This window comes from Lactuca virosa, chromosome 3 (genome assembly GCF_052849685.1).
Source record: "Lactuca virosa cultivar CGN04683 chromosome 3, Lactuca_virosa_CGN04683_v6, whole genome shotgun sequence".
Taxonomy (NCBI): Eukaryota; Viridiplantae; Streptophyta; class Magnoliopsida; order Asterales; family Asteraceae; genus Lactuca; species Lactuca virosa.
In genome coordinates this window covers 26,446,404-26,518,492 of record NC_136428.1, presented here as the reverse complement: position 1 = coordinate 26,518,492, position 72,089 = coordinate 26,446,404, and positions in this window count along the sequence as shown.

Here is a 72,089-nt window from a genome sequence, read left to right as displayed (position 1 = left end):
TGATGATTATCACATACAATTATTAACACAATTTTAAATTGTGTTCAACTTGTATCCCCCCCTAAAAAGCATTTAAAAACCATTAAAAAGGTAAATTATAGGGGTATGAACTCACTTTGATAAATGGTGATTTGGGCAACGTTTCGTTTCTATAGATGATCTTTCATGAAGAAACTGCGAGTTTTTGAGTAAAAACTGGGCTTTATGCGGGCAGCACTTCGAATGGAAAGAGGCTATCTTCTCGAGAATTCCGGGGCTTTGGGGCTTGCTTCGCATTTTAGATACGATATCGAGGCCTTAGGGGGTTGTGAGAAAGTTTAGGGGGTGAAAAGGTGAAAAACGGTGAAATTTGGGGTGAAAAACCTCTCAAATCCGAGAAGTCTCGCACCCTTTATATAGGGGTGCGAGGGTGCGGTCCGAAGGGTGACTCAGCAGCCACGCGTCATCAGCTGTGAAGGCCACGAGGCCGAGGTTCGGATGCAAGACAGAGAGGGAAGGCACGTGTCGGATCCGGGTGAGGCGGCTACTGTTCATGCGAAGGATGTCGGCTAGCCATTGGACCGCGGCTTCGGTCCATTCAGAAGGCAACACGAACATCAACGGACCAATCAGCAGGTGACACGCGAGCCTGCGGTCCAATCAGAAGACGCCACATAGCAGACCCGTGGAAGCCTCGCATGCGAGGGTGACGTGGCGGAAGAGGGTCCATGCGAAAATTCCCGGTTTTCAACATTTCTTGATTTTTGTGCCAAAAACTTGCGAAATTCATAACTTTCGCATACGAGCTCCGTTTTGGCGTTCTTTATATGCACGTGTAGGTAAAATTATACTCTACAACTTTCGTTTAGACTTCGTCGGCTAATTTTGATTTTATTTTTAATATTAATATTTTTAACACACCGGGACAAGAAATTCGTTAAAAATTCATAACTTCTTCATCCGACGTCCGTTTTCGTCTGTCTTTTTACCGTTGTACTACTTTTGACGAGACCTTCGATTATCATTTAAGTTGTGTCGGCTAAATATCGATTGATTTATATTTCGAATTTTTAGCTGTCTACTGCTAAACCGAAACTTAGAAAAATCATAACTTACTCATACGAAGTCAGATTTTTACGTTCTTTTTATGAACGTTCTCGGTTTAACATATTCTACAACTTTCAGGTAGATTGTTAAGGATAAAAATCCTTTTATCGAAAATTCACTTTTTATACTGAACAATGTTTTGCCGGTTTTGTCGCGGATTTTCGATTGGTCATAACTTCTTCGTTATAACTCGAATTTCAGTGTTCTTTATATTTTTGGAAACCTTGTTACAATCTCTACCACTTGGTTCATCCCAATTACGATTATTGATCAATTTATTTTTGACCTAAATTTGACTGGTGTCACATTGTCCCCCCCCCCCCCTGTTAGAGGGAATTTCGTCCCAAAATTAAGTCTAAAGTGATACACATGGACTAGGTCTAATCTTCCCTGTCCCAAGTGAATTCAGGTCCCTGGTTTGTAATCCAACGAGCCTTCACTAACGGGATAAGACTTTGCTTGGTTCTTTTGATTTCCCTATCCATGGTTTTTTTATTGGTTCTTTTATAGAGTGTAGACTTTTATTTAACTTGATTTCATCGAGTGAAATTACAAGTGTTTCATTGGATAGACACCTTGTAACATCCCGTTTAAATGGAATAATTAAATAATAAATCAGGAATCCCGAGAAGTAATTATGATGATTATTTTATACTATTTTAGCCCAAGATCGAATAATAATTAGTGGGTTGTCGGTTTCGAGGAGCCAAATGACAAGATTTGAATCTCCGGGGGTTAAAATGTAAGTTTCGGATTGGTTTCGTAAATAATTATGAAGGCAAGGACTATTAGGTAATTATTGGGCCTTAATATGAAAAGATGTTGGAAGCTAAGGGCTAAATGGTAAATTTCGGACTCAATCTGTAAAGAGTTTTGAAGGCAGGGGTTAAAAGGGTAAATTGTAGGTTTGTTTTGAAAGAAATTGGAGAAGGAAGGGCCATTTATGTCATTATGGGTTGAAGTTGTAGGAGAGCCGGGTATATAACCCTTTCATTCCCGTCAAACCCTAACCCTAAATGCTCTAAAATTCAGCCGCCATCTCTCCCTTTTCACCCTCCGGCCGCTGCCCCTTGCATGCTGAAGCTATAACGCCATCGTCAACCGTCGACGACAGCAACTACCAGAAGTCGTCGCTCTTCTCCTTCTCCGTTTATGTCATGGTGCTAAGTCGCTGATGTGACCCCGACAACGAACGAGGCCGATACCACGACTGTTGTGATGTTCTAAGCCGCCTTCCTTTATTCTTCTTCTTCTACTATTCGCCGGTGGCACGCAATGACCACCAAGGGGCCACTGCCGTAACTCTTACCGTCTGATGCTCTCTGATGTCGCCGACTGTTCCCGCTATTGCCCGCTGTTGGTCGTAGTGCCATTGTTGCAGTCGTCGCTGGATTATTCTAACGGGATGGTGGCAGTGTTCGTGGTTCGTGATACAGATGTTCGCGTGTGTGGGTTTTCAGTCGAGTAAAAGCCATGAAGAACCACCATGGCAGCCGGCCATGGTGGTAGCCGCCGAAGAGAAGCTGTTGCCGCTGCTAGCCGCCATATCATGTCGCCATCGCCACCTTACACCACTTGGGTGGCTGGGTTCCTCTCGTGAATAGAAGATGTGTATGTGTGTATTTTTTTTCTATTTGTGTGTGTTTGTCTTGGCCGGAATCACAAGAACAGCCACCACCACCGCCGAGAGGTGGTGGCTGCCACTGTCTACCACCACCGGCCACCACAAGGGTGGTTGTGTGTGTGCGTTTATTTAGTGTGTGTGTGTGTGTTTATTGGGTATTTCATTGTAAAATTTGTAAGGTGGTGGATGCCGCCTCCTGCCGCCACCGGCCGCTGTGTCGGGTGGCGGTGTGCTTTGCCTAGTTGTGTTTGATTCGTTTGGGATGCATAAAACCCTAATGGGGCCAATGAGGTTCACAGTGATCTAAAAGCCCAACCAATTGACTAATGGGCTAGTATTGGGTTGGAAACCCTAATTAGGGTTTGGAAAACCCTAATGACTTAAAACCCTAATTTTTGGGAATTAATCGGGACGCACACGGGGATTATTTAATAACTTGAAATATTAAATAATAATCATTGGCAAATTAACCTAAGTCAATATTAGACTTTTTGGATTAAGTCCTTAATGGGTTAAGTAAGAAACACTTAATCCTAATCATAATTTCATGTGAAAACCCTAATTTTGGGATTATGGGCTTGGACTTATCGGGACCCACATTTGGGCCATTGGAATGGAAATGTGTATTAAGCCCAATCACACTATATGACTTATGTAGTAAAGTGAAGGACTTAATGGATTAAGTCCTTAATGGGTTAAGTGAGAAACACTTAACCCTAATTGTCATTTTATGTGAAACCCTACTTTCACTTGGACTTTGTGTTGGGCCTTTCTATCGGGTTTTGGCGATTGGACTATTAATGGGCTTTCCAAGAATAAGCAAATGGACTAAATAATCATATGCGGTTTAGGACAAGGCCCATGTAAGAGTCTTGGGCCCAATTTGGAAAATTGGGCCATAGATGGGCCATAACTGGGCCTGTATGATTATGTGATATTGGGCCATGGGAATACAAATAGTTTGGACTAGAATAATTGAACGCGCCTTAAGGAAAGACCATGTAGAGGTCTAGGCCCAATTTGGAAAATTGGGCCATGTGTTGGGCTTTGGCCCGTTACTTAACTAGTGGGTTTTGTATTGTGAGTTGGACCTTGGGCTTGGAACCCAATTATTAATTGGGTATTGTTTGATGTTGAAAGTTTGGGAATCTATCAACCAGCAGCTGGAGTTTTATCTGTGGGACTTCAACAGTGCCAGGTGAGTTATCCTCAATATACTCAAGGGTCTAAGGCACCAAGGCCGACCCTTTGGATTGTTATATGGTTATGTTATGCTAGTATGATCTGTTAGATCGGTATCCTAGAGGGTAGGATAACATTATATGATATGTGGTATGATCTGTTAGATCGGCATCCTGGTAGATGGGATGACGTTATGTGCTATGTGGTATGATCCGTTAGATCAAGTATTGTCTATAGACTGTTATGTGATTATTTGTTATATGTGAACATGTTGTTTGGCGGTTGAGGCTTATCTGCTTTGTGCGAAAGCCAATAGACCTGGGAATTCCAACCTGTTGGTTGTGGGCCGTGAGTATTCCATCCCGAGGATGATTGGACTCATAGTATGTGGGCATTCCAACCAGTTGGTTGTGGGCCTGGGGTATTCCAACCTGATGGTTGATTGGACCCATAGTGTGTTGGCAATCCAACCTGTTGGTATTCCAACCTGATGGTTGATCGGACCCGTAGTGTGTTGGCATTCCAACCTGTTGGTTGAGGGCCTGGGGTATTCCAACCCGATGGTTGACTGGACCCATAGTATGTTGTTATGATTATATGTGTATTGTTGCGGGTATGTTGATTTTAGGGGAACTCACTAAGCTTTCGAGCTTACAGTTTCAGTTTATTGTTTCAGGTACATCAAGGGATCGTGGCAAGGCAAAGGCGTGATCGTACAGCTCCTCACTTTTTATAACTTGTTTATGGGATACTCTGATATGATACATTTTGAAAACAAGTTTTGTAATGATTAATGGTTTTGGAAATGTTTTAAAAGTTTTAAATTGGCTTGAATTTTTATGGGTGTCACAAGTTGGTATCAGAGCCTTGGTTTGAGTGAATTGGAGGAACACTCGTGTGACTCCAGTCTCAAATCAAGGAAAAGATTTTCAAAATGATTTTCAAATGGTTTTCAAAACAAGTAAAGGGGGATGCAGGGTGTACGATCAGCCGAAGCCTGTAAGTATACCCCAAAATACCATACAGTTATTTGATTATCTGATATGTTAGAACAACATGCTAGTGCTAGGATAGGGATCTTCAGGAATTGCATGATAGAATTACCTGATTACATGATGCCTGCTAGCCTAGGGTTTCCTTTATATGAGATTGGCATCATTACTGTAGTTGCTTAGTGTATGCATCACAATTATACATAATTAAGATCTTATAGCCTGAGAATGTTTTATTTGCCCTTATGTTCTGTTCTTGTTTGATTGGGAGCTTAGGGTAGGATTGGATATTCGAAAGTCTATAGGGTCCAACGTTATGTATGACTAGCATACACTAGTACTGCAGGGTTGGTAGAAGTTTCATGGATGGGTGGGTTGCGTGAGACCGGTAGGTCAGTTGTGAGAAAGTTAGCCTTCCTCTAGGAGTGAGGTTGAGCGACCACCAGGTGTATGTATAGTGTTAGGGTGTTGTGGTGATACTTGAGACAAATATGGGTAGGTGTGGAAGGTAGTAGGGGCCCATACTACTGAAAGCACAGGACCCATACGCGTAGCAAGGAAGTCACAACCCCTAGGGTTGGGTTGGGAGTTGGTTCCCTGTCATTATATGGGTTATAAGTGATCCTTTTGGTGTTTTACCATAATGGTGGTTACGAGACATCTTGAGACCGGATCTAGGTTAGGATCGGGAGCTGGCAGCCAGGATAGGTCTGTACTGTCAGAGGACCGTGTCAGTGAGATCATCTAGGAGGAGGTGATCGAGTTTGTCTAGGGACAGTTTCCGGGGATGTTTCGGTCTATTAAGACCGCCATGGTTGAGTATTTCGACGAGCACTATGCAGCCATTGTCGAGGCGGTTGCCGGGGCAGCTATATCAGCTGTAACGACGGCAAGGGGAAGAGCTGGTCGAGCTTTTCAGTACCAGGACTTGTTATTGGGACATATTCTGACGAGCAGAGGGCTGCAGTTACTTGGGATCAGGGAGTTGTTATGTACTTGTTACATTCTGCGGGTTAAGCGGGAGAGTCTAGCACATGCGTTTCTAGATTTGAGGCTTCGGGGGTTTTGCTCGAGGCCGAAATGTGAGTCGCAGGGACTCTGGAAAGGAGTAATGATTATGTTCAGCTGGAGTTATGCAGCTGGAATTAGAATAGTTAATTGATAGGATTGAAATGTTGTTTTCTAGGGCAAGGAATGTGCCCTTTCAGTTTACGAGCTCGAAGGATTGAGCAGGCTTGTGACCCCAGGATCATGTTGTATCCTAGCTCTGGGTTAGTTGGTCGTCGGGGTTGGCGACAGTAGTTTAGCGCTGATAAGCGCGGGTGGGTCGATGTGGCATACGTATTTTGGAGGTCCATTTCGCTTTGGATCTCTTGTATCGGACGGTAAGGATTGATTGTGCGACCTATTGCACTTTTGGGATTGTAGACTATGTATTGGGAGTGGTAGCAGCCTGGGTTAGGGCAAAGGTTGTTTCAGCTACTGCAATTCAGTTGTGGATGATTGAGGTGGTGAGTGAGTCAGGGTGCGAGGCCCTGAATGATATGAGTTCTAGAGTCGAGAGCGGGAGAATTGTTGGAACACTTTGGGAAGAAGGGTATTATGTGGGAGGTCTGCGGACAGGGTCCCACAGGATGGTTATTCAACATTGTCTGGATTAAGTGGTTTTAGTAACCGTTATTGATTGGCGAATGAAAGCGCCAAAGGAAGTAGCTCGTTGCTGAAGTATTAGTGTGAGTATCTTTCTTTTGGACTTCAAGATTTGAGTGTGGGATCATTAGAGCATTAGGGACTGTTGGTGTCCCTGGTATTCAGAAAGTGTTCATCTAATTATTAGAAGCGTGCGATCATATGGGGTTGGCTAGTAAAGGAGTACTAGTTGGAAAGATATGGTTGTCATCAGATCAATCGTTGGAAAGTGAGAAGGATTGTAAATTTCTCAAATTTTCATGTATTGTGAAGACTTAGTTGAATCTAAGTGGGGGAGAATCGTCTCGGAATTGCAGAAGCAGGATCGGTTTTGAAATGGGATAAGTTTCACATCGTTGTCAGGAAGGAAGGCAACCCAAGTAGCTGTTTGGTTTGAGGGTTGTATGAGTTGGGAGTTCGGTAAAACTCCCCAACATGGGAATCGCGTCTTCTCGGTGCTGGATAGCAGAATTTGGGAAATCAGGTTGGGATTCTAGCCTTGAATTAAGTTCAGTTGTGTGTTAGGTCGAGTGCGTGTCGACCAGTGTGGAAAGTGTTGTAAGACTGCGAAGGTAGCCGTAGCATTCACTAGCAATCAGGTAGTATGGAAATTGTTGTAAGACTGCGGGGGTAGCCGTAGCATTCATTAGAAGCAGATAGTGCTAGAGTGATGTAAGTCTGGGGGTGTAGTCGCCACATTCACGAGGTTGGTAGATAGCATGAGCGCGTTGTTAGGACGCGGAAGGAACAGTAGTAACCACCAGTTCGGGTGTAGCAGTGAGGATATGGAAATCCACGGATGGGTTTATGGGTTTCCCAGAGGGATTAGACCTGGTTAAGCCAGCGCACTATCGTTAAGAGATCAAGGAAGCAAGGAATTGCTTAAGGTCGTTTGTGATATAAGTCAACCGTTGGTTAGGTAGCAATCACTTTTAGCCTTGGATTTGATGACGTCAGGATTTGACGCATGGATCCGATCGGTTGGATCAAGAGGTTGTTAGAGTCGCAGTGGCATGATAAGTAGTGGCAACTAGTTCCAAGGAAGGATTTCGTTCGGAAGTCGTGTGAGGCAACTATGTGGGAGTCCTCTAGCTCTGCGACCGGGCTGGAACCCGGTATTTCAGATGAGTGTCACTCGGTTGTGGCGAATCAGATGATTTTTGGATGAGATGCAAGGATAGGTCCTTGGGTTTCAAGTTATGGGTTAGACCCGAGTTATGTATATAGTGGTATTCCAATCTAGGGTATTCCATCATGAGGATGACCGGACCCTACGATTGAGTGGATCTGACGTGTTTGGTATTCCAACCCGAGGGTTGATTGGACCAAAGCTGTGTGTATGATACGAGGGTATTCCATCCTAGGGATGACTGAACCCGTCGTAGGCATGCCTGGTATTCCAGCCCGAGGCTGTTTGGGCCAGGTATGATTATTTGTTCTTATGAGCTGGTTATTATATGTATGTGGTTCGGGAACTAAATGATCATAGTTAGCAGTGTGGGATTTGTGATTCCGTTTTCTAGTGGGAACCTCAGGTTATCAGAAGTTGAGTAGCTGGTTGGGAGTTAAGTGCAATGCATTCGACAATGATCCGGTGTGGGCAGTCTGTCAGGAAGCCAGACCATCTCGAGACTCTAGATTTCGGATTGAGTAAATGTGATCATATTGTAAGGGATTCATTATTTTACCAGGTTTTAGAACCCTGCGAGGGTTGAATATGGTTACCTTGGAAGGGCTAGAGTTTTGCTCGGGGTTTTAGTCGAGTAGTTTAAGTTGTTGGCGTGTAAGGAATGATAAGAAACGATTTCGAGGACGAAATCAAATTTAAGTGGGGGAGAGTTGTAACATCCCGTTTAAATGGAATAATTAAATAATAAATCAGGAATCCCGAGAAGTAATTATTATGATTATTTTATACTATTTTAGCCCAAGATCGAATAATAATTAGTGGGTTGTCGGTTTTGAGGAGCCAAATGACAAGATTTGAATCTCCGGGGGTTAAAATGTAAGTTTTGGATTGGTTTCGTAAATAATTATGAAGGTAAGGACTATTAGGTAATTATTGGGCCTTAATATGAAAAGATGTTGGAAGCTAAGGGCTAAATGGTAAATTTCGGACTCAATCTGTAAAGAGTTTTGAAGGCAATTGGAGAAGGAAGGGCCATTTATGTCATTATGGGTTGAAGTTGTAGGAGAGCCGGGTATATAACCCTTTCATTCCCGTCAAACCCTAACCCTAAATGCTCTAAAATTCAGCCGCCATCTCTCCCTTTTCACTCTCCGGCCGCCGCCCCTTGCATGCTGAAGCTGTAACGCCATCGTCAACCGTCGACGACAACAACCACCAGAAGTCGTCGCTCTTCTCCTTCTCCGTTTATGTCTTGGTGCTAAGTCGCTGATGTGACCTCGACAACGAACGAGGCCGATACCACGACTGTTGTGATGTTCTAAGCCGCCTTCCTTCATTCTTCTTCTTCTTCTGATGTTCGCCGGTGGCACGCAATGACCACTAAAGGGCCACTGCCGTAACTCTTACCGTCTGATGCTCTCTGATGTCGCCGACTGTGGCCACTATTGCCCGCTGCTGTTCGTAGTGCCATTGTTGCAGTCGTCGCTGGATTGTTCTAACGGGATGGTGGCAGTGTTCGTGGTTCGTGATACGGATGCTCACGTGTGTGGGTTTTCAGTCGAGTAAAAGCCATGAAGAACCACCATGGCAGCCGGCCATGGTGGTAGCTGCCGAAGACGAAGCTGTTGTCGCTGCTAGCCGCCATATTATGTCGCCATCGCCGCCTTACACCATTTGGGTGGTTGGGTTCCTCTCGTGAATAGAAGATGTGTGGGTGTGTATTTTTTTCTGTTTGCGTGTGTTTGTCTGGGCCGGAATCACAATAACAACCACCACCACCACCAAGAGGTGGTGGCTGCCACCGTCTACCACCACCGGCCACCACAAGGGTGGCTGTGTGTGTACGTTTATTTAGTGTGTGTGTGTGTGTGTGTGTGTGTGTGTTTATTGGGTATTTCATTGTAAAATTTGTAACCATATCGAAATAATGAAAAAGAAAACTCTAAACCACCACCGTAAGGTGGTGGCTGCCGCCTCCTGCCGCCACCGGCCGCCGTGTCGAGTGGCTGTGTGCTTTGCCTAGTTGTGTTTGATTCGTTTGGGATGCATAAAACCCTAATGGGGCCAATGAGGCCCACGGTGATCTAAAAGCCCAACCAGTTGACTAATGGGCTAGTATTGGGTAGGAAACCCTAATTAGGGTTTGGAAAACCCTAATGACTTAAAACCCTAATTTTTGGGAATTAATCGGGACGCACACGGGGATTATTTAATAACTTGAAATATTAAATAATAATCATTGGCAAATTAACCTAAGTCAATATTAGACTTATTGGATTAAGTTCTTAATGGGTTAAGTAAGAAACACTTAACCCTAATCATAATTTCATGTGAAAACCCTAATTTTGGGATTATGGGCTTGGACTTATCGGGACCCACATTTGGGCCATTGGAATGAAATTGTGTATTAAGCCCAATCACACTATATGACTTATTTAGTAGAGTGAGGGACTTAATGTATTAAGTCCTTAATACGTTAAGTGAGAAACACTTAACCCTAATTGTCATTTTATGTGAAACCCTACTTTCACTTGGACTTTGTGTTGGGCCTTTCTATCGGGTTTTGGCGATTGGACTATTAATGGGCTTTCCAAGAATAAGCAAATGGACTAAATAATCATATGCGGTTTAGGACAAGGCCCATGTAAGAGTCTTGGGCCCAATTTGGAAAATTGGGCCATAAATGGGCCATAACTGGGCCTGTATGATTATGTGATATTGGGCCATGGGAATACAAATAGTTTGGACTAGAATAATTGAACGGGCCTTAAGGAAAGACCATGTAGAGGTCTAGGCCCAATTTGGAAAATTGGGCCATGTGTTGGGCTTTGGCCCGTTACTTGACTAGTGGGTTTTGTATTGTGAGTTGGACCTTGGGCTTGGAACCCAATTATTAATTGGGTATTGTTTGATGTTGACAGTTCGGGAATCTGTCAACCAGCAGCTGGAGTTTTATCTGCGGGACTTCAGCAGTACCAGGTGAGTTATCCTCAATATACTCAAGGGTCTAAGGCACCAAGGCCGGCCCTTTGGATTGTTATATGGTTATGTTATGCTAGTATGATCTGTTAGATCGGTATCCTAGAGGGTAGTATAACATTATATGATATGTGGTATGATCTGTTTGATCGGCATCCTGGTAGATGGGATGGTGTTATGTGTTATGTGGTATGATCCGTTAGATCAAGTATTGTCTCTAGACTGTTATGTGATTATTTGTTATATGTGCACATGTTGTTTGGCGGTTGAGGCTTATCTGCTTTGTGCGAAAGCCAATAGACCTGGGCATTCCAACCTGTTGGTTGTGGGCCGTGAGTATTCCATCGCGTGGATGATTGGACTCATAGTATGTGGGCATTCCAACCTATTGGTTGTGGGCATGGGGTATTCCAACCTGATGGTTGATTGGACCCATAGTATGTTGGCAATCCAACCTGTTGGTTGAGGGCATGGGGTATTCCAACCTGATGGTTGATCGGACCCGTAGTGTGTTGGCATTCCAACCTGTCGGTTGAGGGCCTGGGGTATTCCAACCCGATGGTTGACTGGACCCATAGTATGCTGTTATGATTATATGTGTATTGTTGCGGGTATGGGTATTTTGGGGGAACTCACTAAGCTTTCGAGCTTACAGTTTCAGTTTATTGTTTCAGGTACATCAGGGGATCGTGGCAAGGCAAAGGCGTGATCGTACAACTCCTCACTTTTTATAACTTGTTTCTGGGATACTCTGATATGATACATTTTGAAAACAAGTTTTGTAATGATTAATGGTTTTGGAAATGTTTTAAAAGTTTTAAATTGGCTTGAATTTTTATGGGTGTCACACACCTCTTTAGATTAGATATGTGAAAGGTGGGATGAATGTTATTATGTTTTTGTGGTAGTCTAAGTTTATAAGCTACAAGACCGATTCTGGTAAGAATATCGAATGGTCCTATGTACCTTGAATTTAGTATTCCACGTTTCCTCAAGCGTATCTTGTCGTTCCGGGGTGAGACCTTCATATGACAAGGTCATCAACCTGGAATTCCAAGGGTTTTCTTTTATCGAAGCCATAGCTTCTCTGATTAACTTTGGAAGCTTTATGTCGCTTCCTAATTAGTATTTTGTTTTTGGTAGTTTCTCGGATGAATTCCAGATCAGCGAAGGTGCTGTATGGAAATTGGATCTCTAGCTAGTTGCGTATTACCTAATTTAGTCCAGTGCAGATAGGATCTGTACTTGTGACCACAGAAGGTTTTGAACGGAGAAACTTGAATGCTAGCGTGATAAAGGAATCGACTAATTGGTAAATAGGTATCCCATACTTTACCATAGTCGATCACATAGGCTCATGACTACTCTAGTTCCCAGAGATTTTTGAAGTGACTGGCTGAACTGGGAGATGATTCTATTATCTCAGCGAAGATAACAGATATTGGAATACCGTGCACTCACATGTTCCAGTTATCTTCTCTACTTGCCACATTTTCAGGTTTCAAGGCTTCCTGTTGAGCCTCCTTATTTTGTGTGGACAGATTTGAATGGGTTATCATAGTCAATGATTGGCTCTATGATCTGAGTACCCCTTCCGACTTAGGGTGTCAGCTACTATATGGGCTTTGTCGGGATGATAACGAATTTTGAATTCGTAGTCATTTAGTAGCTCGACCCACTGTCGTGGTCTCCCGTTGAATTCCTCCTGGTAGGATATATGATGAAGGTTTTTACTCCGAAGTTCATGATAAGACTCATACTTGGCTCATCCACTATCTCTTCGTGTATACAAGTCGTATATAATTTAGATTTCACAAAACGTTCGGATGGGTGATTCTGACCCAGGTCCACAACCAAACAAGGAACAAGAGATAGGGCGGAATTACACATCCTTAATCTTGTTAAGTCTAAATTATATACTACTCTCGTGTATACACTTAGCAGCGATAGATTAACTTAATGAGTTCTTAGTCTCTATTCTTGAACTTGACCCGCGGTACAATGATTTTCCTATGAGATCTATTGGGGTAGTTCGGTGGTTATTGACTTCTAAGACTACTTCGGTGCTTGTCGTTTGAAGTTTCCTGTCTACTGAGTAGGCTAGAATGGCGTGGTACCCTTCGCATGGGTACTTCTGAAGTTTTGAAATGAGAGACAACCTAAGGGTTTTGCGTTATGGATTGGAAGAATTTCATCTTACGGCTGATTAAGGGAAAAGTTCTCTTATACAGCATAAGAATTTTCACATGGTAAGGGCCAGGCCAAACCATGTCGAATGAGGATGTCGGAATTTTCTCGACGAAATAGATATTAAGTCATTCTGGGAGGAATGATTACTTGGATGATATCCTATGAACCTAAGTTTTCAGCGCTTCGGGTTTTATTCTGTTATTATCGCTACGAACCCCTTTTTGATTCGAAATTGGCGGGTACTACCAATACGAGGGTTCTGATAATTTGAAATTATGAACTTTCATGAAACGATCCTTACTAGGTCTCTCTATAATCGCTTGGTGTATACAAGTCATGTATAATTAAGATTGGTAAGACCTTTGACTGAGCAACCCTACCCTAAATCCACAACCAAACAAGGAACATGAAATGAGGCGGGATTAATCACTTTAAGTCTACAAATATTAATTATAAATGACTCTTATGTATACACTAAGTCATCATAGCTTACTTGTTAGGGTTTCAAATTTATATAGATGCTGTGACTTAATTTGAACCGGAGAGTACTCATAATTATAGATAATTATCAGGGTTTGAAAGTGTACCAAAATATAGCAGGGTTATTTGATGCCTTCCCATGCATTGGGGTCAAACTCCTCCTGCTCCCCCGTCGTTCTTCTCTGTTGGATAGTCCCTCTTGTAATGTCCTATTTCACCACAAAGGTGACATATGGGAATGGTTTCGACATTGGTAGTTGAGGTGATGAACTCAACCGGAGTTTTACAGATGCGGGCGGTGTGCCCCTTCAGGTTGCATCTATTGCAATGCAGCTCTTGGCAAACTCCATGATGATGGTAGTTGCACTTGCTGCAGTGTGGGAGGTTTCCTAAGTACGACGTGGTCGGTGCTAGAATAACAGGGCTGATGGGGGTATTGATTGCCCCAGTTCGTTGCCCTATGTTAGGTTTTTGATTTGAACAGCTCCCTTTCCTGTTTTTTTGAACTTTCGTTTCAGGATATTAGGCTTAAGGTTCGAAGTGTCCTTACAAATAGGTACTCGTTGCTGTACTTGGCCATCACTACGATCGGGGTTACCGATAGCAGTACTACTAACATTTGCGTTGTTAGCATTAAGGTGTGTCATGACAGCTGCTACAGCTGTTATGACTGCAGCTTGAAACGTAGCCGCATCTATTTGAAGGATTGGTGTTTTGCTGGTGGGTTGGTTACATTCCTTCAGAGGCATGATTCTGCTTCATGATAAGAAAATGAGCTCGTGAACGACTATCGTTGTCTCTAGATGTATTCTAACCATTTGTATCTATGTATAAATCTTTCGTTTTGTTATATTGTTCTCAATGATTCGACCTGCATCCCCATGATGCTGTCCTGGTAAGGTACAAAAATAGGTTTCTAGAATGGTTATGAACCGAGTATCATCCGAACTAAGTTACCTTCGATTGGTGGATATCGTTTTCCAACTTTCGAAAATATTAGAAAACAATTCATAACATTGTCTACATAAAATAGACTTATGAATTTGAGAAGTAATCACTATCCATTAAGATTTCGTGATCTGATTTATTGTTATTAGCCGTGACAGGAAAAGAGGATAAGCTCAAAACCTAATGTGAGTAATGAAATCACTAACTCACTAGGTTGAATCGATTTACTAGTTATTACTTAGATGAAAAGGCGCTCAAACACTTCATATGAATAACACATGGTTTTCTTTTGTTCTCTGTTCTATTCTGGGTGGTAATGAATTGTTTCCTCCTGGTATCTATAGGGTGTCCTTCTCCTCTGTAGGTATATTGAATTCCCGAGCTGTCTTACTTCCGATTCTGACACTGATCCCCATTACTTCGCAATGAAGATTTTGAATCTCGGAAGTTCATGCGAATCTCTCATTGGTGTCCTTAATAGGGTAAGGGCAGTAAATGATTTCTCTAGTTTATTTACTTATCATCTGTTTCTTTCTCGGAATTCTATTAATGAAATTTTGTTGGATCCTCCTTGACTCTTCTATTGATTGCTGGAGTAACTACGTTTATCTAAGGGGTTTACACGAGAATGGGAATGTCTAAAGAATCTATGAGAAAATTTAAATTTTTACGAAGGTCATTCTTTCTGGTCCTTCTATAATCACATGGTGTGTACCGATTATATATAATCCAGATCAAATAGACATTTGAATAAGTAATCCTACTCTAAAACCACATCCAAACAAGGAAAAGGAAGTAGAGTGAAAATCACATATTCTAAGTCTATAAAATCTCGACTATATATAACCTTAACGTATCCACTTAGTAATTATAGACTTATCAGAAAATATCTTTTTAACATTTCCCCAAAGGTATGTAAAATACCTCCATGTTATTTTAGTTATGAGTTTGATTCTTGGACTTCTAGATATAAGAACTTGACAAGTTTTCAGTTTTCTTGTTATAGCATCCTAAAATACTCCCATAGTATTTTAATCTTTATGTTTGGTTCTAGAATTCTTCTGGTACTTAGGTAAGTTTTAGACCTGTTGCAACACTACAATCACTCCCCAAACACATGTTAGTCATATCTCGAATGAATATAGTTAATCAGGCTATATTGATCCCATATATGATTACGTCACTGTCAAGGTTTAACTGTAATGTCCAACATCCAAATACTTTTGTTTTGTTCTTCTTGTGATACTCATTCTAGTATATATATTCTGCATGTACTTTTACTTTTATAAAATATTGTTATATTTTTAAAGTATAACTCTTGGTCAGAGTGTTTTTATCCCAATGGGTTTATAGTTGTATATCTTTTATGACTGATATACTGAGTTCACTATAAACACTGCTCTGATACCAATCTGTCACACCCCCAAACTAGAACGGCGGAAACGTTCGGGGGCGGAGGACTTCAGGTAAGTATCACAACACATGCAATATAGTAATCAAAGTACAAACAACCATTGCATTAATAACTATAAGTTTTACATAAGTGTTTAAACATTACATATTCAAACACCAAAGTAGGTACAGTAGAAGACAAGAGTCGCAATACGGTACTAGGTAGTCTTCTCAAAAGCTTCGGGAGTGTACCTGTCTACTGGATTCCTGAGAATACAAGTTATTTGGAAAGAGTAGATCAGCATTTAAGTTGGAGAGTTCATAAGTATTTTAGTTCTGTTAAGTATACTCTAAGTTCTTTAGATAAGTTCACTGGTTCCTCCAGAAAATCCTATATTGCCTGAGGTGATAGATTGATAACCTCAATAGTAAGGCGGAAGTCAGGCGGAAGTCACACATTTCACTGTTAATCGGATATTACTTATGTATAACTCTGATGTAAAAACTAAGGAATTATAGAATTAACCACTAAAGGTCCTTTATGTTATACTAGATTATAGAAAGTGAATGACTAAGTTCCCATTTGTAAAAGTGGTTTAATCCCATAAACCGCTTCATTTGTAAAAGTGGTTTAATCCCATAAACCGTTTTATTTGTAAAGGTGGTTTAATCCCATAAACCGTTTCATTTGTAAGAGTGGTTTAATCCCATAAACCGTTTCCTTTGTTAAAGTATTCTTAGTTATATCTATTCTATAGTAAAACATTAGTATAAATCTTGGAAAATATTATATTATCCCTAATACTGCCTTGTGGTTTTAAATGTTCAAAACCAGAAGTACAAGTATATTTACCATACTTGATTTCTTGATACGTAGTTTTTACTGTAAGTAAAAACTAACAGAAGGTATATTTGGTCAGGATGTAATTATCTTTTTTTACTGTTTTAAGACAAGTATATTACTTAGTAATTTATTCGTTGTTTTATCCATGTGAGTTCTATTAACCATACTAATATGACTGATATGCCTGTTGCGACGTTCTTCAAGCGTCGGAAACGATATGATATTTGACACCCTAGGCCTGCCGGCCAAACTGTAGCGAACAGTAAAGGTGTGGGATTGTCAGTCCCATATAGATCTATACACAAATTCACCCCCTCCCTGCAGGAGATTCTGGTTAATAAGTCAGGACTTAAGGTCGTACTTAGATAAGTACACCATGAAGAGTATCACAAATTTATTGTTTCAACAAGATCTACGATGTATTATTACCCCGTGATTGCTAACCCTGGTACTATGTATTGTACCTTTGTTAATGCAAACCCGGTATGATGTATTATTACCCCGTTTTTGCTAACCCTGGTACTCTGTATTGTACCTTTATTAATGCAAACCCAGTATCATGTATTATTACTTCTTTAATATGTTGTTCATATATTAAAGGTATTATACATATCCTGGTATAGTTAAATGAATTTTGGTAATTTCCTTGGAAAGTATACAATCATGAATCATACTTGTATATTTAGTTTTGAATCATAAACTATACCTATTATAATTTATATGCTCTATCTGATTAGCATGATTTCTCATGGATGAACACCTTTGCTCAGCATGATACAAAGGTAATGATACCGAATGGAGTAACCTTTTATACTCATATATGTATAATATATATATAACTAAGAAGGAAACGACCTTCGGACAAATAACACAACCTTAATTCCACATCCAAACAAGGAAAAGGAAATAAGATAAATCATTAGTCCTAAGCCCTTCAAATCTTATTTATATATTTATACATATATAAACATGATTTTGGCATTTATAATTTGAAATAGTTTATAAAACCTTGTTCAAAGAATTTAACGGAATTTACATGACTTTAGAGATTTAACATGACTTTAAGTCATTTTGGAAGTATTTGGTAATCCTTAAAAGCATAAGGAAACCCTTTGTGTGATTATTATCACATACAATTATTAACACATTTTTAAATTGTGTTCAACTTGTATTCCCCACCTAAAAAGCATTTAAAAACCATTAAAAAGGTAAATTATAGGGGTATGAACTCACTTTGATAAGTGGTGATTTGGGCAGCGTTTCGTTTTTATAGATGATCTTTCTTGAAGAAACTGCGAGTTTTTGAGTAAAAACCGGGCTTTATGCGGGCAGCACTTCGACTGGAAAGAGGTTATCTTCTTAAGAATTCCGGGGCTTCGGGGCTTGCTTCGGGTTTTAGATATGATACCGGGGCCTTGGGGGGTCGTGAGAAAGTTTAGGGGGTGAAAAGGTGAAAAATGGTGAAATTTGGGGTGAAAAACCTCTCAAATCCGAGAAGTCTCGCACCCTTTATATAGGGGTGCGAGGGTGCGGTCCGAAGCGTGACTCAGCAGCCACGCGTCATCAGCTGCGAAGGCCACGAGGCCGAGGTTCGGATTCAAGACAGAGAGGGAAGGCGTGTGTCGGATCCGGGTGAGGCGGCTACTGTTCATGCGAAGGATGTCGCCTAGCCATTGGACCGCGACTTCGGTCCATTCAGAAGGCAACACGAGCATCATCAGACCAACCAGAAGGTGACACGCGAGCCTGCAGTCCAATCAGAATATGCCACGTAGCAGACCCGTGGAAGCCTCGCATGCGAGGGTGACATGGCCGAAGAGGGTCCATGCAAAAATTCCCGGTTTTCAACATTTCTTGATTTTCGTGCCAAAAACTTGCGAAATTCATAACTTTCGCATACGAGCTCCGTTTTTAGCGTTCTTTATATGCACGCGTAGGTAAAATTATACTCTACGAATTTTGTTTAGACTTCGTCGGCTAATTTTGAATTTATTTTTAATATTATTATTTTTAACAGACCGGGACAAGAAATCCGTTAAAAATTCATAACTTCTTCATCCGACGTCCTTTTTCGTCTGTCTTTTTACCGTTGTACTACTTTTGACGAGACCTACGATTCTCGTTTAAGTTGTGTCGGCTAAATATCGATCGATTTATATTTCGAATTTTTAGGTGTCTACTGCTAAACCAAAACTTAGAAAAATCATAACTTCCTCATACGAAGTCAGATTTTTACGTTCTTTTTTTGAACGTTCTCGGTTTAACATATTCTACAACTTTCATTTAGATTGTTAAGGCTAAAAAGCCTTTTATCGAAAATTCACTTTTTACACTGAACAGTGTTTTGCCGGTTTTGTTGCGGATTTTCGATTGGTCATAACTTCTACGTTATAACTCGGATTTTAGTGTTCTTTATATATTTGGAAACCTTGTTACAATCTCTACGACTTGGTTCATCCCAATTACGATTATTGATCAATTTATTTTTGACCTAAATTTGACTGGTGTCACATATGGTGTCCATATTACTACTGAAGGTGATACGTTTATCAGTGATAACACACTGGTAAATTTGGATAAACCTAACAACTACAAGGAAGCCATGGCAGGCCCCGAGTTTGCTTAATTGAAGGAGGCAATGGACAGCGAGATTCAGTCCATGTATGTCAATCAAGTTTGGAACTTGGTTGATAATGTACCAGGCAGTAAGACAGTCGGGTGCAAATGGATCTTCAAGAAGAAGAACGACATGAATGGGAAAGTACACACTTATAAGGCGTGATTGGTTGGTAAGGGCTTTACTCAAACTCCTAGAGTTGAATATGATGAGACCTTCTCACCAGTGGCTCAGATTAAATCTATAAGGGTTATGCTAGCCATAGCTGCATTTCATGATTATGAAATGTGGCAAATGGATTTCAGAACCGCTTTCCTTAATGGGAAGTTGGCTGAAGATGTTTACGAGAATCAAGCAGAGAGTTTTGTCAATGCAAAGTACCCTAATAGATTGTGTAAGCTTGAGAAATCCATTTCTGGATTGAAACAGGCATCTCGCAGATGGAATCTTTGTTTCGAGGAGAAAGTCAAAGAGTTTGGGATGAGTACTGTGTATATGTCAAAGCTAGTGGGAGTATAGTTAGCTTTTTGGTATTGTATGTAGATGAAATACTGCTCAGGGGAAACGACATCCCAACCTTGCAGGAGGTTAGGTCCTGGCTTGGGAAGTCTTTTGCTATGAAGGACCTTGGGGAAGCTGCTTACATTCTAGGGATAAGGATATTGAGAAACAGGAGTAAAAGACTAATAGGATTTAGTCAAAGTACTTACTTGGACAAAGTGTTGAAGTGTTTCAGCATGGAGGAATCCAAGAAAGGAGAATTACCTATCCAGAGTAATACCAAACTGAGTAAGACTCAGAGTCCGAGTACAGATGCTGAAATAGCATAAATGAGTCGAATACCATATGCTTCTACAGTTGGCTCGATCATGTATGCTATGACTTGTACTCGCCCTGATGTAGCCTTCTCCTTGAGCATGGTTAGCAGATATCAAGGGAACCCTGGTAAAGCTCACTGTGCTGCGGTAAAGAACATTCTAAAGTACCTGCGGAGAACTAAGGATTGGATCCTTACCCTCGGTCGGAGTGATTACTTAAGAGTGACAGGGTATAGTGACGCCAGCTTTCAGACCGACATAGATAATTTCCGCTCTCAGTCGGGCTGGATATTTACCCTTAATGGAGGAGCAATAACATGGAAAAGTTCCAAATAGGAAACTGTGGCTGATTCAATGTGCGAATCAGAGTACATAGCAGCAAGCGAAGCAACAAAGGAGGCAATATGGCTGGAGAACTTCATTGGAGACCTTGGAGTTGTACCAGCTATAAAGGAGCCTGTGGAGATTTTCTATGACAACGAGGGTGCGGTAGCCTTAGCCAAGGAACCAAGCGATCCTGGCAGATCCAGGCACATCGACAGAAAATATCACTTCATAAGACATCAGAAAGAAGAAGGATTCCTCGTAATGACGGGGGTATCGTCAGAAGAAAACCCAACAGATCCCCTTACGAAGTGACTGAGTAGGGTTAAGCACTTGCAGCACGCTAGGAAAATCAGGCTGAAAGATTATATTAGTTTTAATAATTAGATAGCTTTTCAGAAACTTGTAATAGTTAAAATGTAATTGACATGTGATGATTTAATAAAAGGAGTTTATTTATAAGTAAAGATACTATCTTGTGTCAATTATTTACTATTGTTTCATTTTGCATGTTTTGACTTCCGGAATAATATGATTATTCAAACTATCCACAGTCGATCATACTTTGGAAGTAGGTTATGAAAGTAGACTGTCATGAATGGGTTTTTTGTAAGATTGTCTAAGGTGTTAGACATAGCAAAATATTGCTACAAACATTCATGAGTGCTCTTGAAATAAGATTTGAGTATTTGATTAAACCCACACTCACATGAATCACTTCATGGAATTTATCACAAGTGATTGTGAGATGATAATATCTTATAGTCTTCAAACTAAGATATATGAGTTGTTGATTATGAGTTGGTTGTACATTGATAGTGCGAAAATGCATCAGTAACTCGATCTTATAAAATGTGATGTTGTGTATGATTCAACGAATAGTTAGTACAAGCATATAAGTCGAAGTTTATATGTTCCTTTTATCCTAAGAGGATTAAAAGCTATATCTAAGGCCCCTCGATGATTTTGTTTTGGCTTATGTGTTGGGACCGGTCAGGACTCAATTGATGTGTTCAATTAAGTTCTATGTAAAAAAAATCAGAAATCGGGAAACAAACTGTTGGACAATGAGTATGACATTATTCCATGTCTTTGTCCACACGATATCTTGTAGAACAGAGGATTATATGATCACTTATCTAATGGACGCATCAGAGTATGACAACGGCTTTTTGAGAGCTACGATTTCTAATCGGATTTTAAGCTGCATTGGCAATTATAGCTATTAGACTTATCCAAGTGGGAGACTGTTGGATTAGGTGTCTAAGCCATAACTATAAATGGTATGTACTTGACCCGATAGTAGCATCGTCCATTTCGGGTTGCCTTCACCATAACAATTTGATAGATGGATATTTGAGTAAGAGGTTAATTATGATTTATTAACATATTATAAGTATAATATATTAATTGAGGAATCATATTATTTAATTAGTATTGATCAAGAATTAATTTAGTGATCAAAAGAGACTAATTAAATTGATACATATGAGTTGGGCTAATGATCAATGGTTTAATTAGTGATGGGCTTATGGGTTAATCCATGAAGTATTTATCCAAATCAAATGGGTGGGTCATAAGCTATGGGTATGGATTAGGGTTACACATGACCCTTGATATTTTACACACACACACACACACAAAAATATATATATATATATATATATATATATATATATATATATATATATATATTAATAAGCTAAAATCGACCACCACCTTGCATTCCAAGAAGAGAAGGCGATTTTGAGTCTCCTTAGCCTCTCACATATCCATATAGTTGCTTATGGGTGTTTGTGACTTGTTTGAGGCACAACACTTGGGGTGCTAAGTTCTCACAAGCCCAAAGTCTTACTAGCTACACAAAAGGTAATCTTCTAACTAGTATTATCATTCATGTATCAATTTTTTTATGCTAGTTTAGGATTCATGCTTTGGAAAGCAATGTTGCATGTATAATTAGAGAAAACTTAAATCCAAAGCATTAGGGATATATGTGCACCATAGGAATGTTAGAGTACATAAAACCCAACAAAATCAAGTTTTGAATCAAGCGAGATGACTTTGGTAGAGATCATGTCAACTTTAGAATTGGCTTTGGCGACATTATCTCGGTTAAGTTCCGAAGGAGCAACAGCCTTGATCTCGAAAAGAGATTTAATCACTAAATCAAGTTTCAAATCAAGCGAGGTGACTTTCGTAGAGATCATGTAACCTTTAGACATGGCTTTGGTGACTTCGGAGTGCACATTGACGTATGGAGATTAGAGTGTATTCAACTTGTTCTCTAGAGAGCTCCGGATGTCTTGAACGAGCTCTGTCAAAAAAATCAACCCAATGATCGTTAAAAATATCCAGTCGTCCTTTATCTGAAGCAGGTATCAGGCCGGTTGTGGCTTACGAGGGAGGAGGGACTACTCTTGTCTCGAAAAGCTTGGAACCAATGACAGTGGCCACTGATTGTGCTTGTGTAGAAGAAGTAGGGTGATTCAAATCGACTTGTGAGTATGTCTGTGGGGGCTCCAAGGGACTTTGTTCAATACCAGCACTACCCTTTTGGGAAGGTGGGGGTAGGTTATGAGCAGACTCCCTTTAATATGTGCAAAGTGTGTTTTTGAATGTCCTACGGGTACTTCAGAAGAGTGGATAAGTGGGGTAGGCAGTGACCCAGAGTCAGGTCGAGATCCAATCTGTGAATCCTTTTGATAGGATTTACTGGCTCTGGTTCTCTTCTTGGCCTTAGGTTTCAAAGGAGATCCCTTTCTCTTTTTGGCGATTCTCTTCTTTTGTCCTTCAGATCCAGTTGATTTATTCTCTTTCGAGGCTAATTCATCTGAGATTGTGGTAGGTTGCGTTGGGTCAAACACAATCGAAGTCTCAAGATGTTGTTTCAAATGTGGAGAATCGGAAGGAATAATATCCAACATGTATTGGGGAAGACTTCGTACAACTCCGAAAGCGGCTTGACTAGGTAACCACTAAGTTTTAATCGTTTTGAAGGAAAAATATACCTCACGGATGTCCGAATTGAAAGAAATTGCTTCGCTTCGTTCGGAGCACAGTTGTTGTAGCGTCAGACCCAGAATATCAGACTCAGTTTCTCATTCGCCTTCCTTTTCTCGATGACTTTCTAAAGTCTTGCCAAAGTACCTCCAGTAGATCAACGACATTTGATAGGATGATGAAGATGTTTTAAACGACATAAATCCACTCTTTGCTCATTCTGTTCGTTCCATCGTGCTTGCCGGACAATCCTCTGAGAATGAGGTGCATCAGAATGGTTCATAATCCAGGAACAACCAAATTCTTAAACTCCTTTTACATTGAATTCCCATTTATACCTGATCTGAGAGAGAAAGGATTGAAATTCACGAAGAAATGTTGCTTTATTAACTTGTACAATGCGATCATCGGTGATTTTGACCTCGAGGACTCCATCTTCAAACTTGATACGTTCAAAGGCTTTGTGCAATAGTCTAAGAAGGAAGTTAGGGGTTGGGATTTTAGTGAGAGGAATCGTGATGGGTGTCTAGAGATGAACTCGATCATGATCCTAACAGATTCGTCATGTTTTATAGGATCGAGGGAAAAGAGTTGAATGGTTTCCCTGATGATAGGTTCAGTTGAAAAAGATGAAGCATAACCCTTTTATTACTTCTTCTTGGTTGCAGGTTTGGTGATTTGAGACGCCATTGATGAAGTTATGAAGAATACTGAAGAACAATGAGAGTACAGTTGAAAGATCTAAGAAGACGATAGCGAAATTGAGAAAAGTGGGAACAGTTAGGATTCAAAATCCTTTTATATGTGGATGTTTCTTGGTCGGGTCAAAGAGTAAGAATAATGACACCCGAATAAGTAAATGAAATGCATTAAATGCATAGGTCTAGAAGACCTCCCTATGTGACAGTATTTAACCACAATATAGGACATATTTCAAATTAGGTAACCGTCGATTCGATTAAAAAACACTCATTACTTTATTAAAATCGTGCCAAAAGCATGTTTATTGGGAATTAAGAGGATAATCATAGAGAAATTACCGTTTAAAATCATCATGAGAAAAAATTTCGGAATTAATTCATAAATGATAACCTTGAAATTCGTTTATTGTTTATTTAAAAGAATCTTGGAACGAACAGGTTCCGAGATGGAACAACATAAGATACTTCGGAAGAAATTTCAAAGCACCATTAGTACATGATATAGGTTCAGAGATGGCACAATGTCTAAATGAATATCAGAGGCGTCAATGACTGAAGATCTAAGAGGTCAAGTTTTGAAAGACATAGATTTGAGAGGTTCCCAAAGCTGAAGGAGCAGATCTCAGAAAGAGATAAGTAACGAGATCACATTACCAACTCGGACTTGAACTTCAAGGTACATTCAACATAAGAATTTCAGAATGTGACATACTCCGAGGCGGGAAATTCTCAAGATCTCTGACAAGATTGCTTCGGAGGGAGCTTCGAATAAGGTGATACACTGAAAACTTAAGACCAGAAGAAAAGGTTAGGAAAAAAGACATATAATGATCCTTTATTTTCGAGAAGAGATAACTCCGAGGTAGAAAAGGTTTGATTCGGAATCATTTGACTTTCTGATGTTTCCATCAGAGAGTACAAATATCTTGAAAGAATTGAGAATCAGGCATCATCATTCCCATTTTGTTCAGAAAACCATTAAATTTGGTTTCGTCTAATGCCTTAGTAAAGATATCAACAATCCCATCATCAAATGGAACAAAAATGAGCTCAATGTTACCTTTCAGAACATGATCTTTAATAAAATGGTACCGAATATCAATGTGTTTGGTTATCGAGTGCTGGATTGGATTGTCAGAGATCGCAATTGCACTTTGAGAGTCACAATAGATCGGAATTTGTTAAAATCGATAACCGTAGTCTAATAGCTGAGATTTCATCCATAGAACTTGAGAGGTGCAGCTTCCAGCAACAATGTATTACGCTTCGGCTGTTGAAAGAGCAATGTAGTTCTGTTTCTTGGATAAGCAGGTAACCAATCTTCCACCCAAAATTTGACAACCACCAGATGTGATTTTTCTATCAAGTTGAAATCCTCCATAGTTTTAGTCAGAATAAGCTTGAAATAGGAAACTTTCATTTGTAGCGTACCAAATTCCTAGGCTCTTGGTTCCTTTAAGATATATGAAGATTTGCTTTACAGGAAAGAGATAAGACATCTTCAGATTGACCTGGGATCTAGCACACATACATGTGGAGAGCATGATGTCGGGACAACTTGGATTGAGGTAGAGTTGAAATCCAATCATTCCTCTATACTTCTTTTGAGCAACGACAACACCAGATGGGTTTGAGAAAATTTTATGTCCGAAGCTCATTAGAACTTTTTCAGAGGCACATGTGTCCATTGAGTATTTCTTTATAAGCTCGAAAATGTATTTTTCTTGATGAATAAAGATTCCTCTATTGGTCTGTTTAACTTGCAGTTCGAGGAAGAAACTTAATTAGCAATTCATACTCATTTCGAATCGACTAACCATCAACTTAGCAAAGTCAGCAACCATCATTGAATCAGTTGACCCAAAGATGATGTCATCGACATAGATTTGCACTAACATAATATGATTCCCATTTGATCTTCGGAAGAAGGTAGGATCGAGAATTCCTCTTTGAAAACTAGAGCACTTTAGAAAACAAGTGAGTGTCTTGTAGCAGGCTCAAGGAGCTTGCTTGAGGCCATAAACAACTTTTTGGAGTTTGTAGCAGTAGTTCAATATGACAAGTTCACAAACCCTAGGGGCTGTTAAAGATAGACTTCACTATCGAGTTCACCATTAAGAAAAACACTCTTGACATCCATTTGGTAAACTTTATAGCCTGTATAAGCAGTATAAGAGAGAAATATTCGGATGGCTTCAAGATGGGCAACATGAGAAAAAGTCTCATCGTAGTCAAGACCATCTATCTGTATGCATTCTTTCATTACCAATCTCACTTTGTTTAAGATAATAACTCTGACATAATCAAGTTTGTTGCGGAAAACCCATCTTGTTCCAAGAATAGGGTGATCATGAGGAGGAGGAGGGACAAGAGTCCACACTTGATTTCTATCAAATTCTGCTAGTTCTTCTTGCATGGTTGTAATCCAATCAGAATGTTCTAGAGATTCTTTCATGGATTTTGGTTCAACTATTTAAATGAATGCCGTAAAGTGACACTCATTTTGAATATTAGCAACATATCAAGTTTGAAATATGACGTTACGATTTCTAATGACTTGATTCGGAGGATGATCCTTTGTCCAGATATGCAAAGTTGAAAGTTCTAATGCAACAGATGATCCGATGTCAACAATGGGATTGTGTTGCTCCCCATGAACAATTTCAATTTGAGGATGATGCTCCCCCTGAACTTCTGAATCGGATATGTCAACATTTTCATCATTCGGAAAGTCCAAGAAGTTGACATCATCTTCATTGTTGTTCGGAATTTCATCCAATTGATTCGTTTCATCTTGGAAACCATCAACATTTGATTCGAGGGTTGGATTGATTTCTTGCCTTTGAGGCACGGAAGCAAAGGTGCTCTCCCCCTCAACTTGAGATGGGAATACTTTGGAATCAAATAGAGGAAAACTTGGGGTCGAACCAGACATATTTTGAGAAACATGAGTGGTAATTGAGGGTGGTCTTAATCTAGATTCCGAATCAAGAGTTGTTTCTATTGGTCCGAACATACTTTCGAAATAAACTTCATAGATAACTTGAGGAGTGGAAAACCCAGGAGATGGAGGATCAGACTCCAGGATGTATATTGTAACATGAGTGAGTTCTGAGTTTCGAATAAAATTATCATCAAAACTGGTGTCAAAGATTTATTCAATTACACGGGGTATGACAATTAAGAGCACGATAAGGTTTCGATTTATCAGAGTATCCGAGAAAGATGGCTTCATCTGATTTCGATTGAAACTTGGTAAGTTGATCATAGTTGTTGTTGATGAAACATTTGCAACAAAAAATATGTAAGAATGAGATACTCGTCTTCCGAGCATTCATTGCTTCATACGGTTTCATGTTGACACAACGGTTGATGATACTTCGATTTTGAGTAAAACAAGCTGTGGAGACTGCTTCCGCCCAAAGATAAAGAGGAAGATTTGTAAAGTTCAACATCGACCGAGCAACTTCAACTAGAGTTCAGTTTCTTCTTTCTCACCATTTTGTTGTGGAGTGTAAGGAGAAGAAAAGTTGTGTTCAATGCCTCTATCAGTAAGAAACATTTCAAGGGTGGAATTAGTGAACTTGGATCTATTGTCACTACGAATTCTTCGGACAGGTACCTTTGTGAGCGCTTAAATTCCTTTGATGAAATTAATGAGCTCGAAAGTAGTTTCTGATTTCATTCTCAAAAAGAGCACCCATGTAAATCTTTTGTAGTCATCAACAATCACACAAATTTATTTTTTGTGATGTAAATCTTTTGTAGTCATCAACAATCAATATGAAGAAGTTCGAGTGGTTCCAAAATGGAATTTTCGATTAGAATTGGATGAACTTTCTTTGATTGCTTCCCACATTCACATGCATCACAAAGATGATCATTTTCTAATTTGAGGATTGGAAAACCTCAGACCATTTCACTAGAAACCAGATCATTCATATAACGAAAGTTAAGATGAGCAAGCCTTCGATGCCATAACCACCTTACGCCAGGAACAAATTTTGATAGAAGACACAAATGAGGCTTGTTGATGATCATATTGATATCCAGATGATACATATTTTTGATATAATATGATTTGATGAGACATTCTTTCCGATCTTCTGTCATGACATATCTATGCTTTTTGTAAAACTCAACTCTTCGATTTGCATCAGTGAGTTGGGATACACTGATTAAATTATGCTTGAGATCAGCCACATAATACGCATTTGAGATAGAGAAATTGTCGTTGGTTAAGATGCCATAGCCTCAAATTTAGGAGTTTGAATTATTTCCATAAGTAACATAACTAGCAGTCGAAGCAAGCTTCAGATCACATAGAAAATTAGTGAATTTTGGAGTTTTTAGGCTCCGAGTTAGATTTGGGGACTTTAGCATGGGCTTTGGACTTAGCTTGTGATTTTTGAACAACTGGTATCTCGGAAGGCTTATTATGAGATTCTTTTGGAAATATGTAGAATGTCAAAGTCTTCTGATTGATCCAAAAATCATATTCAACTATTGGTTGTTTGGATGATGCTTTCCTTGGAGGATCAGTTTTCCGAGACGGTTCAGAAAGAACTGTGTTCCGAGATGGTTCAATTGAATTTCATCCCTTTTTACTTTCCATTCAAGTTTTTGGTTTGAATCTTTTGAAGGTTTTTGAACAACGGTGTTCTGATTATCTTTTACTTTGTTCAATGCATTTGTAGACACATTGGATTTTGGTAATTTTTTTGGTTTGAAAATTGTGCCATCCAAGGTAGCAATAAACACAAAAGATAATACTTTCTGAGGAGAATGATTTTTCTTAGATGAGGTCTTAATAGTAACAATTTTCACACATGTTTTGACTAATTTGTGACATGCATCCGAGCTGACAGGAACATATGGTCTCTTAAGAATCCTAACAGGCATGAAACTATTGTGATTCATAGTAGCTGGACTGACTGTTTGAGACACTTTCTTATCGGATTTCTCAAGGAATCTAGAATATTCTTGACCTAGTTTCTTTTTCTAATGCTTTCCTAGATTCGATCTTTAGATGAGCAATGTCCTTCTTGTTTAGCCAAGGCTTCTTCCGAGAGTCAAATGTTGACTTGGAAGACTGTCCAATAGATGGATTGTTGAAATGAGGCTTAATAGGAAGTAAGGTTGACTTCGAAACAACTTTGGAGTTAGAAACACAAGATTCAGACGAAGTGTCGTCATCACACTTAATATCTTCAACTACATCACTATCAAAAGTCGCCTAAAATGAACTTTTGGTATCATTAAGTTTGTCTGAGTAATGTACATTTGTCTTAGGAATTATTTCCTCAATGACACAATTGTTTAGAGGACCAGAGTTAGGAATATAGACTTTAGTGCCTCCTGTGACATGTGGAATTTTCGAAGACTAATTCAGGTCCAGGGATATAAGCGTCATAAATTACATGGAATCAGGACATGTAACAGTCATTGGTTTGAATTCAGGAATCAATGATTGATATCTGTCCGAGGTCTCATGAAGGGATGACAATGGTGAGACAGGGGTATCCGAATAAGTATGGTTTGAAATGTCTTCCATAAACTTCAAATTTTGAAGTTCCTTCAAGGGATGAGCAATAGATTTCGGAAACTCGCTTCCGAGACCAGGTGCTTTGAATCAGGGATGGCGAAAATTGTAAGTCATTCTTTCATTAGCTTCAAGAACATCAGTTGAATTATGTATACTATCAATTTTTGCATTAAGACGCTTGTTATTCTTAACTAACATATTTCTTTCAATAATTGAAATTTCACAATTATCATTCAAAATAATACATTCATCTTTGGCCCTTACAAGTTCTCTTTCTAATGATTCAATCTTAAGCTTGCGGTCTTCGAATCGTAATCTACGATAGGTCAACTCACTATCCAACTATTTACTAACTTCTATGGCAGGCTCATATGCTTTATGAAAAACTGTCATATATGATTGAATTTGAGTTAGATAAGGTTCACAAATAGATAAATCAAAGTTATTATCAGTAATCATATATTTTACCTGTTGGATGATGCTTCGGCGAGGTGGATCGTTGGTTGCCATGTAGTAGTAATTTGGCTCATCATCTTCATCATCAGCTTCCGAACCGGAAGACCAGTAGCATTCATTACACTCAATTGTCTGTCTAGCCACTAGACACAATTTTTTACCAGATTTTCCTTCATCCTCATCACCAGATGACCAATACCTATCAACATTTCTTGAAACCGTAGTGACAAATGGATTTTCACTTTCAGCAAGTTCCTATGCTCGGCGAGCATAGTAGGCAAAATCCTTCACCTTTGGTTTTTAAGGAACATCAACCAAACAGTCATTTGCATAGTGGTTTCTGAGACCATATTTGTCACAAACAATATTGGGTTTGGCTGAATTCGGAACTTCCTGAGGTTCTGATGAGAGATTTGGAATGTTTTGTCGATAAGCTGGTGGATTTTCAGTTGGTTTAAGATAAGGTTGAGGATTGGAAGGTCGTCTATACTTGATAGACAGAAGTGTAAACTCTTATTGGAAATGAAGTTCGGAATCAGCGGCTTTTGGATCAAATTTTCTTCATATGGATAGTTCGGAATTAAAGGAACATGTGCAATAGGTAGAATGGGTCGAGTAGGTTGAACATGTGGAACCGGTGGGATAGGCAGAATAACTCTAAAAGGGTCCGAGACAACTGGGTTCGGAAGCAGTGGATTGATCGAACTAACTAGAGCGAGAGGACCACCAAAGAGACTGTTGATGAATTGAGGTTGTACTCGATAGGAGTTCGAACTACACCATGCGCTGTCATGTTGTTCACCAGGATCCTATACCAATTTGATGCAGAGGCAACAGATTCACCAGGTATTGTAGTGAAAGCTTCGAAGGTATTTACAATAGATGTCAAACGCTTATCCTTCATATTCTCTGAGATCTCAATCAAATCTTGTAGTGTATCCCAAATCTCTTTCACAGATTTGCACAACTTAATTTGCTTAAAGAGAGATGGTGGAACACCAAATAACATTTCCGAGAATGCGATTTGATAGGAATGGAGCTTATCGACATCATTAGCAGTTAGTGATGCTTAACAAGTCTCATCTTGACCCATGAGAGTGGTAACAATATCTCTAACTACTTATCTTATAGGAACGAGATGACCTTCTTTCACTGACCTCCAAATTAATTGACCTTTTTCTTTACCAAGAAAAAATCTCACCATTCTAAATTTCCAGTGATCATACTCTTCGACAACAAGCAATGGGGCACACGATGGGCAACCCACACTATTTGCGATTTGTATTGAATACATTTGTTGAGATTGATTAGAAGCAGCCATTGAAGTTATGATATTAGAGCTAAAGTGGTATATAGAGGAACTTTTATCCTGAATACATAAATGATTGAGACACCAATGTAACCTTCAACCAATTATAATATGTTCTTATGGATTCAAAGGAAAAGCACTTAGGCTCTGATGCCAATTGTGAATGCAAAGATTTGCGCGGACACGGTTTGAATACTCAAACCTTGAACTAATTTAAGACCAACGATTACTTGTAATATGGTTCCAGTCAATTCTGGTAAACCAGTCTTGTCTCGAAAATGATTAACTCGACAAAGTACTAAATATAGAATAATATTAAGTATAAACAATGTAAAGCAAATACGAACAAGAAGAATGTAAAAGAGAATGACTGATTGAATGATTCTTTGATTTGGTGGGAGTGAAAAGGTGCAAACTTGTTATTACAAAGGTTGATAACACCTTATATAGCCTAGGAGTCACTAAAAGACAATTACAGAGAAAAGTGTGCATGGACTGAGGAGGACAAAAGATCAACAGGATGACATAGTCGTTGTTGATCTTGTCTCATGTACTATACTAAAAGACATTCAGAACAATAAAAAATAGTACTTTATACATTAAATGAATTACAGACTCAAGATACTTTCAAACAAAGATTAATCTCAGACTGAGTCTTCATTGTGGAATCTCTTCACCTCGGACACATTCTCTATTTCGAACATGCTATATCTTAGATTGCATAAGGATTACTTTTTCATGTTCTAAAACACTCCCTACCCCTACCTCTCTATCTACACAAAACCCATCTCCCTTTTTTTGATTTCCAGAAAAAGAAAATATAACCACCACTACTGGCTTCCGATGATTGGGGGTTCCGGTGGAGAGGGTTCCGACCACCACTATTTGTTGCCTGACGGAGCAACATCATCTTTCGCTTCGTATCACCTAAGCCTTCCTATCTGCAAGTGCATCACGTAACACCACCATCACTGGTCAACAACACAACCACCATCACTGGAAGCCGTCGTCGTTGTTGTCGAATAAGGAGAAGGAGAAGGAGAAGGAGAAGGAGAAGGAGTGGAGAAGGAGAAGGGAAAGGAAAAGGAAAAGGAAAAGGAAAAGGTGAGAGACGAAGAGTGACACAAACAGAGCTAGAATTTGCAAACCCTAAACCACCTCATAAAAGCATCAAAACCCCCACGGATTTGAGATTTTTCAACGCCACCGTCACCGAAGCAACAAATTGGGATTTGTGCATCGTACCACAGAGATAAAAGCTAGGGTTTTTAGAGGTAGCGGCGACGCTAGAAAATCGAGCCACATACGTCATCGTCCTTCTCGCTTAACCCTTTCACCCTTCACCGGTGACAATTAAAAGTCATCGGCGTCATCACTTTACCCTTTCACGTCATTCTCGCCGGGAAACGATGACGTTGTGAAGGTAGTGACACAAATCTAGACAAGTTTGCTAGAGTATGCATAGGCATCAGCGGCGGCAACTTCTTCTCTTTCCGTTCTCGCTTCACCCCATTACAAAGAGAGATTTTAAATCATCATCGAAAGTTCAGATCTACGTCGACAACAGATCTACGTCGGTAACGATAGTAGTTAGATAAAAAAAGGCAGCGTCGCCACTATTGGCAACTGGTGGTAATCGTATTTTTTCAGTGTTAAAATTAGGTGGAAGTGGAAAATGGGTATTGTAGAGAGAGAGAGAGAGAGAGAGAGAGAGAGAGAGAGAGAGAGAGAGAGAGAGGAGTTGTATATTTTCTTTTTTCTTTTTTTTCTTCTGATTTATGTAATAATTTTTTTAAAACAAAATGCAAATGACAAACTTGTCATTTTATAAAAGTTCAAAACAAAATGGACCAAATTGACAACAAAATCAAAGTTTTGGACCGGTAGTGTCGATCCAAAACTTTTTGGACGTGACAATTTTCGACATACCACAATGACCATTTTTTCAATATTATCTTTAATTTTTTTACAATAATTATTTATATTTAAGATTACTATACCTTTATATAATTTATTATAAATGTAAATTTCTTTTTTAAAATTTGATTAGTTTTTACGGATGTTGGTTTCATATGATTATATATATATATATATATATATATATATATATATATATATATATATATATATATATATATATATATATATATATATATGGGGTGGTTCACTTGAGATTAAAAAAAGTAGATATCTAGAGATTCAACCTCAGCCACATATTTCTCATTTGCCGCTCTAATGCTCCAGCGTACAGACACCAACGCGATATGCCTAATCATAAATGTTTATATGGCAGAGATGTAAAATCATACATGATTATACATGTTTATACGTATATGTCTAATCATAAAAATTATACATATATGTCTCTTCACATGTGGCAGAGTATGTGTAGGGCCAGGAGGGGCTGTGGGCCCCCCTGATATTTGGATCACAAATAGCAAATATAACTTCAGAAAATTTAGTATAGGCCTGCTAGTTTCAAATTAGGGTTGTGGCCCCTCCCCATTTCTCCATAGTCCATAGTCCAATTTCCAAAATCCAAACCAAACGAGTGAAGCACATGTGAAATCAATCGTATCTTCCGCCCTCATCATCGCTCGCTGACTCGCTTGAGTCTAGACGCGTGCGGCCTGCTGGTCTCGCCACTCACTGTCTTGCCAAATCGCCAATCGATAATCGCCATTCATCGGAAATTAGCTGTCATCGGAAGTCACTCAAATCAGGTATGTAAGGTCATTATTTCTTCTCTTCCAGTTCTCCTGTAGGCTGTAGTCCTGTAGTTGAGTTGTTGTGATTTGGGAATCAATAATTAATTCAACAATCAGGTATGTTCATACACTACCAAGACCCCCAAAAACTTGAAATTTACGCCATTTCTCCTGTAGGCTATATATATATATATATATATATATATATATATATATATATATATATATATATATATATATATATATATATATATATATATATATATGCTCATGTTCTCTCAAATCTCAATTTCTTGGATTAGGAATTAGGATTGCCAAAATCCAAATGCTCCAGACTAGTTGACATGTTGTAGAGTTGTAATTTGGGAATCAATAATCAATTCAATGTTGATTGTTTATTGTTAGTTTGTTACTATGTTGCAGATTTTAGATTAGGACATTAGGTATTGTTTTCACTTTTGATTTCAATTTTCAGTTTTTAGACATTGTTATTTGTTATTAGTTTTTACACTGTTATTTTGATTTTAGACACTGTTATTTTGATTTCAATGAGTTATTATGTTATTGCAGATTTTTGTTATTTCTTATTGCTTTTACACACTGTTGAATTGAATCAGTTGTTCCTTTTTCTATGTGTTTTTGGTGTTTATTTGTTGAAAACAATTTTGTTTTTTTTTTATGTAAGAACATTAATTTTAGTTTATATTACTTTCGCTCCCTAATCAACTGTTCAAGCTCCGCCACTGTGTTCACAGACTAAGTAATCATATATGATTATGATAATTGGTGGCAGAATAGGAGGTGGTGACAGAGGTGGCGGTGGTATAAGTGACGGAGGTGACAGTGGTGGGGTCGGCTGGTGTCAGAGGTGGTGCTAGTGGTGGTGGCGGTTGCGGTTGTGGTGGTGAGGATGGTGACAGAGAAGAAAGGAACGGACGACGCTATATAATCATTTATTATTATAATAGGCATGCCGCTCCGGTACACCGGAGGGTTAGAGCGGTAGATGTGAAATATGTAGCTGAGGTTGAATCTCAATATCTCTATTTTAGTTTTAATCTCAACGGAACCTACCTACCTATATATATATATATATATATATATACACCAAAATGTTGAGTACGTGAAAACATATGTTGATCATTTGATGAGATAAATTTAATTGTTAACATATATATATATATATATATATATATATATATAGAGAGAGAGAGAGAGAGAGAGAGAGAGAGAGAGAGGGATGATCATTTGAGAACTCATAATTTCCCGAGAACCCGAGAACTAAAAGTGGAACGTTAGATCAATTATTTGGATGGCTTAGATGATTTGTGGAATAATATGTAAATATGCTGAAATGTGATGGGTTTTTGTGTTTAAAATTGAAGGATGTGAAGGTAATCTGGGTAAAATATATTTGGAATAAAATACTGATTATCTAAAGTTTCCTCTCTCACACACAGAAATTCTATGTCACCCCCAAATATCTACGCCTCAGATATTCATCGAATTCCTTGGCTCCTCCTGCCTCCATCGATGGCCATTGTTGCCGATGTTCCGATCAGACATGTAAACGGAGATGAAGAAAAAGAAAATCGGATGGCTGTGATGGTAGAATTTGTTCCAGAGTACCTATATTTTTACAGGTTCTGAGTTACGACGTCTTCCAATCCACAATACCTAATCTTCAAATCATCGACAACTAAACGACTAATCAACAAATCGGCTTTGTTCCACAGATCAACATATCTAATATATGCTCGAATCTCCATTACCACCATCAACGAACCGATATTTCCATTGTTATTGACAATTCTTTCCTCCGTTGACAATGACGATTGCCGGCTATGAAACTATCGATCCTATTTCCGGATGATTTTCCGATTAGACGACCAAAAATGACTTCCAATCGACAATCGTCAGTCTCTAATCATCGACAATGAATCCATGAATCAACAGATCGACATCGTTCCACAGATCCTGATCTAATTCACGCCTGAGTCTTCGTTTTCCCCTGTCCACTAAAAGTATTTTTCATAGCTGTGAATTAAAAAATAGTACGATTCCTTCTTCAGATCGCTAGAAGTATGCATTTCCTCTTCATTCATGTTACTTGTCACTACATGTTTATTAGAATGAGAATGAACTACTTTCATTGATTTGAATTTCTCTCTCTGATAAAGCTTCAAAATCGGTTAGTGAATGTTTTTAGTCATTACATGTTGAAATCACTTCTCTACCACACGACGAGAAGTTTTCTTTTATCGAAGTCAAAGAAAAATTGGGAACGTTTTGAGCCTCAGTTTCCATCTCCGTCTCTAATCAAGGTAAATCATCGATCCATCTACATTCACTAAATCTCTATCCAGTTTTAGGTTTTCACAACATAACGAAATAGTTTGCTTTGGTTAGCTCTCAGTTTTCGATTCTATTTTGGATTTATTTCACACGAAATAAATTGCTTTCAATAGATATAAACTATAAACCATTTTTTTCTTCTAATTTCTGTTTATTTCCAAGAACAAGTATTTGCACACTAGCTATTTGATCAAACGCCTAAAAGGGATTTATACATATGATTCACATGTAAATCACATGTGATTCACATGTAAATCACATTTGATTCATATGTAAATCACATTTGATTCATATGTAAATCACATGTGAATCACATGTAAATCACATATGATTCACATATGAATCACATGTGATTCACATATTAATCATATTTGATTCACATGTAAGTCACATGTGATTCACATATGAATCACATGTGATTCATATGAAAATCAAATGTAATTCATATATGATGTCATATGTAAATGTGATTCATATGTGAATCGCATGTGATTCATATGTGAATCACATGTGATTAATATGTTAATCACATATGTATTTTTGCATCAATCATTTTTTTTAATTTTCTTGTAGATTTGGAAGAAATTGTGGTGAATATTTAAGAGGTGAAAAATGATAAATTGAAGAAAATATGGAAATATTGACACGAGGACATGAAAACGCTTTGAAATTTTGTTGCATTTTTTTGCTTTTTATATTTTATTTTGTATCGAATAAAGTGCGTATTCTATTGTGTTTATAGATTAGTAAATAAAATGAGTTTTCTTATGATTTCTTTACAAATATTATAGTATATGAAATATGCGTATATGCATTTGTAAAAAATATGCATATATGTACCTAAAATATTGATTTTTTTGGTTAAAATTTATAGTATTTTTAAATATTCCTGTTTTTTTTCTTTTTTTTTTCTTTTTTTTTTCTTTTTTTTTTAAATTTTATTGATTTTTAAACGTTTTTAAAAAAATTACAGTTTTTTTTTAAAAAAAAATATTATTTTCAATTGTTTTTCAAAAATTCATGTTTTCTATAAAAGATTAAAAAATATGCACTTTTTTTTTATAAAAAAAAATCAAAAAAATACTATTTTTAAAAAATCAAAAATTTTGATTTATTATATAATCTTTTAGACATTTCTATTAATATTTCTATTAACACAAAAAATTAAACATTAAATGAGATTGATAAGATGACGATCATACCCTTAATGAATTAATTTTGATCTAACGCTCAACTTTTAGTTCTCGGATTTTCGGGAAACTATTAGTTCTCAACCGATCTCACCCCTATATATATATATATATATATATATATATATATATATATATATATATATATATATATATATATATATAAAATTTAATTTAATTTAATTTTGCAGTATAATTAAATGTGAATATATCATGAATATATCATGAATAATAATAATTTCCTAACAGTATGAAATTTAATATCCTAGTTACCTTAAAAATAAAGATAACGTTCAATACACATTATGGATTACCCACAAGTATATGAAGATAAATAAATATTAAAAAAATGCAAAAAAATCGATTACAACAACACTTCGTATGTAAACAGTATTGTTTTGAACTTTTATGTTGTTGAATTTTTCTGTTTTAATATGGTATTTATTTATAAATAAACATAATATGCTTAATCATATATAAATATTGTTATGGGCAGGATCCTTAACTCATGTTCAGGATCTTTAAACATTTCTGAAGCCTCGGGATCCTAAAAGATACATCGGGATCCTGACTATTACCACTAATATTTCTAACACTTGTAACGACTATATATATTTTTTTCTCACATGTCCAGAACTAATCAACACAATGCCCATTCTCAAAGGATAGTCATCTCAACCAGGCAAAAGAACCGGAATACCAGTCAAATAACGTTCATATGCTAATTCCGGAGGATCCCAGAATTATCGGAGTTCTTGCTAATTATACTAGACTATAAATAACATATCTAACTAGCACACAACATAAACGACTAGCCCTAGCATTACTCTTGTACTCGTATTACTTTCATAATCTTCGTAATCTCAGATTAAAGTCAATAAAACACATCAAGGCAGGTGATTATTATCACATCACAAGGTTTTATGCCGGAGATCCTACAAAGGATCAAAGACTTTCCTTGTAACTGATTTGTCTCATTTTGATTAACATTTGACACTTACATTACACCAACACCACAACCTCTGATATAATTTGGTAGAATTACACTTGATCAATTTTTGACCAAAACAATTTGGCGCCCACCGTGGGGACGTGGTGTTCATAATCATTCGAGAATCATGTCTACCCAATCGACCTTATACTCTTCCTCAAATCCTCCATTTTCCTCTAAAAATCTTCCTCCACCCCCAGGTGGAGCTCCCAAGAAAACATCTGCGGCACCGAAGAAAAACACCTCTCCGGTCGCTAGCCAAGGATTTCAGGATCCTCCTGTACTGATTTCCAATAACGAATCCTCGCTATGATGAAGAGAATGGAACGAAACGTCACTCAACAGCAGGAGGATAACATGATGATACTCAAGGAAGTGGAGAGAATGAGGACAAAGATCCGCATGCCACAGGAAGCAACACCCTCCATCTTGCAACCCAAGGTCCTGAATTTTGACAACATGGGATCCTCAGCCAAGCACCGCGAGATATGATCCTCAATACAGGCCTCTGTTCCTACCCGGGACACGAATCCAACAGATCAAGCCCATACGATTCAACATCTCGAAGAAACCTACGTTAACCCTAATAACAAGGATCAAGGTAACTTCGTCAATAATAATACCTTTACCACTAACTCTATCGATGTTGATGCAGGAATGAGTCCGATCATGGCTAAAGAACTTCAACAGCTACGACAGATGATCTCAAGCGTACATGGAGTAGTCCAACCTATACCGGAAGTCTCCCCAAGAAGCCACAGGATCTCGAGATTCGATCCTGCAATCGTTGACACCGAGGTCCCAAAGCGCTTCCAAACACTCAACATGAAGCCTTATGATGGGACCACATATCCTGAAGAACATGTGGCACAATACAGAGAAAGAATGGAGATCATCCTCATTCCCACACACTTGAATGAAGCTTTCCTGTGCAAGGGTTTTGGTTCCACCCTCACAGGATCAACCTTGAAATGGCTACTAACTGTTCCTCCTTACTCTATTATTTGGTTTGCACATTTAGTTAATATTTTTAACAACCATTTTTCTTGTAGAAGGACTTTTGAGAAGATCACTAGTGATCTCTATTGGGTGGTTTAGGATCCTAAGGAATCCCTCAGGGATTTTGTGAACACGTTCGGCAGGGAAGCTCTGAGTATCCCCAACATCGACACGACAACTGCCATGGAAGCCTTCAAAATGGGACTAAAGAAAGAATCTCCTTTCTACGAAGACCTTGTAATGACTCCATGCAAAAGAATGGATGAAGTAAGGAGTAGAGCGCTAAGGTTCAGAAGGCTCAAAGAAGACAAGGAGATCCCAAAGAAGAGCAACCCACAAAGCGCATATGATAATTCTAATATGAAGGACGACTCCTCGGTGCAGAGATCCTGTAAATCTAAACCTTATTCTACACCCAATAATCATAGGGTTAATTCCCTTGAAGATGAAGGGGAGGAAGAAGAATTTCCTATGATCACCGACTATTACTTTTGTGTGGATGTTTCCGGTCTAATATTTTCCGTGCAGGATCTTGGCGATAAAGCGAGGTGGCCAAGAAAGGGAGAAAAGTTCACTACCTGGAAGACAAGTCCAAATGGTGTGCATACCATGAGGACTTTGGTCACATTACGGGAGATTGCATAGCCCTAAAAAATAGTGCTACTAGAAAACAACCCTTTAATGACACGCAAACAATGACACACACTGATTTACGATACACATTTTTTGTATGTCCTAAAAATAATGTCAGATTTCCAAAATTTGAAGGATAGAGGATACGCATTTGTACATGCCCTAAAACTAGTGTCAGAAAAGAAAAAAAGAAACACGGAGGGCGCCTATCATAAAATGTGTGTCATGTAAGTGTTTCGCATTATAATTTTTTTAATGAAACACCCGTTTTAAGGGGGGGGGGGGGGGGAATGAATTCCCAAAAATTTAAACCCGCGCCTATTCTATCTGAAAAATTAAAACCCCCGCCTCTTCGAATTAGGAAGAAAGAGGCTCTAGGGTCTTCATCTTCACCCACCTTCAGCGCCTCAAACTACATCCTCCACATGAAAAAAACCTAATTGGCGGCCATATAACATGCTTTATCTTCGTCTCTCTTCCATTGATGCACAAACACTTATTCTCCCATGACTTTAGGTAAGTATCTCTCTCCCTCTCTCTCTCTCTCTCTCTTTATCCCTCTCTCTCTCTCTCTCCCCCCTCTATTTCTCTCTCTTTCTCCCTCTCTAACCTAAAACCTAACCTGCGATTTCATAGAGATGTCCCATGCCTGTAACAAATGTTGTCTCATGACGTAGGTCACTGAAAAAGGGAAATTTACCATTTTCATATTCATTAGGTCTCCAAAAGTTTCAAAAGGGGAAAATGATCAGTTGACTCACTGAATCATAAGCAATCCTCACTGATCTTCGCATATCTCACTAAAATCATAATAACAATCAATCACTATCTTCACCTATTTCCTTCATGTGTCATTTTTCTCTCCCTTGTCCCTACTCTGATTGCTTTCCCTTGTCCCTTCCTCCTCCTCCTCCCCGTCGTTTTCGGTCGCTGATAAGCTGGAGTGGGATGAACCTGCTGTGTGCGCAGAGGTTGAGGATTCTGACGATGATTTTGTCACTAACGAGGACGTTAAGCCTTCCAATTATTGTCAGGGCTTATTATTCTCTACCACCTATGATAATTGTTGCTTAGATCCTTTCATGATATCAAAGACATGATTGACGAACAAGACTTCACAAAAATGATTAATTCAATCAAGGTGAGGCACGATAACGTTGTCCCTACCATGGATCTTGGTGTCTAACAATTGAAGAAAGATCTTAACCCAAAACTTGATTACAAAGACCTCGATGACATTCACCAGAGATGACAAGATTGTTGGGAATCCACATGGCGATTATGGGACGAATTTGAGTCTTTTATCTGATGATGATACAGGATTGATAATTTCTCAAAGGAGGTTAGTTACTGCATATTCTTGATTTCTTTTCCTATATTTTGAGATAGTTGTAGATTATTACTTATTAAATTTTGTTGACATGTTGCAGAGACTATGTATTTATCAACAAAAATGTGAAGCGTTTGAGTCTGTTATACATTCCTATACATCTTGCCCTTATGCATGGGATGAACCTTCTTATCCACATCGTCTAAATGTTGAGGTATGAATTCCATTTACAAGTCATATATTGTAATTATTGATTAAGTACTGATATGGTTTAATCTCCAAAGTGTTTGCTGAGAGGATAGTAGGGTCTTATACTCTTGATGATGCCAAAGAGTACAAACCTGTGGTTCTACCTTCAACTTCTGAGGTAAATTGTAATTTATACAAAAAATGTGTGCATGTCATGGGGTTAAATCTGTAGTAACATTGTTCATGATTCCTTTTGGCGGAAGCCGAAAGAAGATTGCTAATATTTGTCCATGCTGAAGGAGCATTGAAGGTCTAATTGTTGTATTTCAGATGCAACCACTTCTATTTCTCAATTTATTCTTTTTCTAAGTGCTCCTTATCATACATGTCCTCATCATCATTGATTCCAGTTATCATATCTTTGATGATATAAAAATCTCACGTTCTCCTCGATTAACTGATAAAAGAGAAGATTACCAAAAGCAAGAAAGTTCTGTTCTTTACAAAGATAGATTATTAGTTTCCAAACCCTTCATTGGAATTTATGTTATGATCCCTTAATCACAAGTACCATTACTTTATAAACAAATTTAAGGGTACTACATCATGTATGTCATTTTCACTGTTCTTATAAAATTTCCCCATTTGTAGGAGTTGCTTTTTGCATGTGAAAGGAACACAAGCATTGATCTAGTTTAAAGTTCGGATCAACAAAAGTTTTCCTTGAAAATTTTTGCTTTACAAATTGATAACCAACTACCAACCACACCTTACCGTGTTATATTATCTTTTGATCACGAGTATAAACAAATGGCGACCTCTCAGATCAGAAGTAAATATGGTAAGTTCAAATGAGAAAATTTATTTTGGACCTTTACACGTACCATACTTATAGCACTAGTAACATAGTTTCTCATTTTCAATTGTTTATCACCTAAATGTCCAGATAAAAAATGGTAGGTTCAAATGAATGTTTTGATGCAGGACTAAAATCACTCATTCCATTCCATTCCTCCGCCATTGATTCCATTCCACCATAATTGTAATATATAATATGTTGTAGGAATGATATTTTTGTATTCTTGCTGAGTACAATTGCTGGTGGGGTGGGATTCCTCATTTAACAATTAACATCACCTTAGAGGTATCAATCCTTTTTGGCTCTTTTTTTTTCATTTGTCCGATTTTTATATATAATTTGAAATTTTGGTTTTCAGATGAAGTAGTTGTTGGATATAGTGTCTAAGTCCATAACTTTATTTGGTATGTACTTGACCCGACCCGGCATGGTCCATTTGGGTTGCATGGCATTGCAATACTTGGATAGACTAAATGAGAGAATAAGGGACTTATGATTATTAATATATTATAAGTTCTAATATATTAATAATAGTATTATTTAATTAGTATTGATCAAGTATTACTCTAGTATTAATCTAGTGATCAAAGTGAGACTAATTAAATATATAGGGTTGATTATGACAATCATCAATTCTTTTATGGTGGATTAATGATCCATGGTTTATGGGTTTGGTTATAACCATATGGAGCTCCATGGATAGTCCATGGGAGTTACAAACCCATGGGTCATGGGAAATCAAGAGTCATGACAATTAAGGGCATTCATGTGTAAACCCTAATTGTGACAACACTATAAAAGGAACCCTATGGCTAGCAAAATGGTGACCTAGTGGACCTAGTGTTACTAGAGAGGGCATAACCGATTTTGAGGCTAAGTGACATTCTCTCAAGTTATTCCAAGTCTTGTGGTATTGTGTGAAGCATTTGAGGCACAACATTTGGGGTGCTAGGCTCACAAAGTCTTGAAGGAATCCAAGCAACAATAAGGTATGTATTTCTACTAGTTTTTATGTTCTATGTAATCCCCATGCCATGCTAGTTAGGAAATAACCTTGAAGAGAAATTTGCATGTATATAGAGAAAACATAGATTCAAGGTTATTAGGGTTGCATGTACACTTAGGAAGTGTTAGAATGCTCAAACCCATCAGTAGTAAATCTGGGTTTTATGCTAGGGAAAATTACGGAAAAAAATTATAAATTAGACATTTTTCCAAATTTTCCAATTGAAATGTGGAGAAATTTAGGATTGATTCTAATAATGCAAAGCAGGTGTTGTTGATGATGTTTAGGGAAACTTGAGCATTTAGATTTGAGGCTGAATCCGTTGTGCAACAAACCAAATATTACTTCTTTGTTGGTTGACCAATGATACCAATGATTTGTTTGAATGTATTTTCAAATTATATAGTTAGGGAAACTCCTTTAATAGCAATTTATTAAATTTATTTAGAATTGGAATGATTAGATATCAATTGTCATTTTATTTGAAAATAATTAAATCTATAAAAAAATATTTTTTTAAAAACATTTAAAATTATGACACACAAAAATATGTGTCGTCTTCCTTTATGACAGAGGCTTCATTGATACGCATTGCATGTCATCTATGTGCGGCTTAAATGTGTGTCGTAAGGTTACGACATGCAAATGTGTGTCAAATGCGTGTCATCTATGTGCGTTTCAAATGTGTGTCGTCTTCCTTTATGACAGGGCCTTCCTTGACACATATTTGTGTGTCGTCTCTGGGTTGTATGACACGCAATGCGTGTCATTGAAGGGTATTTTTTGTAGTATTAGAGGTTACTTACCTAATCAGCAAAGGATACCTCAAGCAGATCCTCAAAAGAAAAAGGAAAGATCCAATGAAAAGGATCAGGATCCTCATAAGATCCTAGAAAAACCAGGATCCCCTCCTGCGGATGCTTAGGTAATCATTGTAATTTCTGGAGGACCTGACATTTGTGGCACCTCTTATTCTGCAACAAAAAGACATGCTAAAGTGTCGAAGACGGAGAAAGAAGAAAGGCCACAAAAAAACACATCGATCACAAACGAGAAGGAAATCACCTTCAACGAAACAAATAGAATATATTTTCCAGGATCCTCACCACGATGGCCTGGTGATCACTCTTTACCCAGCCAACGATTTTGTAAGAAGGATCCTTGTTGATGGAGGATCCCCAGTCAACATCATACTCCTGGAAACTCTGAAATGGATGAACATCCATGAAGGCAAAATAGTCAAAAGATCCTCAGTGCTGATCGAATTCAGTAGCGAAACAAAACATATCATCTGCAAAATAAAGCTACCTATTTATATAGAGGGGGTAAACTCTATGCAACACTTTTGTGTAATCGATACATTCTCCTCCTATAATGTTATAATAGCTAGACCATGGATCCACGATATGAAGGTTGTCCCCTCGACGTACCATCAATGTGTCAAAATGCCCACTCGATGGGGGACAGTAAAGATCACAGGTGATCAAAAAGAATCCAAGGAATGCTACAAGACTTCGATGAAATCTTTTAAAATACCACAACAAGGATATCAATTAAAGCAGTGGGCACGAGGTGTGTTGGAGACAAGAGAACAAGATGTAAAGGAAGTGCCCCTGAACCTCGAGGATCCTGAAGCCAAAATCCTAATAGGATCCTCACTGCCAGAAGGAAAAGAATAGAAACTAATAAATTCCTGAAAGATAGAAGCAAAACATTCGCCTGGAAGCATGATCATATGACATGTATAGACAAGAATATTATAACTCATAAACTTAACTTTTATCCTACTTTCAGACCAATACACCAAAAGAGAAGAAAGCTTGCACCCGAAAGAAACCAGATCATCCAAGAAGAAGCAGAAAAACTCCTCAAAACAGGGATGATCAAGGAAGTCATGTTCCCAAGATGGCTAGCCAACATGTTTGTCGTGTAGAAGAAAAACGAAAAATGGAGAATATGTGTGGACTATATGGATCTAAATAAAGCATGCCCTAAGGATCCTTTCCCCTACCACACATAGACTCCATGATAGATGCTACGGCCCGCCATGAACTGCTAACATTTATGGATGCAGCATCGGGATTCCAACAAATCCAAAGGGAACCATCTGACCAAGAGGATACCACATTCATTACCCCAAGAGGTATATACTGCTATACTCCTATGCCACTTGGTCTTAAAAATGAAGGTGCAACATACCAAAAATTAGTCAACCGGTTGTTCAAGGATAAACTGGGGTTACCATGGAAGTCTATATTGATGACATGGTGGTAAAATCAAAGAAAGCTGAGGATCACCTCAAGGATCTTTAAGACACCTTCAACATACTAGACGAATATAACATGAAGATGAACCCTTCCAAGTATCACTTTTGAATGAGGTCAGGCAAGTTCCTTGGATACATGGTGACTAAAAGTGGAATAGAAGCAAGTTCAGAGAAAATAAAAGCCATCATCGATTTAAGATCCCCATCCTCGACGAAGGATATTCAGAGACTAACAGAAAGATTAGCAACACTTAACAGGTTCATCTGAAGATCCTCAAAAAGGTGGAAGCCTTTCTATGATATGTTGAAGAAGAACAAAAGATTTGAGTGGAATAAAGAGAACGAAGATGCTTTTCAGGAACTCAAAAATTATCTTAGCTCTGCACGCTTGCTAGTGAAACCACTAGATGGGGAACCACTCCTCCTGTACCTTTCAGTATCCTATAACGTTGTACGTGCAGTTTTGCCAAGGATCTCAATAGGGGTCAACATCCCATATACTACGTAAGTAAAAGTCTCCTTCATCCTGAGACCAGGTATTCCCATCTTGAAAAACTAATACTTGCATTAGTAACTGCTTCCATAAAATTATGACACTATTTTGAAACACACACTAGAGATGTGAGAACTAATTACCCCATCAAGAATGTTATGCGAAAACCAGAGATGTCAGGTAAGATGGAAAGGTGGTCCGTAGAGCTAAGCACATATGATATTAAGTATGAACCAAGATCAGTAATAAAGTTACAAGCATTTTATCAGACTTTGTGGCTGATTTCAGTGATGATCTACAACTTGAAGCAGATTTAGAAAGCAAGGAACTCCAGAAAGAAAAAAGCATGGGAAGATGGTCAATCTTCACTGACGGATCCTCAAACTTTAGAGGAACATGCCTAGGGATCATACTAAAATCGCCACACGGGGACATCATACCCTAGGCGGTCAGCTGTGAATTCGATGCAACCAACAACGAAGATGAATAAGAAGCATTGATCATGGGATTAGAGCTAGGCAAGGATCTTCAAATCAAGGATCTTTAGGTATTCGTTGACTCTTTATTATTAACTAATCAATTTAATGGATCTTATGCAGTAAAAGGAAAAAGACTAGAACCAAGTTCTCTGAATTCGAAGCTTTCAACCTAAACCAAGTTCAAAGACTAGAACCAAGTTCTCTGAATTCAAAGCTTTCAACCTAATCCAAATCCTCAAAAAGTTGGCCTCTGAATTCGAAGCTTTCAACCTAAACCAAGTTCCTAGAGAACAAAATGTTGAGACTGGTGCGCTAGCCAACCTAGGATCTTCCCTTAGAATCATGCCTGAAATCAGGATCCGTATAACCCATATACTGATATCGGCGATAGACGATCCCTCCAATACACCAGATGATCCCAATCACCATGACCAAACAACTAACATGGCAATAATCGAGGATCCTAACCCTCAACCACTTACTCAGGATCCTAACCGCCAGGATCCTAACATTCAGGATCCGCCACAACACTCCAAATCTTAGATCCAGACCATTGTGGAATATATCCATAATGACACAATCCCAAGAGAATAAATAAGTGAGAGAGCATTCAAGATGAGGGTCTTACGATTTGTGATGATCCAAGGAAAACTGTACAAGAAATCCATGGTAGGTCCATACCATAGATGCTTAGTGTTTTGGTCAAAAATTACACAAGTATAAATCAACCAAATTGAATAAGAGGCTGCGTTGTGCAATAGAGAAAGGTAAAGAGAATGACACGATTGTTTACAAGGAAAGCCCTTGATCATTGCTAGGATCTCCGACACAAAACCTTGGGAGGTGATAATAATCACATGCCTTGATGATTTTATTAATATAAAATGATGATTATAGAGAGTATTTAAGTTAGAACAAGTGAAAATTTTCGTAGACTAAGTTAAGAGTAGGTAGAGTGTGTCGTGTGCGAGATACATGTGTCAATTTATAGTCTAAACTAGCTAACAAGATGACCGATATTCCCGGGATCCTTTATGACCAGCTTTGTGAATGTTGTTTGACTTGGTATTCCGGGTCTTTAGCATAGTTGAGACGACTCTCTGTTGAGAATAAGTCTTCTCTTGACTATTTCTGCACATGTGTTAATTAAGAACGAAATATAACTATTATAAATGTTAGTAAATAATAATAATGGTAATAGTCGGGATCCTGAGATAGTTGAGGATCCTGAATATCTGATGAGGTTTGAGGATCCTGAATGCTTTGAGGATCCTAGCCCTACCAATTACCCCCAAGTAATTCCTGAAAATATAGGAGTTAATTTCGAGAATATTAAAAGGATAAATTAAATTAAAAAGGTCAAAGGAGAGAGAGAAAAGTAATTTTCAAAATGAACCCTTAACGGCTAGGTAATTTTGAAATCCAACGGGTGGATAACTAGCCGTTAATGGTCAAATCAACCACAAATCTTTAGTATAAATAGAGGTGATTAGTTCCACAATTCTCTTTACTTGTCTCGATTTTCTTTGCTTTTTTTGTGCTACCAATGATTTTGATAAAGGTAACATCCTCTCTGCCTCATTTCCTTTCTACCGAATTTTCGATAATGGGTAAAAAGACGACCCTTTCTCGCAAGAAGATCCTAGGTTTTCCTGAGGACGATTTCATCGATCAAGGAGTATTGTATTATGACGAGACGTGCTCCTTCGATGATGGTGATATAGAAGCATTGAAGGATAGTGGTGCCTTCCCTCCTGAAGTAGTCTTCAGGCCTTATGGCCCTTTGATCCAACCAGACTTCATCTCCTCTTCTTGGGTATGATTTCCGGAGTATCCCTTCTCTGTTTTAGGCCTTAAATTCTCTTTTTCCGGAGTGGTCTCAGAGTTTTTTGAGATCATAAAACTTTCTTTCATCCAAGTGATGCCTATCATTTGGAGGATCCTGTACTGGGTTGAGTGTCTGAATCAGACACAGGGTCTTGGCATGGGTGTGGCTAAATTGGCCCATGTCTATGATCTCTCAATTTTTGGCAATTCTCGCTTCCTGTTCATTAAGTACTTTCGAACTAGATGTGTTCACTTGATGTTGTTGAACTGAGTATGTTCACTAAGTGTTTTAGAACTAAGTATTTAGCAGATGTTTTGAATTAAGTGTTCACTAGGAGTGTTAGAACTAGGTGTTCGTTAAGTATGTGAACTAAGCGTTTACCGATTGTAATTTGAGGACCTGGGCAGTGGTGGACTTTGTGTAAATTCCTTAGGTTAATCCTTAGGAATGAATGAAGGAAGGATAGTTGATTCTTAGGGTAAAACCTTAAGAAATAATGAAGATAATGGGGATGGGTAATTGGGTTGATTGTTTGATGATTGAAATTAATATAATTATTTATTGTGGGTTGAAAACCCTATATGCTCACCAGGCTCCCAAGCTTGACCCACTCAGATTTCTTTGTATCACAGGTAGTGGCACAAGAGCATAAGTTGGTTGACGTGACGAGAGATTTTGGATTATAGATCAGTAGTTATAAATAACTGTTGTAAGGTCTATTTTATACTGTTTATGCTTTTGGTCTGTATCGGAACATGACATCCCGAGATTTTATTATTTAATGAAAAGTACATTCTCTTTGAGAAATGTTTTGATAAAGTTTTATCATATCTTGATTGGGAACAAATTCCGCAACCGTTTTCTTTAAAATATTACTCTGATTTATAAAACAAAGCATAAACAAATCGGTCTTTTCTGGCCGAGAAATTAGGGATGTCACATCCAGGTACCAAAGAGGTAAGTAAAACCTCATGTTCTCAATCCTGTGAAGATAAACTAAATAAATACCGTGAACAAAATGAATTATTAGTTAGAGAGGTTTTTGACCTTAACAATGAAATTAAGAAAGTCAATAAACCTCTTAAAGAAAAACTAGAAGCACAAACTAAAGATTTAAGCAGGATTAAAGAATATAACACCAAATGTGTTCACTATCGTTTTGAAAAGGAGAAAATTGCAAACTTAACTGCCGAACTTGATGCATTAAAAACAAAATTTAAAGATGCTGATTTTAATTTTAAGAAATTCGATGTTTCAAGTGAAATAGTTGAGTCAATGATAGAAAAACAATTAAAGTGGAAAGACAAACATGGTGAGGGTCTACGGTATCATAGTGTTCCACCTCCTTTCAATGATAACTATACTCCGGCTTCTGAAACCATAGAGACAGAAAAATCTGTTCAATATGGCCAGCCCCATGTAGCTTCCTCAATCAAGACTGAACAATCCGGCCCAACTAGGAGTATTAATGTGAACAATACTAATGTTACTACTTCATGTGCAGATAAAGTAACAGTGCAAGATGGGTTCGAGTAGAACAAAAATGATTCTAGTTCTGCTGAAAATGCTTCAAAAACTTGTGATGATAATAATCCCACTGTTGAAAATTTCAAGCCACAAAAATTTGTTAAACAGTCTAATAAATGTGCATGTGCTTGTGCTTGTGGAAGTTCTTTGAAACAAACTTCATTTGGACAAGGACCTAGTCACAATCTTATTTTTTTGAAAATACCAACTTGTTTTAACTGTGGGACTCCCGGTCACATGGCTAGAAATTTCCCACATCGTTCATATGTTCCCTACTATGAACAAGGTTGGCAGAATGTGCCACGGGGGAGATCTTCCAAAAGAAATCATTCGAGGTCACGTTTATGCAATGGTGATTGGAATGCTAAAAAGGCCAAGAATCAGACTCCCAAGGAAAAAAAGGGCATGTCGTACAAGAAGCCTAATTCGAGAGATGGTTCAGCCAAACCGAAATCGGTAAGCTCGAATTCATCTCAAGGATTGTCCTCTAGCTAACACTTGCGATTCAAGTCTAAATCAAAAGGTAGTTCCATTTCAAAATCAAGTGTCGAAGCACCCATTAGGTTAAACATTAAAATGCTTAAACTTAATTACAAATGGGTTCCCAAAGGTCACATTTCAAAATCGTCCAAAAGTCCTGTAACTTCTTTATGTTCTTTATCTGATAAACATGATATGTCATGGGAAAGAGTTGTTGGATATAGTGTCTAAGTCCATAACTATATTTGGTATGTACCTGACCCGACCCGGCATGGTCCATTTGGGTTGCACTTCACCCGAACAATTTATGGATAATCGTTTGAGAATAGTATAAGTTATGATTTATTAATATATTATAAGTCCTAATATATTAATATAAAATCATATTATTTAATTAGTATTGATCAATAATTAATCTAGAATTAATTTAGAGATCAAAAGTATGACTAATTAAATATGGGCTCTTGTATTTATATAGTGTGGGCTAATGCTTATTTGGAATGGGCTAGGCTTGCATGGAAAGTCCATGGATACTCCATGGAGCTTTAACCAATGGATCTCATGGAAATGAAAAGACATGGGTATTAGGGTTTACATGAATGTAACCCTAATCCACCACACTATATAAAGGAGGCTTTGGTTCTTGAAATGACACAAGTTGATGTGTGTAAACTAAGAGGGCCGATTTCAAGAAGTTTGTGACTATTCTCTCAAGTTTCCAAGTTTGTGGTGATTTGTGACTTCCATTTGAGGCATCCACATTATTGGTGCTAGGCTCTCAAACTCCAAGCAATCAACTACTACTACAAGGTAAGTAATTCTACTAGTTTTATTTGATTCAAGTACCCCATGCCATGCTAGTTAGGATAAGAACCTTGGAAAAATAATTATTTGCATGTATCTTAGTCAAACATAGATCCAAGGTTTCTAGGGTTGCAAGTACACCATAGTAGTGTTAGAATGCTCAAAACCCATCACTGGTATCAGAGCCTGGTTTGTTTATTTGATACTTGATGCAAAAAAAAAAAAACTTGAAAATCGAAGTTTTGTTCAAAAGCTCGTATCAAAATTTCAAGTTTTGTATATGTTCTTACGATTCTTGAAATTTTTGATATGAACATTCATAAACATATGAGTTTAGAAGATCATAGAAATTATGTGCTAATAATTGATTAGATTAATTCTTGATCTTTATGTGTTTTAATGGAGTCCATAACTAGTTCTTAAGTTATGGATAACCAAAAGTCACATTTATAAATAACCATTAAAAGAACACATAGGTTACAAAAAATGAAGAGTCCTCATTTTTAATAACCATTAACTCATAAGTTATGAGAAATGAAAATTTTTGAAAGTTTACAAAACTTGCCCTCAAGTTTTGGAACATGTAAAGTCATATTAAAAACTTTAGTTCCAACCCCTAGAATTTTAAAAGTTAAAATTCAACCCTTATACTTTATAATATTATAAGTTTAATAATATTTATATATGTATAAGATCAAGTCGTCTTACCGCTAGTACGCCTCATTCACGAAGCCGGTCTATAAGGGGGGTATAAGGTTGTTGCCTATAAAATGGCAACTTAATGGGTGTCCACTCTCACCCACCGCTTCCTTGATCGGTGGAGGGTCGTTAGCCGAACGGGTAGGACAAGGACTTATAAATTCTCATTAAAAGTATAATGATAATACTAAAGTAACTAAACTTTATTGAATTCCCAATCTTAGTTATTTTAGGAAATTGTGAATAAGGTGCTAATCCATGAAATTACACTTTACACTTTGTTTAAGTCGTTAGTGGAGCGTGTGTGGTTAACCGGCACACTAACTTGAACTTAACAAGGTAGGTAAAGGGTGACTTAATGTTTATCATAGTATCGATGGAGCGTGTGTGGTTAACCGGCACATCGATTGAGGGGTAATACATTAAGGGTACCAAGTAATTTGCATGGTTACTTCACACCTTGTTTTGTGATCCTCGGCATCCCAGTCAGAAAACTTGAAGGGCACACTCGAGATTGAAACATGCCATTGAAGAAAGTTCAATGAATCTCAAAGAATCTAGGAGTTTCTAAACCAATTAAAACCTAATTAAATATTTCGTTTTTCATGGTGGAAATTGGTGAATCGTCATTCACCTACCTTCAAATATCTTATAGCTTAGATTACGGCATCCCTCTTCTAAGTTATAAAATATTGTGTTGGGTCCTAGCCTTAATATTACATTTGGGTGTTTTGTTAAGGACTATCTCTATATCCAATCTAATCTATTCCCTTTTCTTTTCAGATGTCTTCCAATAACAATGCTTCTGGATCAAACCCTACTAGCTCCTTCTCTCTCATGAATATTTGTGGGAGACTCATCTTTGATGGGTCCAAGTTTACAGATTGGATCAGAAACATCAGGATGGTCACTCGGTATGAGAACAAAGAATATGTTCTCGACAAAGAGCTGAAGGTACCCGAGCCAACTGCTACTCCTGAAGAGCTTGCTGAATATGAGGTACATGAAAGAGATGCTACAAAAGTGGCATGCATCATGATGGCCACCATGACAGTCGAGCTCCAAAAGTCCTATGAGGACTATTATCCTTTTGAGATGCACCAGGACTTGATGGACCGCTACCATCAAAGTGCTCGTCAAGAGCGATATGAAATAATCTCCTCCATGATAACAACCCGAATGAAGGATGGTGAACCCATCACGAGCCACATGCAGAAAATGCAAAGGTATGTGGACCGTTTACTGAAGCTGAATGTGAACTTCCCTGAGGAGTTAGCAATAGACATCATTTTGCACTCCTTGCCATCGTGTTATGATCAATTCCGCATGACATATCACATGAACAAGGAAGAAGTCACCCTCAGCAAACTTCAAGGACTCTTGAAGACCGCCGAAAGTGGTCTAAAGGGTAAGTCGGTTATTACTACTCCTACTCCTACTCCAACTGCAGCCAATGTCTTGGCAATCGGGCATGGCAAAGGGAAGAAGAGAAAGAACCCTTCTAAGGGTACCAATGGTAAGACCCCTGAAGGCTCCTCTTCAAGCAAAACCAAGAAAGGTTTTGTCACTCCTTCTGCTAACCCTAATGAGGCTGAATGCTTCTATTGCCATGAAAAGTCACACTGGAAGCGAAACTGCCCAAAGTACCAGCAAGATTTGAAGGATGGGAAAGTAAAACCCAACCATGCAGGTATATACACTATATTGTCTAATAACTCACCTCATTCTAAGTCTTGGGTCCTTGATACAGGTTGTGGTATTCACATATGTTGTGATTTGCAGGGACTAAAAAGAAGTGAGAATGTGGAGCAGGGAAAGATAAACTTGATCATGGGAAACAGGAAAGCTTCACCTGTCACCAAGATAGGAGTTTATTCCTTAGTGCTAAATAGTGGGTTTACATTAGATTTGAATAAATGTTATTATTCGCCAGAAATGGCAAGAAATGTTATTTCCTTTCATGCATTGTATAAACAAGGTTTTACCTTTTATTTTGATAATAATAATGGTAGTATTGATGCTTTCTTTAATAATGTTCTTTATTTTAAAGCATTTCCTTGTGATGGCGTGTATGAAACTGTATCTGTTGTAGATAATCTAGGAAATAATGTATTGTGTATTAACTCTTCCACTAGCTTAGATAAAGCATCCTTATGGCATTGTCGTCTTGGACATGTAAGCAAGAAACGCATAGGCCAACTCCAAAAGGATGGAGTCTTGGAGTCATTTGACCTAAAGTCAGATGATAGTTGTGAATCTTGTTTGCTTGGTAAAATGACAAAGTCACCTTTTACTGGCACTTGTCCTAGGGGTGAAGGTTTGTTGGACCTCATACACACGGATGTGTGTGGACCCTTCAGAACCGCCACAAGAGATGCTAATCGGTTTTATGTGACTTTTACTGATGGTTTTAGTAGATATGGATATGTCTACCTAATCAAGCATAAGTCAGAAACCTTTGAGAAATTCAAAGAGTTTAAGCAAGAAGTGGAGAATCAGTTGGGCAGGAACGTTAAGATGCTTCGATCCGATCGTGGTGGTGAGTATCTTAGTACTGAGTTCCTTGACCATCTTAAGGAATGTGGGATTGTCTCACAATTGATACCTCCTAGGACACCACAGTTGAATGGTGTAGCTGAGAGGCGTAATCAGACCTTGTTGGACATGGTTCGTTCCATGATGAGTCAAGCTTCGCTACCAATCTCATTTTGGGGGTATGCCTTAGAGACTGCCGCCCATATCCTTAATCTAGTCCCTACAAAGAAGGTTGCCAAAACACCTCACGAGTTGTGGACTGGAAAAGTTCCCAATCTAGACCACATCAAGATTTGGGGTTGCGAGGCTTTCGTGAGACGCGAGACTCACGATAAGCTCGAACCCCAAAGCGAAAGGTGTATATTCATCGGCTACCTACATAAATCCTTTGGTTACATCTTCTACAGACCCAGTGATAATGTGGTCTTTGTAGCAAGAAGAGGATTCTTTCGAGAGAGAGAATTCATGAGCCAAGGAGACAATGGGAGACAAATTGACCTTGAGAAAATTCAAGAGTCAAGTGGTGAAGGAACCTCAAACCCTAGCCCTCAACCTGGGGAGGAAACTCCTGTTGAGCCGACTGAAGAATCTATACCTCTGAGGCGTTCCACCAGAGTTAGGAATGCACCTGAGCATTATTATGGTTTTCATATTACTGCAGAAGGTGAGACACTTATCAGTGATAACACACTGGTAAATCTGGATGAGCTTAACAGCTACACAGAAGCCATGGCAGGCCCTGAGGCTGCTAAATGGAAAGAGGCTATGGATAGCGAGATACAGTCCATGTATGACAATCAAGTTTGGAACTTGGTTGACAATGTACCTGATCATAAGATAGTTGGGTGCAAATGGATCTTCAAGAAGAAGACCGACATGGATGTTAATGTACACACTTATAAGGCACGACTGGTTGCAAAGGGTTATTCTCAAACTCCGGGAGTTGATTATGATGAGACCTTTTCACCAGTGGCCAAGATTAAGTCTATTAGGGTTCTGTTAGCCATTGCTGCATTTCATGATTATGAAATATGGCAAATGGATGTCAAAACCGCTTTCCTTAATGGAAAGTTGGCTGAATATGTTTATGTTGGAGATAGTGTCTAAGTCCATAACTATATTTGGTATGTACTTGACCCGACCCGACATGGTCCATTTGGGTTGCACTTCACCCGAACAATTTACGGATAATCTTTTGAGAATAGTATAAGTTATGATTTATTAATATATGATAAGTTCTAATATATTAATATAAAATCATATTATTTAATTAGTGTTGATCTATAATTAATTTAGAGATCAAAAGTATGACTAATTAAATATGGGCTCTTGTATTTATATAGTGTGGGCTAATGCTTATTTGGAATGGGCTAGGCTTGCATGGAAAGTCCATGGATACTCCATGGAGCTTTAACCCATGGATCTCATGGAAATGAAAAGACATGGGTATTAGGGTTTACATGGATGTAAACCTAATCCACCACACTATATAAAGGAGGCTTTGGTTCTTGAAATAACACTAGTTGATGTGTGTAAACTAAGAGGGCCGATTTCAAGAAGTTTGTGGCTATTCTGTCAAGTTTCCAAGTTTGTGGTGATTTATGACTTCCATTTGAGGCATCTACATTATTGGTGCTAGGCTCTCAAACTCCAAGCAGTCAACTACTACTACAAGGTAAGTAATTCTACTAGTTTTATTTGATTCAAGTACCCCATGCCATGCTAGTTAGGATAAGAACCTTGGAAAAATAATTATTTGCATGTATCTTAGTCAAACATAGATCCAAGGTTTCTAGGGTTGCATGTACACCATATGAGTGTTAGAATGCTCAAAACCCATCAGTTTACATGGTTCAGCCAGAGGGTTTTGTCAGTACAGAGTACCCCAGTAGAGTGTGTAAGCTCGAGAAATCCATTTATGGATTAAAACAGGCACCTCGCAGATGGAATCTTTGCTTTGATGAGAAAATCAAAGAATTTGGCTTTTCAAGGAGTGAAGATGAATCTTGTGTCTATGTGAAGGCTAGTGGGAGTATAGTCAGCTTTTTGGTACTGTATGTGGATGACATACTACTCATAGGAAATGACATCCCAACCCTACAGGAAGTAAAGTCCTCGCTTGGGAAGTGTTTCGCTATGAAGGACCTTGGAGAAGCTGCCTATATCCTAGGGATAAGGATTTTGAGAAACAGGAGTAAAAGACTAATTGGACTTAGTCAAAGCACCTATGTGGACAAAGTGTTGAAAAGGTTCAACATGCATAACTCCAAGAAAGGAGAGTTACCCATCCAGAGTAACGCCAGATTGAGTAAGACACAAAGCCCTAGTACTGAGGCTGAGATAGGAGAAATGAGTCGAATACCTTATGCTTCAGCTGTAGGATCGATCATGTATGCTATGACGTGTACTCGACCTGATGTAGCCTTTGCTTTGAGCATGGTTAGCAGGTATCAGGGGAACCTCGGCAAGGCACACTGGACTGCGGTAAAGAATATCCTCAAGTAACTACGGAGGAGTAAGGAGTGGGTCCTTACCCTCGGTGGCAGTGAGTACTTGAGAGTTGTAGGGTACAGTGATGCTAGCTTTCAGACTGACAGGGATAATTTCCACTCTCAGTCGGGCTGGGTCTTTACTCTAAACGGAGGGGCAATTACTTGGAAAGGTTCCAAGCAGGAGACAGTGGCTGATTCCACTTGTGAATCAGAGTATATAGCAGCAAGTGAGGCAACAAAGGAGGCTATATGGCTAAAGAACTTCATCGGAGACCTTGGAGTTGTACCAGCTATAAAGGAGCCAATGGAGATTTTCTGTGACAGCAATAGTGCGGTTGCCTTAGCCAAGGAACCAAGAGATAATGGGAGATCCAGACACATTGACAGAAAATATCACTTCATCAGACATCGAATAGAAGAAGGAATCCTCGTGGCAAAGAGGGTATCATCGGATGAGAACCCAGCAGATCCCCTCACGAAGGGACTGACTCGGGCTAAGCATCTCCAGCATGCTCGGAGCATAGGGCTGAAGGATGATATTAATTTTAGTAGTTAGATAATCTTAAAATTTGTAAAATGTAATTGACATTTGATGATAAATAAAAGCTGTTATTTATGAGTAAAGTGTTGCTATCTCTTGTCAATCGTTTACTATTATTTCTTTTTGCATGTTTTGACTTCCAGAATAATTATGTTATGGTTTATATCATATTATTCAAACTCTCCACAGTCGGTCATATGTTGGAAGTAGATATGAATCAAGACTGTCATGGGTTGGCTTGTAGAGGTCTAAGATGTTAGACAAAGCGGGGTACAGCACTCATGAGTGCTCAAAAGTTCTAAGTATTGGATTCAACCCACGCTCACTTGTATCACTTCATGGAATTTATCTCGAGTGATCGTGAGACGGTAATATCATATAAGTCTTCAAACCTAGAGATATGATTTATTGCCTATGAGTTGGTTATGCATTTATTGAACGAAAACGCATTGGTAACTCGATGTTATAAACCGTGCTTTTGTGTGTAATTCAACAACTAGTAGAGCAAACATATGAGTCGAAGTTTATCTGTTCCTTCTAGAATTAGAAGCGATATCTGGGCCCCTCGATGATTTTGTTTTGACCTATGTACCGGGCCCGGTCAGAACTAAATTGATGTGTTCAGTTAAGTTCTATGTCAAACAAATCGGAAATCGGGAAACAAATGCTGGACAATAAGCAAGACCATGTTCCATGTATTTGTCCGACTGATATCTAGAACAGAGGATTATATGATCACTTGTCTAAAATGGCGCTTCATAGTTCAACAGAGTTTAAAGAGCTACGATTGCTGATCGGTTCCTGAAGTCATACTTGCAACTATAGTTATTAGACTTATCCAAGTGGGAGACTGTTGGAGATAGTGTCTAAGTCCATAACTATATTTGGTATGTACTTGACCCGACCCGGCATGGTCGATTTAGGTTGCACTTCACCCAAACAATTTACGGATAATCTTTTGAGAATAGTATAAGTTATGATTTATTAATATATTATAAGTTCTAATATATTAATATAAAATCATATTATTTAGTTAGTGTTGATCTATAATTAATTTAGAATTAATTTAGAGATCAAAAGTATGACTAATTAAGTATGGGCTCTTGTATTTATATAGTGTGGGCTAATGCTTATTTGGAATGGGCTAGGCTTGCATGGAAAGTCCATGGATACTCCATGGAGCTTTAACCCATGGATCTCATGGAAATGAAAAGACATGGGTATTAGGGTTTACATGGATGTAACCCTAATCCACCACACTATATAAAGGAGGCTTTGGTTCTTGAAATAACACCAGTTGATGTGTGTAAACTAAGAGGGCCGATTTCAAGAAGTTTGTGACTATTCTCTCAAGTTTCCAAGTTTGTGGTGATTTGTGACTTCCATTTGAGGCATCCACATTATTGGTGCTAGGCTCTCAAACTCCAAGCAATCAACTACTACTACAAGGTAAGTAATTCTACTAGTTTTATTTGATTCAAGTACCCCATGCCATGCTAGTTAGGATAAGAACCTTGGAAAAATAATTGTTTGCATGTATCTTACTCAAACATAGATCCAAGGTTTCTAGGGTTGCATGTACACCATAGGAGTGTTAGAATGCTCAAAACCCATCAGTTTACATGGTTCAGCCAGAGGGTTTTGTCAGTACAGAGTACCCCAGTAGAATGTGTAAGCTCGAGAAATCCATTTATGGATTAAAACAGGCACCTCGCATGGAATCTTTGCTTTGATGAGAAAATCAAAGAATTTGGCTTTTCAAGGAGTGAAGATGAATCTTGTGTCTATATCATGGCTAGTGGGAGTATAGTCAGCTTTTTGGTACTGTATGTAGATGACATACTACTCATAGGAAATGACATCCCAACCCTGCAGGAAGTAAAGTCCTGGCTTGGGAAGTGTTTCGCTATGAAGGACCTTGGAGAAGCTGCCTATATCCTAGGGATAAGGATTTTGAGAAACATGAGTAAAAGACTAATTGGACTTAGTCAAAGCACCTATGTGGACAAAGTGTTGAAAAGGTTCAACATGCATAACTCCAAGAAAGGAGAGTTACCCATCCAGAGTAACACCAGATTGAGTAAGACACAAAGCCCTAGTACTGAGGCTGAGATAGCAGAAATGAGTTGAATACCTTATGCTTGAGCTGTAGCATCGATCATGTATGCTATGACGTGTACTCGACCTGATGTAGCCTTTGCTTTGAGCATGGTTAGCAGGTATCAGGGGAACCCTGGCAAGGCACACTGGACTGCGGTAAAGAATATCCTCAAGTACCTACGGAGGACTAAGGACTGGGTCCTTACCCTCGGTGGCAGTGAGGACTTGAGAGTTGTAGGGTATAGTGATGCTAGCTTTCAGACTGACAGGGATAATTTCCGCTCTCAGTCGGGCTGCGTCTTTACTCTAAACGGAGGGGCAATTACTTGGAAAAGTTCCAAGCAGGAGACAGTGACTGATTCCACTTGTGAATCAGAGTATATAGCAGCAAGCGAGGCAGCAAAGGAGGCTATATGGCTAAAGAACTTCATCGGAGACCTTGGAGTTGTACCAGCTATAATGGAGCCAATAGAGATTTTCTGTGACAGAAATAGTGCGGTTGCCTTAGCCAAGGAACCAAGAGATCATGGGAGATCCAGACACATTGACAGAAAATATCACTTCATCAGACATCGAATAGAAGAAGGAATCCTCGTGGCAACGAGGGTATCATCGGATGAGAACCCAGCAGATCCCCTCACGAAGGGACCGACTTGGGCTAAGCATCTCCAGCATGCTCGGAGCATAGGGCTGAAGGATGATATTAGTTTTAGTAGTTAGATAATCTTGAAATTTGTAAAATGTAATTGACATTTGATGATAAATAAAAGCTGTTATTTATGAGTAAAGTGTTGATATCTCTTGTCAATCGTTTACTATTATTTCTTTTTGCATGTTTTGTCTTCCAGAATAATTATGTTATGGTTTATATCATATTATTCAAACTCTCCACCGTCGGTCATATGTTGGAAGTAGATATGAATCAAGATTGTCATGGGTTGGCTTGTAGAGGTCTAAGATGTTAGACAAATCGGGGCTACAACAGTCATGAGTGCTCATAACTTCTGAGTATTGGATTCAACCCACTCTCACTTGTATCACTTCATGGAATTTATCTCGAGTGATCGTGAGACGGTAATATCATATAAGTCTTCAAACCTAGAGATATGATTTGTTGCCTATGAGTTGGTTATGCATTGATTGCACGAAAACGCATTGGTAACTCGATGTTATAAACCGTGCTTTTGTGTGTAATTCAACAACTAGTAGAGCAAACATATGAGTCGAAGTTTATCTGTTCCTTCTTGGATTAGAAGCGATATCTGGGCCCCTCCATGATTTTGTTTTGACCTATGTACCGGGCCCGGTCAGAACTAAATTGATGTGTTCAGTTAAGTTTTATGTCAAACAAATCAGAAATCGGGAAACAAATGCTGGACAATAAGCAAGACCATGTTCCATGTATTTGTCCGGCTGATATCTAGAACAGAGGATTATAGGATCACTTATCTAAAATGGCGCTTCATAGTTCAACAGAGTTTAAAGAGCTACGATTGCTGATCGGTTCCTGAAGTCATACTTGCAACTATAGTTATTAGACTTATCCAAGTGGGAGACTGTTGGATATAGTGTCTAAGTCCATAACTATATTTGGTATGTACTTGACCCGACCCGGCATGGTCCATTTGGGTTGCACTTCACCCGAACAATTTGTGGATAATCGTTTGAGAATAGTATAAGTTATGATTTATTAATATATTATAAGTCCTAATATATTAAAATAAAATCATATTATTTAATTAGTATTGATCTATAATTAATCTAGAATTAATTTAGAGATCAAAAGTATGACTAATTAAATATGGTCTCTTGTATTTATATAGTGTGGGCTAATGCTTATTTGGAATGGGCTAGGCTTGCATGGGAAGTCCATGGATACTCCATGGAGCTTTAACCAATGGATCTCATGGAAATGAAAAGACATGGGTATTAGGGTTTACATGAATGTAACCCTAATCCACCACACTATATAAAGGAGGCTTTGGTTCTTGAAATGACACTAGTTGATGTGTGTAAACTAAGAGGGCCGATTTCAAGAAGTTTGTGACTATTCTCTCAAGTTTCCAAGTTTGTGGTGATTTGTAACTTCCATTTGAGGCATCCACATTATTGGTGCTAGGCTCTCAAACTCCAAGCATTCAACTACTACTACAAGGTAAGTAATTCTACTAGTTTTATTTGATTCAAGTACCCCATGCCATGCTAGTTAGGATAAGAACCTTGGAAAAATAATTATTTGCATGTATCTTAGTCAAACATAGATCCAAGGTTTCTAGGGTTGCATGTACACCATAGTAGTGTTAGAATGCTCAAAACCCATCAAGAGTATCATGCGTAGATGGCAAAGGTCAACCCAATTGCAAAATGGACTGGGTTACCAAAACCAATTAATACCCCACTCTGTGTCGGAGCAGCAATGGAGGAATATCATCAGACCTTGGTATGTTGATAGTGGCTGTTCCAGGCACATGACATGAGACATCTCTCAACTGCACGACATTCAGAACTTTAATTGAGGGTTGGGTCCTTTGCGGGAAGGGAGAAAGAAAAGATTACACAAATGGGTATTATATTTAACGGCGTGATGAATTTTTAATATGTTAACTTCGTTCCGAAATTGAAACACAGCTGAGGCTGAATACGTTGCTGCTTCTGCTTGTTGTTCTCAGGTCGTCTGGATGCAACTTCAATTGCTGAATTACGGTTTAAATTTTCTTGACACTCCTATGTTATGTGATAATGAAGTTGTTATACAAATTTTTAAAAATCTAGTTCAACATTCTAAAACCAAGCACATTGATATTAAAGTCCATTTTATACAAGATTGTTTTGAGCGTAAACTTGTTCATTTGGAACAAATCCACACTGATAATAATATGGCCGATTTGTTTACAAAACCTTTTGGAAAAGCTCTTTTTGATGTGCTTGTGAGTTTTCTTAAAATGATTCGTTTTGAAGACTAAAAGTTTTTTGTTTTGTACATTTTGTATTTTATTTTTGTTTTAGCGTATTTTAATTTTATTTTTATTCTTAGTTATTTTTATTTTTATTTTTTATCTCAAATATATTTCATTTGTCTTAAAATGTGAATTCAAAAGAAGAAGAGACTCAAGGAGATTATGTCGGAATTTACTGAGCAAGGAGAAGAAACCTGGAAAGGAATAGGAAAATGACTTATATGGGTAACTATGTTTCAAAATCGTTCAAAAAATACCATTCAAGTTTGGTGTGTGCAAAAAACATCATCCAAGTGAAGCATTTGTACAAAAAATATCAACGAAGTACATTCTTTGTTCAAATTTGACCTTGTGGTAACCGGCAATTACCGGTAAAAAATAAGTAAAGGAAAACAAAACAATAGGAAATGACCCAAAGGGGTAACTATGTTTCAAAATCGTTCAAAAAACACCATCCAAGTTTGGTATGTTCAAAAAATACCATCCAAGTAAACTTTTTGTACACAAAACACCAATAAACTATATCTTTTGTTCAAATATTACCCACCGGTAACTGGATCTTACAGGTCAAATGATGACTTGGCTTAACTATTATAACATGGCATAATAATTATTGACAAAACAATAAATGATATATTCCTCCTTTAATAGTCGATTTAGGGTTTCTTCATGAACAAATGACTTCATCTTCTCCTATGATTGCTCTTCTTCTTCTAAAGTGATGATCTCGAACTCATGTCCAAAACCCTAATTCTTGACTTAAGGCAAAAAGGGCTCCTTTACCCCTGCCTCAATGGGCCTCCCTCCCCCCTAATGACCCTGGCATAGCTCTCTGATGTCTAAATTAGATTGCAATTCTTACTGTTACCTTAATGCTATGTATGCTATCTCTTTTTTTTTGCCTTACCTTACTCTGCCTTGGATATCATGTCTTTGGGGTATTTATAGGCTGCTCGTTGTTAGAAGAGTTTATAGTATTGACCGGTCCTTCATTTATTATATGGTCTATAGATAGGCACGTCTTTTGTCCCTTCCTTGTTATTTTATTGTTTCGTACCATTTCTTTTGCATGTTTCTTGGGATATGGTTCCGATACTTGTGTACGATGTATTCGAATTTATATTCGTTCGTATCAAGTTGTGGAGTCTGTAACGCCCATTTGGTGATGGATAATGTAGGTTTTGGGGACCGAGTGTTCGGTTTGTGTTGGAGCCCAAGGACATATCAGTAAGTATCAGTTCGAGCCTGTATGAGGTTTAGGTTTATGTTAGAAATTTTTTAAGGCAAGGGGAGTTGATAGAAGTGCAGAGCTTCTCGTTCCCTTCCTGTGGATATAAAGAATGATGAAATCGGACATAGAATTAAGAAGTTATGGCCTTCAGAAGATTGACAGTCCTTGACCCTAGTCGAGTACGCTGGGCGTACGCTAGGAGTATGCCGGGCGTACTGGCTTGAAATCCGGATCGCAGAGGCTTCAACATATGTTGGGCGTATGCATGGACTTGTTTAAATAGGCCTCAGGCCCATTGAGGCCATGTTGGGGGTTCTTGGGCCATATTGGGCCTTAGAGGCCTTGTAGTTGGGCTTGGATGTCTTTTTGGGCTTTTTATGGATTTGGGCATTAGGCGGAGGGAGGCCCATTGAGGCAGGGGTAAAGGAGCCCTTTTTCCCTTAAGTCAAGTATTAGGGTTTTGGACTTGAGTTTGGGATCATCACTTTAGAAGAAGAAGAGCAATCATAGGAGAAGATGAAGTCATTCGTTCATTAAGAAACCCTAAATCGATTTTTAAAGGAGGAATATATCATTTATTTTTTTGTCAATAATTTTACGTCATGTCATAATAGTTAAGCCAAGTCATCATTTAACCTATAAGAGCCAGTTACTGGTGGGTAATATTTGAATAAAATATATAGTTTGTTTGGTGTTTTTTGTACAAAAAGTTTACTTGGATGGTGTTTTTTGAACATACCAAACTTGGATGGTGTTTTTTGAACGATTTTGAAACATAGTTACCCCTTCGACTCATTTCCTCTTGTTTTTTTTCCTTTACTTATTTTTTTACCGGTAATTGCCGGTTACATAAGGTCAAATTTGTACAAAGAATGTATTTTGTTGGTGTTTTTTGTACAAATGCTTTACTCGAATGGTGTTTTTTTGACACACCAAACTTGAATGGTATTTTTTGAATAATTTTGAAACATAGTTACCCATATAAGTCATTTTCCCGAAAGGAATTGACTTTCATTACACTTCACACTACTTTCACAAGGAATTGAAGGCATGAAACTGTACAAACTGTCAGTTAGGCAGTATCTCTCTAAGAGTTGTCATATTCAAGGAATTGAAAACATGAAATTGCACAAACTGTCAGTGAGGCAGTATCTCTCTAAGAACTGTCCTGGCACCAGGACGATTCACCCAATTGGGAAATAGATATCGTTGGACATCCCGCCTAGGGTCTTGACATTCTTTTTGTCATGCAAAACTGCGGAGATTCAAATGTATTCTCGGATACATTCTCCGCAGGTAAGGAATTAACAGTTATTGGCACTAGGGCGATGCACCTCGCAAGGCACGATTATCGTTGAATGTCCCGCCAAAGGGCCTTGACCTCATGTCATGATAAACTGTGGAAATATGTCCTCAGATATTTTTATCACTGGATGGTTTTGTGAGTTATGCCTAATTAACTCTCACTGGCACTAGAATGGTACACTCCGCTGAGATTCAGAAACCATTGAACGTCTCGCCAAGGCCCAAGTTAACTTGTTAACTTGAAAAACTGTATGGAGATCTTTGATCGAGGATATGCATGGTCTAACGTCAAAGATAGCCACGAGTAGTTCTCCAATACTCAACAAATCGTAGTGCGTTCCTCCGTGTTCACACAGATACTGCGAGTAGTATCCATTTGGGCCAAGGCCGGGTTCTTGAACAACTATGGTGAGAAGAGACTTTATGACTCTTTGATCCACAGGGACTTTTAGTCATGGTTACTTTTCAAGATGCATTTGTGATCTATGAAGAATATGCATTTGAAGGAACAAGAAGTGAATATTATATTTCAACACACAACCTTTCAACCCCAGAAGAATCGCATTGAAGCCTCCTCAATCAATTTGTTGCTATATATGAACTTGATGAAGTGATTCAGAAGAATCGGTCTCTCTGTAATTATCTCTGAAGTATTTCAAAGCTGAATGAGCTGATTTTCAAGAACCTATACAAGAAGCTTCTATACCCAATGTGCGTTCAAAGTCAAATTTTAAAGGAAGTCCAACTATTCAATATGAAGTCATTTATGTAGAAATTCATATGTTCATCTTGAAGTCGTGAAGAAATCAAAGATAAAAGCTGAAAGTTAAGAACAATGAGAAGATTGAAAAGAAATGAAAGCTATAAACCAAGGGGGAGATTGTTAGGACATAAGTTTGTGGTTTATACTTTACTTTACATAGCTTTTAGAGTTCTCGGTATAGGACCGAAAACACCATAAACTCGGTGGTGTTTGGACCGAAATCACCATGTGATTTCGGTTGTCTTAATAATGCTTTCGGTTGGGCTTTGGGTTGGGCCTTTGTACTTAGGTCTAGGTATATAATGTATTGTTTTAGCCGTGTTTAGTGTTGGTTATTCTAATGAGCTGATTTGGAGTTTAGAGAGAGACAGAGAGAACCGAGAGACTTAGAGATCTTATGTACTAGACTATTAATCAAGATATAGTGTGCATTGAAGATTCGATATTGTGTTCTTAATTCGTTATAAAGAATTTGCATTAATCATTAGATTAGAACTCCGCACTAATATAATGATTTGGATTGATACATTACATCGGGTTTTACATAGTATCCATTTTCACAAATGTTCATCTTCTAGGAGTTGTTTTGCTTCAATGTCGACTTCGTTTTGTAGATCATCACTAAAGTTAGCCACAAAGTCTGCTAATCTTGTGACTTTATGGCAGATATTGGCTCATATTTGATGTCAAACGTGCTTAACTTCACTGACCATTTTGCCATCCTTCCTGACATCTTTGGTTTTCTCATCACATTCTTAATAGGATAATTAGTTTTCACATGTATAGTATGTGTCTCGAAATAATGTCTTAACTTAGTAGAAGCAGTTACTAATGCAAGAATTAATTTTTCGAGATCAGATTACCTAGTCTCAGGATCCAGAAAACTTTTACTTACATAGTAGATAGGATGTTGGTCTCCGTTAAGATCCTTGGCTATGACAACACTTACCGCACTTGAGGATACCGAGAGGTAGAGGATAAGTGGTTCTCCATTTATAGGCTTCACCAGTAGTGGCACGGAATTTAAGTATCTTTTGAGTTCCTGAAAAGCTTTTTCGTGTTCTTCGGTCCATTCAAACTTCTTGTTCTTCTTCAAGATATCATAGAAGGGCTTACACCTTTCTGAGGATCTTGAATGAACCTGTTGAATACTGCTACTCTTCCAGTTAGCCTTTGGATGTCTTTTGTTGAAGATGGAGATTTCAGCTTGATGATTGTTTTGATCTGCTCCGGGCTTACTTCTATTCCTCTCTTGGTTACCATATACCCAAGGAACTGGCCCGACTTCATCGCAAAGTGGCATTTAGATGGATTCAACTTCATGTTGTATTCGTCTAGAATATCGAAGGCTTCTTTGAGATCCCTGAGATGATCTTCAGCTTTCATGGACTTCACCACTATGTCGTCAATGTAGACCTCCATGGTGTCGCCCAACTATTGTTTAAACATCCGGTTCACCAGTCTTTGATATTATGCACCTGCATTTTTAAGACCAAAAGGCATTGTAGTGTAACAATATATACTTGTTGGTGTTATAAATGATGTATCTTCTTGGTCGGATGGTTCCATCTGGATTTGTTGGAATCCTGCTGAAGCATCCATGAAGGTTAAGAGTTTGTGGCCATCCGTTGCATCTATCATGGAGTCAATGTGTGGCAGAGGAAAAGGATCCTTAGAACATGCCTTGTTAATATCCGTGTAGTCTACACATACTCACCACTTTCAGTTCTTCTAAATCATTTCGGGTGCAAACTTCCTTCTCTTTTGATGTATCGGTCTGAAAGAAGGATCAATATTAAGTTTGTGAGTGATAATACTCTTGTCTATACCTGTCATATCATTGTGTTTCCATGCGAACGTCTTGCTTCTGGTTCGAAGGAAGTTTAGCAGGTATTGCTCAATTTTCTCAGGTATTGAGGATCCTATGAGGACTTTGGCTTCAGGATCCTCGATGCTCAGGGGCACTTCCTTCACATTTTGTCCTTCATTTCTAGAACATGTCGTGCCCCTGCCTTAATTGCTATGCTTGTTGAGGTTTCGTCGTAGGCTTTATTGAGGTTTTATAACATTCCTTTGACTCTTGTTGATCTCCCATGGTCTTAATTGTTCCCAACGGATTAGGCATCTTTACACACTGATGATATGTTGATGGAACCGCTTTCATCTCGTGGATCCACGGTCTACCTAATATCACATTATAAGAAGATAAGGTGTTAATAACATAGAAATTTTGTATATAGTTTATCCCCTCTATGTATATTGGTAGCTTTATCTCCCCGATGGTGTGTTTTGTTTCTCTACTAAATCCTATGAGGACCGATGATCTTTTAATTATCCCTGATTCCAGGATGTTCATCCTCTTCAGTGTGTCCAAGAGTTTGATGTTGACCGAGGATCCTCCGTCAACAAGGATCCTTCTGAGGAAGTGGTTGACAATGTAAAGTGGTACCACGAGTCCGCCACGGTGAGGATCCTGGATCTCTTCCCTGTCCGTCTCATCAAACGTGATTTTCTTTTCATTGATAACCAAGGTATTCTTCCGTGATCTATCCTCCTTTTCTGTTTTAGAGACCTTGGGTTGTCTTATAGCCTGAGAAGAAGAAGTACCATGAATGTTAGATCCGCCTGAGATAACGTTAATTATCTTGGCGTTTGGGGGTAGAGATCCTGGTTTCTCCGGGATCTTCTGACCATCTTGGTTGTTCTCCTTGGACTTTTCTTTCTTTCTTCCGAGGGTTTCTTTAAGATGCCATTTGCTAAGGAGGTAGCTGATCTCCTTTCTTAGGGCTATGCAATCCTCCGTCATGTGACAGAAATCTTTGTGGTAAGCACACCATTTGGACTTGTCTTTCCAACTGGTGGACTTGTTATCCTTCTTTGGCCACCTTGATTTGTCTCCGAGATCCTGCATAGCATAGATTAAACCTGAAACATCCACAGAAAAACAATAGTTAGTGATCTTAGGAGGTTGCTCTTCCTCTCCTTCATCATCGAGGGCATTAACCCTGTGATGATCTGGTTTGGAATAGGGATTCGATTTGTAGGATTTTGGAGCCGAGGATTCGGCCTTCCTATTGGGATTATCATATTGACTTGAAGGGTTTCTCCTTTTCTGGACTTCTTTATCCTCTTCAAGCCTTATGAACCTCAATGCTCGGCACCTAACTTCGTCCAATCTCTTGCATGGACTCATCATGAGTTCTTCATAGAAGGGTGAATCCTTCCTTAGGCCCATATTGAAGGCCTCCATAGCAGTCGTCATGTCAATGTTGGGGATGCTCAGATCTTCCATGCCAAACATGTTAACAAAATCCCTAAGTCATTCCTTAGGATCCTGAACCACCCGATAGAGATCTCTAGTGATCTACTCGAAGGTTCTGCTACAAGAAAACTAGTTATTGAAAAGATTGACTAAATGTGCAAATGAAGTAATAGAATAGGGAGGAACGTTTAGCAACCATTTAAGAGTTGATCCCGTGTGGGTTGAACCAAAGCCTTTGCATAGGAAAGCTTCCTTCAAGTGTACTGGGATGGGAATGATCTCTATCCTTTCTCGGTATTGTGCTACGTGCTCTTCAGGATCTGTAGTTCCATCATAAGGCTTCATGCTAGGAGTCTGGAAGCGCTTAGGAACTTCGGTATCGGCTATCGCAGGAGAAAATCTCGAGATCCTATGACTTGTTGGAGATGCTTCTGGTATGGGTTGAACTACCCCGGGTACGCTTGAGATCATCTGTCTCAACTACTGAAGTTCCCTAGCCATGTTTAGACTTATTACTGCATCAACATTCATAGAGTTAGTATTGATAGTATTATTGTTTAAGAAGTTATTAGAATCAAGGTTTTTAGGAGTGTTGAAAGGCTCATCGAGATCATTGACCATAGATGCTCGATTGTTAATAGTCGTCCCCCAGGGTGATGCAGCAGTAGCAGGAGTTGTGTTCCCCTGTTAATTTCGTGAGGATCCTGCATTTTCAAAGTTCAGGATCCTTGGTTTTACAACTATGGGCATCGTTTCCTTGGATCTCTGAAATTCCGCCTTCATCCTTTCCACTTCTCTAAGTAGTGTTCTATTATCGTCTTGTTGTTGAGTCATCTGTTGCGTCATTTTCCTCATCATAGCGAATAGTTCAGCAGCAGTGACCGGAGCAGTCGGATCCTGGAGTCCTGAAGATCCCAAACTTCCTTGGTTAGTGACCGGAGGGGTGTTTCTCTTGTAAGTATCAGACGCTTTCCTCTGAACAGGGGGTCCTCTCAGAGGAGGTGGTAGGTTTTTGGATGGAATGGAAGGAGCGGAGGATGAAGAAAGGATCGGTTGTGTAGACATGATTTTTCGAGGATTTTAAACACAACGGCCCCACGGTGGGCACTAAAGTGTTTTGGTCAAACATTACACAAGTATAAATCAACCAAATTGAATGAGAGGCTGTGATGTTCGAATTGTGCAATAAAGAAAGGTAAAGAGAATGACATGATTGTTTACATGGAAAGCCCTTGATCCTTGCTAGGATCTCCGACACAAAACCTTGGGAGGTGATAATGATCACCTGCCTTGATGATTTTATTAATATAAAATGATGATTATAGAGAGTATTTTAGTATGAACAAGTGAAAAAGTTCGTAGAGTAAGCTAAGAGTAGGTAGATTGTGTCGCGTGCGAGATACATGTGTCAATTTTAGTCTAAACTAGCTAACAAGATGTCCGATATTCCCGACACTACTAGAAAAACAGCCTTTTACGACGCGCAATGAGTGTCATAAAACGCTCAGACGACGTGCAAATGCGTGTCAAGGAAGGCCCTGTCATAACGAGAGACGACACGCTTTTGTGCGTCGTCTTTTTACGACGCGCATTTATGACACGCATTTACGACACGCAGTTATGACACGCTATGCGTATCAAGGAAGGCACTGTCATAAAGGAAGACGACACGCATTTGCGTGTCGTAACCTTATGACGCGTGTGTTTATGACACGCAATGCGTATCAAGGAAGCCCCTGTCATAAATGAAGATGACACGCATTTGTGTGTCATAAACTTCAGTAACCATTTACGATATGCACTTACGACGCATCTTTACGATACTCATTTATGCATAATACAAAAATATGTAAACAAATATATACCAAAACAATCAATTTCATCCAATAACATCATGTCAAAAAAGTGTAATACATTGATATTAGGGGGATCTAATTGTACATTGTTATTAAGAGGTTTTCCCTAACTATATAACCTAATACTACATTGCGTATCAAGAGACACCTTCTGCAAAGTAATGCTATACAAACTAAAAAGATATACAAAAAGATGATAAACATCAAATTCCAACTAAGTAGAGTTGCATCTTGCCTTTCATAATTCGTTAAGACTAATGAACCCCTGCTCCGATAATTCTTGTGACCTGATCAAATAAAAGTCAAAAACTTAATATGCTAATATAACTAATAGAATAATCAAAAAAGGAATGTTAGTTGCAAATACTTGTGCCAAATGTGAGTGGTCAAATGAAGGAAAAGTGAATGGTCATTTTGTCAAAGACCAAGAACCGGCTCATGAATGGTCATTTTGTCAACTTCTTTCTTGATCTGATACTACTGCTCCTAAAGATGAGTTTGGTGTAATTCCTATTGTATGTGATTTATTTAATAGGGTTAGACGATAAATGAGCAAATGGTACATATATGATGAATAGCCATTTCTTGGAGGTTAAATTTTGTGTTTTGCCAAACCAGTAATATCACTATAAAAAAAGTAAAGTAGTTCACTAGGAACATTTTTAAACTCAAAAGCAATGTGTAAACTAGGTATGGAAAGTATGACTCATGCAAACAAAGATAAACAAACTTACCCTAATCCACAAGCAAGTGTGGTCAGTGAAACTGTATTCCACTCCTATGGTGCATCCCATCATTGCAAGATTGGCCACTCCAATCCACTTCCCTAGAGAACATTCCACCATTAATCAGAAACGAAACTTGCAAATTTACAAACTTGAATTAGAATTACAAAAAACAATC